The sequence below is a fragment of the Heterodontus francisci genome, chromosome 27 (genome assembly GCF_036365525.1).
Source record: "Heterodontus francisci isolate sHetFra1 chromosome 27, sHetFra1.hap1, whole genome shotgun sequence".
NCBI lineage: Eukaryota > Metazoa > Chordata > Chondrichthyes > Heterodontiformes > Heterodontidae > Heterodontus > Heterodontus francisci.
Window position 1 is genome coordinate 48,951,851 of NC_090397.1, and position 72,089 is coordinate 49,023,939.

The 72,089-nt window shown below is 45.3% G+C and overlaps 1 protein-coding gene across 1 annotated transcript; it reads right to left on the minus strand.

Moving 5' to 3' along the window:
- Positions 1 to 10,371: 10,371 nt before the first annotated feature.
- LOC137385012 (dromaiocalcin-1-like) lies at positions 10,372 to 56,630 on the minus strand. The gene is made up of 6 exons (XM_068059749.1): positions 56,584 to 56,630; positions 56,424 to 56,506; positions 35,512 to 35,687; positions 20,551 to 20,691; positions 16,507 to 16,618; positions 10,372 to 10,473 (listed from the first exon to the last, which is right to left on the minus strand). The coding sequence occupies exons 2-6, from the start codon at positions 56,476 to 56,478 to the stop codon at positions 10,394 to 10,396; spliced, it is 564 nt and encodes a 187-aa protein (XP_067915850.1). The 5' UTR covers positions 56,479 to 56,506; positions 56,584 to 56,630; the 3' UTR covers positions 10,372 to 10,393.
- Positions 56,631 to 72,089: the final 15,459 nt, after the last annotated feature.

Below are 72,089 nucleotides of genomic sequence, written 5' to 3' on the forward strand. Positions count from 1 at the left end.
TATTTTGAAAACTGATTTCGTGACATACCTGGCATTGTTTTTGCTTTGATAAGTACTCAATCTCTGCCCGCATACTTGTTGTAGCGATGCAGAGTATTCTGGATAGATGTTCACCTTTCAGGAGAAACCTTGATCTCTCTTGCCCCTCTCCCGTGTGTGTTTGTCTTGTTCTCACTTCCGTCCCCTCTCCGCTGTAGGAGTAGGGGATACAGATTGAATGTTTTGTGCAAAAGGTGCAAGGGACTGATGAGGAAGCCATGTTTCATGCAGTGGGTGGTAATGATGTGTAACTCACTGCCACAAGGGTTGTGGAAGTGTAGACGATCGATGACTTCAAGAGGAAGTTGGATGGTCACCTGAGAGAAATAGACTTGCAAGGCTACGGGGATTGAGCCAGGAAGTGGGACTGACTGCATAGCTCCTTGGAGAGCCGGCATGGTCTTGATGGACAGAATGGTATCCTTCTGTGCCCTAAGTAAATGACTCTTTGACTCTTTCTCCCCCCGTCTGTCTGTCTGTCTCTGTCTCCCACTCTCTATCTGTCTCTCTGTCTCCCTCTCCCCTTCTCTCTGTCCCTCTCCACCACCTCCCCCTCTGTATCTCTCCTACTTCTCTCTCCACCCCCATGACTCCAGTGTTCCTCACTGCTCATTCAATGTTTCCCGCGCTCTCTGCCTTCCTGTCCGTCTGTCCCCCGTGTCTCTGTCCCCCTTGTCTCTCTGTTCTCCCTCTCTCTCTATCACTCCCATTTTCTCTCTCTCTCTGCCCCCCTTTCTCTCTCTCTCACCGTCCCCCTCTCTGTTTATCTGCCCTTTCTCCATCTCTCTGTGCCTCCTCTCTCTGTCCCTCCGCTCTCTTACTCTGTCTCACTTTCTCTCTCTATCCACTCACTCTGTCTGCCACCCCTCTCTCTCTCTTTGACCTCCCTTCTGTGTCTCTCTCTGTTCCCCCTCTCTCTCTGTCACCCTCCTCTCTCCCTCTGTTCTCCCTTCTGTCTGTCTCTCTCTCTCTCTCTGTTCCCCCCTCTCTGTCTCTCCCCCTCTCTCCCTCTCTCTCCACCTCTCTCTCTCCCACTCTCTCACACAGTTGCTGAGAGTGGAACACTCTTTTATAGTTCTTTTCAAAGTCAGTTCTTTTAAAAAAGATCTTTGTCAGTTTCACAGCTGACAGCCACTGACATCGGGAACAGCCCTTTCCCAACAGACTCGGGGTTTTCCGGCTGACTTCTTTAAAAAAATGGCAGTTCCCAATGTCAGCAGCTGTCAGCTTTGAAACTGACAACGATCTTTTTTAAAACAACTGACTTTTAAGAGAACTTTATAAGAACGTTCCACTCTCGGCAACTGTGTGTGAGTCAGCAGCTGTCACCTGTGAAACTGACAGCGCAATAGTTTAAAGGCCAGACTGACAAATGGAAATGTCCCATCTCCAGTCACTGTGAGGTTGAGGAACAGCCTCAGGAACAGTTTATATCCGCGATCCGGATGAAAACACTTGGCGGACGATCCTGGCCCGCGGGCCGTATGTTGGACAACACTGGTTTAGAACTTCAAAAGGATATAGACAAGTTGGTGGAATTGGTGAACAGGTGGGAAATGAAATTCAATGCACAGAAATGTGAAGTAATTCATTTTGACAGGAAGAACATGGAGAGACAATGTATAATGATGGGTACAATGATAAAGGGGGTGAAGGAGCTGAGTGACCTGGGTGTATATGTACATTTGTCATTGAAGGTGGCAAGACAGGTTGAGACAGCAGTTAATAAAGTATACAGTATCCTGGGCTTTATTCATAGAGGCATAGAGTACAAGAGCAAGGAGGTTATGTTGAACTTATATTGGAGACTGGTTCAGCCTCAGCTGGAGTATTGCATCCAATTCTGGAAGTTGCATTTTTGGAAAGAAATGAAGGTGTTAGAGAGAGTGCAGAAAAGATTCACGAGAATGGTTCCAGGGATGAGGAACTTCCCTTATGACGATAGATTGGAGAAGTTGAGACTGTTTTCCTTGAAGCAGAGAAGGCTGAGAGGTGATTTGATAGACATATTCAAAATCATGAGGTGTCTGGACAGAGTAGACAGGGAGAAACTGTTCCCAATCATGAAAGGATCGAGAACGAGAAAGCACAGATTTAAAGTAATTGGTAAAAGAAGCAAAAGCAAAATGAGGAAACATTTTTTAGCACAGCAAGCAGCTAAGGTCTGAAATGCACTGTCTGAGAGTGTGGTGGAGGCAGGTTCAGCTGAAGCTTTCAAAAGGGAACTAGACTGTTATATGAAAAGGAAGGATCTGTAGGGATATGGGGAGAAGTTCGGGGAATGGCACTAAGTGAATTGTTCATTCGGAGAGCTGGTGCAGGCATGATGGGCCAAACAGCTTCCTTCTGCACTGTAACAATTCAGTGTGGTCTGTGACCTTTCATCTGACCTGAAATGTTAACTCTGCTTTTCTCCCCACAGATGCTGCCAGACCTGCTGTGTATTTCCAGCGCTTTCCAACACAAAGTGTAATGAAAACCTGGAACTCTCAGCCCCAGAAACCTGTTCAGACTAGGGGTGAATGAACAAGGGTAAATAGTTGAGTGTTATATGTATTATTGCAAGTGTTTTAGATCAAGTTAGTATGGAACAGCTAGATTGTGGTGTCTTTGATTTCAGGATTTTGGTGAAGAGGACACTGTGATGGCCTGTGACAGTGAGATGGAAAGATGGGGAAATGTGGAGCAACAGTGATGTGTGAATTCTTCAGGGAAACTGGAGTCTGATAAGATGCTCATGGACAGCTTGTCCGGAGTGATGATGTCCTGGATGCCTCCTCTCTTCCTCTTCCTTCCCTTCCTCCTCTTCCTCCTCCTGCTCCTCTTAGCCTCCACCTGAGGTTGTTGCCAAAGGCCTGGTGGCAAGGGCTGCACCCTCATGATTGTCAGGTTGTGAAGGATGCTGTAGATCACTACAAATCTGGACACATGCTCTGACAATGTTCACCCAGAGTGGTCCAGGTAGTGGAACCGGTGTTTGAGGCTGCTCACAGTCTGCCTCACAACATACCGAGTTAGCCCATGGCTCTCATTGCATAAGTGTTGTTGATGTGTGGTGGGGATGTGGAGGAGAGTCATTAGTCACATGTAGAGCAGGTAGCCCTTGTCGATGAGCAGCTATCTCTGGTTTGATGTGGTGTCTTATGATGGTGGGAACGACTGACAGGTACTGGATGAAAGCATCATGGCTGCTGTTGTAATAGGGGGTATTCACTAACCTGATGATCTACGTGAGGTTTCACACCAACTGCATGTTTCGGGATTCCTTTGCAGTTCTGGTACGTTGCCCCAGCTTTTTTATTCATTAATGTGATGTGGTCATTACAGGCAAGGCCAATGTTTATTGCCCATCCTAATTGTCCTCCAGAAGGTGATGGTGAGCCACCTTCTTGAATTCTGCAATCCACGAGCTGTAGGTGCATCCACAGTGCTGTTTGGGAGGGAGTTCCAGGATTTTAAGCCAGTGACAGTGTAGGAATGGCAATATATTTCCAAGTTAGGATGGTGTGTGACTTGGAAGGGAACTAGCAGGTGGTGGTGTTCCCATACATCTGCCACCATCATGTAGATGGTGTTGTGGATCACCTTAACAGGATGTAAGGGAAAGTCATCGGAGGAAGTGATGTCGCATCACACATGACCAGGGATTTGTAGGTGCATCTTGACAGAGTGAGATACGTGTTGGTGTGCACGTGTAATAGCCATTGTTATGGACAGGTGATAAGGGGTGTGGGTGGTTCCCACTGTTCATCTCCCAAGTGACTGCAATTATGTTTTATTTAAAACAATGAGTTAGCCCCTGAGTGATTTACTTGCCAAATAAACAGACAGTGAAAGGTTTCCTTGAAAGCTTAGAACAGAAATGTAGCTATTTATTCAACAATATTCATTCCGAAAATGTTCACAACCCCACTCACACACACATTTATTCTGACATGCACTCTCAAGAGAAGATAGGTAGAAGGTAAAGGGTAAGAGTTCAAGGTGTGGTCAAAGTTTGTGGTTTATGGTAAACCTGTTGAATCATCTAATTCGGATAGTCTCTTTTAAATGTGGAGGCCTGGGTGTTTGTAGTCTTGAACTTGTTGAGGTGTTGTCGATTTCCAGTGGTTAAGATTTCAGACTGGAGGTGGTGGTCACTTTCAGTTCTCTGCTGCACCAAGTTGAAGTGTAGAATTAGCAACAGGGCTTCTTCTTGTTTAGGCTGGATCTATCCACAGCCCCTGGCTGGACTGTCTTCTGTGATGTTGCTGTGATCTCTCACTCTTTCTCCAGGGGATTACCTATTCAGGTCAAAATCCACCAAATTAGAGTTTCTGTTAGTTGACAGATTGCCCTCTCCCCTAGTGTGACCACACAATTGACCAGGATGTGGAATTCATGCCTATCAATTAATGTCTGGATGTGTACTATTCTGGTGTGATATGTCTACTTCACACCTTCTTTGTCTCAGAAGAAATCCATTCAATTGAGCAATGTCTCTTTATGTTTCAGGATGGTCTTAGTCTGGAATGTATCCTTTTGTCCTTTCAAGACTGTGAGGCAGGTTGAATTCACAGACCATGCCATCTGACATTTGGTGGCCATCTTGCAGCACATTGTCTACTTTTTTGTAAAGGAAATGTCAATTTCAAGGAGTCTACATTGAATAAAGCTCATATCATAAAAGTTAGAAATGTGATATGCCTTTACTGGACACGACACTCTCTCTCTCTCTCTCTCTCTCTCTGTCTCTTGAAAGATATGTATATAGTTACGACTGAGACCGGAGGAGTGCATTGTTAATTCAGTCACACATCTCCGCATAGAACATAGAAAATAGGAGCAGGAGTAGGCCATTTGGCCCTTTGGGCCTGCTCTGCCATTCAAAAACGATCATGGCTGATCATCTAATTCAGTACCCTGTACCTGCCTTTTCCCCATAATCCCTTGATCCCTTTGGCATTAAGAAATATATCTATCTCCTTCTTGAATATATTTAATGACTTGGCCTCCAGTGCCTTCTGCGGTAGAGAATTCCACAGGTTCACCACCTTCTGAGTGAAGAAATTTCTCCTTATCTCAGTTCTAAATGGCATACCCCATATCCTGAGACTGTGTCCTCTTGTTCCACACTCCCCAGCCCTCGGGAACATCCTCCCTTCATCTAGCCTGTCTCAACATATCAATACATTTTCATTAGATACTCTATTTTTCCCCAGAATAAAGCACACCAAACCAGGTTTCTTTAATAAGCAACCAAGTTATCCATTTATTGTAAAACCATGACTAAGCAATAATGAAGTAATATGTATATAATATGCAACTTGAAATATTAAAGCCCCATATTATTATCCTAGCCACACACACATGCACATACATGCAAAAAACAATTAACCAGGCAAAAATGGATTTGTGTTTCCAACTGTTGCAAAGAAATAGAAGGAATAAAACTAAACTTATACTAAATATGGAATTCCTTGGTTTTGGCGAGCTGTCCTAAAGTCGAATAGGCTGCCACTAGGAATTTTTCCTGGCGAGGTTGATGAACAGTCTGTTTGAGGAGGCGTTCAAAGAAATTCAACTGCAGAAGACTTCACATAGGTCTTCCATCAGGTGTACAGCAACACAGATTTCTATCGTCACACATTCGATGCAAAGTTCATTTGAAGATGGAAGGTTTCTGCAAACATTCAGGGTTTCTTAAAAATGCAGGAGGCAACAGTACCACTTCAGCCAGGCTTTTGCTTTTCAAGAGCAGGGATTCTTTAAACAGAGGTAATAGTGGTTTGATTTTTCTTCTGACCTTCTGACAGGTCCATATGCAGATTCCAACTGCCTGCTTTAATCCAAACCCACGGACTTTTAACAGTTCAAAATGAAACTACTTTTTCAGAAAAGTCTTATGCTAGTCATAAATTCTCTCTTGTCACAACAAAGAATCACTCTTAAGTCAAACTCCCTGTGGTGTTTACTTGAAATTACCTGGTTTTCAGTATTTGTTTACTGGTCAAAACCAGTAACCTCTTGTTGACCCTTTTTTGAAAAAAAGCCTCCATAAACTTCAGCTATCTCCAGATGTTTCAATGTCCATGAAATCATTTCTTTAGTTTTCTCAATATATACATTCCCAAGTTTTTCCACAAAAAATGGAAATTCCGTAACTTTATACATAATATATATATATTTTTATGATAACTTAACTATATATATATTCCAGTTAAGTTATCATAAAAAACAACATATTCTTTATATGTTACTTGGAGTCCTGTGAATCTTACAACGGTTCACATGCCAAAGGAACAAGTCATATTATAGGTGGTGGAAGTAACGGGTTTGGAATGTGCTGTCAAAGAAGCTTTGGTGAGTTGCTGCAGTGCATGTTGTAGATGGTACACACAGCTATGTCACTGTGTGCTGGTGGTGGAGGGAGTGAATCTTAGAATTATAGGATCATAGAATGGTTACTGCAGAGAATGAGGCCATTCAGCGCATCATGTCTGTGCTGGCTCTCTGCAAGATTAATTCACCTAGTCCTGCTCCCCTGCCTTTTTCCCATACCCCTGCAATTTTTCTCTCTTCAGATAATTATCCAATTCCCTTTTGAAGGCCTTGATTGAATCTGCCTCCACCACACTCTCAGGCAGTGTATTCCAGATCCTAACAACTCACTGCGTAAAACGGGTTTTCCTCATGTTGCCATTGCTTCTTTTGCCAATCATCTTAAATCAGTGTCCTCTGGTTCAAGATCCCTGGGAACAGTTTCTCCCGATCGACTCTGTCCAGACGCCTCATGATTCTGAACACCTCTATCAAACGTCTTCTTAATCTTCTCTTCTTCAATGAGAACAGACCCACCTTTATAATGATGTTAATCTTTCAATCAGGATTGACTGTAACCAATGTGATGAGTGTGTTGAGTTTAATCAGTGTTTAAGACACAATATAATAAACTTAGGTATACAGCAAAAACATACGGCCATGACAAGTAGCAAGTACCAGTCCAGATCGGGCAGGTCAGTTGGCATGCATGAACAGCTCTTTTTCTTCTTTCATTTCTCTTCTCGGTGCTTCAAGTCTTCTTAACTTCTCAAACCACTCTGGAGTGTTGGACCAGAGTCTTCCTTGAGAGACATACTTCATCGTCTAACTACACTGAGGTCTCACAAAGTCTCTTACTTTATATCCTTTTTTAGCATTGGGCACCTGGATGGATTATTGACAAGGTCTTTTCGCCCCATAAGGATTTGCTTGATTTTCAAATACTCAATAAAACGACGAGTGCTTTGTCTAAACTATGGGTTGAAAACCCCACCTTTAATGCCATTCACCTGCCATCAGCTTTTTGAGTCTTTGCATGTACCTTCTGTTCTTGATCAATCATTTTTACCTCATCCTTTCTTTATTGCATCTCAAGCTGTTCTCTCTTCCTACTTCTACCCTCCCCAGAAGCATTCCATCTACGGTGTCAAACTAACTCCCAATTATTTCATTATCCATATTTGTCTTATGACCATTATTTATGTCTAAGGTTGTTTGTAAGGTCTGTTAACAACCTGTTCATAATGACCCTTCAGTTCAGCTGTTCTTATATCTTATCAAACTATTGAACCAAGGAGTGATTCACTAAAATAAGTTTGTTTCTACTTCTACACACTAAGTAACTTACATTCCAGCAGATAGACAATTAAGCAAGGTTGAACGAAAAGCCCATCACAGTTTTGTAGTATGGTTGTTTGTTTTAAGTATCCATGAGTTGCATTCACACTAGGCCTCGTCTGACCATAGCGCCATTCCGGGCTAGGTACAGCTGTCACCACTTAAGAATAATCATTGCAGTGATTTGTTTCTAGAAAAATGGAACCTTGAGCAGTTTCCAGTAAAACAAACCTTACAGCAGAAATCTATTTCTTTACCTATTCCAGGTTGGTTTTACGAGGCATATTACTAATTGCTAATCGCTTCTCCAATTTTTCCACATAACTGAAGTTCCTCATGTCTGGAACTATTCTCATGAATCTTTTCTGCATCTTCTCTTTGTCATAACGTCCTTGTTTTTGTAATCTGTGCCCCTATTTATAAAGTCTAGGATGCCATATTCTTCATTAACTGCTTTCTCAGTCTGTCCTGATTGGTGCACATATACCCCCAGGTCCCTCTGCTCCTGTACCCCCTTCAGAGTTGTATCCTTTAATTTATATTGCTGCTCCTCATTCTGCTTTGAAAATTAATCATTTCGCACTTTCCTGCATTAAATTTCATCTGCCACGTTTCTGTCCATTCCACCAGCCTGTCTCTTGAAGTTTATCACTATTCTCCCCACAGTTCATAATAATTTCAACTTTTGTGTCATCTGTAAATTTTGAAATTGTACTCTGCACACCCAATTTTAAGTCATTAAAATATGTCAAGAAAAGAAAATGTTTAAGGATAGGGTGTCAATCAAGTGGGCTGCTTTGTCCTGGATGGTGTCGAGCTTTTTGACTGGTTGGAACTGCATTCTGCCAGGCAAGTGGAGAATATTCCCTCGCACTCCTGACTTGCGCCTTGGAGATGGTGGACAGGCTCTGGGGAGTCAGGAGGTGAGATACTCAGCATTGAGATGTGGCACCAGCAGAGCCACGTATGTGCACTTGATGCCTCCCTGTACCATTGGCTAACCCACTACACTGGCCAAGCCATGTGCTCGCTCCTCCTGCTTCTCTCTGCTTAGAGAGAAGACAATGAATTTCTGTCTGTTTGTGTACAGAATCTTGGGAACCTCCTGGATGCAGCAATGCTTGGAAAACTGAGACATGTTGGCAATGTCGCTGGCTCCAGCCTGGAAGGATTTGCTGGTGTAGAAACTGAGGGTCACAGTGACCTTGATGGCCACTGACAGTGCCGTTCCCGCCCTGCTTTATGGCTGCAGGTTTGTTGGAGGAGGTGGCACAACTCTTTTGACTATAAAGTACAAAATACTGACACTAACTCTGAGGCAGCTGAAGGGAATCAAAAACACCTCACCTAAAATATTTCTGATGATCCCTTTAGCATTTGTTGTGGGGGTCTGGGGGGGGTGGTGTGTCACTCATGCAGCTGAATGTATGTTCACCTCAATGTATTTATGAGAGGGAGTTAACAGGACCTACAAGATGCAAAATGACAAGTTGTGTGTTAAATCAGTATTAGATACTGAATGATGCTACAATCTGCCCATTCTGCAGTGCTGTGTGGTGCTGCATGCATTCAGCTGCACAAGGGACCACCATCCCCTTCCTCCACCCCTCTCACCAGCATTTATTAAAGGTCTAACCATCCAACTTCCTGGTGAGGTGCTTTTGATTTATTTTTGCTGGTGCAGGGTGAGTGAAAGTTCTGAGTTGTGTTAATGGAGAGGTTTTGCTAACTTATTGTCTTTTCAAGGACAAAGGAGATCAGAGAAGCTGTTTGGCCTGTCAGGAAAAAGCCTACTTCAGAGATGGGGGCTCTGTAGTCACTGTCCTTCATGGGCTGATATGGGTCTCGTCATAGGTGGCTGAGGGTCAGTGCCAACAGCATCAGCACCAGTGCCTGGATCCAATATAGAGAGACGATAGTGATCTCACAATCAGAACAAAACTGAGTCCTCCGTGTCCTCACATCCCTCTGTGTAAAACTCAGCTAAACTGTTACTTTGACTTTTTATTCCCATCCCTTGTGAACTGGCCAAGACTGTTGTACGTGTACAAATCAGCACATTGTTCGATTAATTACTCTACTTATTGAATCAAACTGTTTAACAGATAATACAATGAATAAAACTAGTGCAGTGATGGAAAGTATGTGTCTGATAGGACGTGAGTATAATCCAGTGGTAAGTTTACAATAAATGGGAGGGAGGGGATCATTAGTCGATGTTTATCTTGCACTCAATGTATAAGGTAAAGTGCCTGGAACCTGCTATTTATAGTGAAAGTTGTGATAACATATTGGGAGTGAGTCTGAATTGTAATTCGACAGTGGATCAGGATTAAAACAGTTCTATTTTCCATTGGCAGAGTCCTTTCAGCAATATTTCCCAATTCATTTCTTTCAGTTCATCTCATTCCTTTAAAAATTGTCATCTTAAAGCCAATAAGAACCTGTATTGAAAGTTAATTTTACAAAGTCTGTGTCACCTCCTCCCCAATGCAGTATTGAATGAAGAGGTGGGTAGGAAGCTACAGTGGGACAGGAAGACTGTGATAAACTAGACTCACACAGCAGCAAACACACAGCTCAAGATGCAATTACATTTATTATTGACTGAGAGACTAAGTCAGTCCAGTCACCAAAGGCAGTGACTGCAGCTACAAACAAATCGAGACACTGAATCCACTCCTGGAAAGGATCTGTGGAGCATCACCAGATTCTTCTAACTTTGGTGCAGTTTGTAGGAGCAAATGAAACCATTTCGTTCACCACATTTTTCATCACTCCATTTGAGGGGCATCCCTGCAAATAAAAGAGTTAAATCCAACATTCAGCATCAGTGAATCAGCTGCTGTTTCTGACATTATTTCATCCTTTCTCTTTAGATAGAAATGTTTGCAATGGATCAATCTGTCTGAGTCAGTGTCTGTGATCCATTCGTTTTACCTGTCCCTCGATCTATTCAGTGTGTCCAAATTATATCATCTTAACTCAGGGAAACTGTGTAAGACCATCAGTAAAGTGAGGAATAGATGCAGCAATGTTGAATAATGTTCCTGGGAATGTTATTCAGACAGACTGGAGATCATTAGGATCACAGATCACATCCACTAACCCAGAGTACATTCCTCTATCTGCATTGTTACACCCAGTGTGTATTTCTGTCCTACAGCATTACATCCAGTGTACATTCCTCTGTCTGCAGTGTTACACCCAGTGTACATTCCTAACCTGCACTGTTGCACGCAGTGTACATCTCTCTATCTCCATGTTCCACCCAGTGTACCTCTAACTGCAGTGTCAGTCCCAGTGTATGTTCCTCTGTCTGCAGTGCCAGACCCAGTATACCTTTCTCTATCTGCAGTATCACATGCAGTGTACGTTCCTCTATCTGCAGTCTGTCACCCAGTGTGCATTTCTTTATCTGCAGTCTTACATCCAGGGTATGTTCCTCTATCTGCAGTGTTAAAGGCCGTGTACATTTCTCTATCTCTATGTTACACCCAGTGTACAACCTCTGTCTGCAGTGTTGCACCCAGTGTACGTTCCTCTATATTCAGTGTCAGTCCCAGTGTACATTCCTCTACCTGCAGTGTTACACTCAATGTATGTTCCTGTACCTGCAGGTGTCAGATCCTGTATACCTTTCTCTATCTTCACGATCATGCACAGTGCACGTTCCTCTATCTGCAGTGTTACACCCAGTGTACGTTCCTCTATCTGCAGTGTTACACCCAGTGTACATTCCTCGATCTACAGTGTTATACCCTGTGTACATTCCATTAATTGCAGTATGTGACTGATGGACATTCATCCAATTCACACTTTTAGCTGGATGGTGGCTGCAGTCTGCTCCAAACTGTACAGGAAGTAGTGCCCTGGTAAGAATCTAAATCTCAACCACACTGAGTTCACTGACAATCTCATTAATTTCATCGGTTGATCTATCCCTTTGTCTGCACCTAACTTGCAATTAAACACTGGCTGGAATTTTATGGGGCCATTTTGAACGGTTTCAGAGTCTGGAGCTTGTAAAATAGGAACAGAAGATGTCGGTCTACAGGTCTGACGCCTTCACATCATTTCTGCATTATACCGATGTCAGCCAACATGGAGGGCGAACTTTGCACATCGACCCGGTGGGAAGGTAATAAAGGCACTTAACTGGCCAATTGACTGCAATTTTACAGCACATTTTGTATTTTACTAGTGGTGAACAGGATCCACGAGGCTTCAGAGCCTTGTCTGGTTAAAGGAGGCAGCAAGCAAATGAGAGCTCAGTGCTGGCTCTCCAGCCGTCATCGAGAGATCCAGCGTGCCATGCCAGGGAGGGTGGAACAGCGTGGGCACCAAGAAACCAAAGGCAGGAGGAGGAAAAGGTGCCAGTACAGTGGGGGCGTGCTGCCAGGCTGACATTGGGGGAAGTGTCACATGTTGAAACAAAATGAGTGTGGGAAAGCATGGGTGCTCGTCTGGATAGAAAGCTTTGCAGTTGGAGATAGGTCATCAGACTTGGGCCTTCTCCACCCAGGCTTCAGGGCTCCTGTTGAGGAGGAGGAGCAGCATAGAGGGATGGAGGGAAGTTCAGGCACCATCAGTGGGACATAGGCATTGGGGTGGGGACACCAGAGAAGGATGCAGAGGGGTATACAAACTGTCTCCTGCATGCAGAAGAGGCTAACCTCATGAAAGGGTCTACCGTCTGAGCTCAACTACATCCAAACATCGGAGTGGCAGTGTCAGCGCAGACTGCGTCTCTCCAGGGAGGCCATCACTGATCTCTGTGTCATGCTGCATGTTAGCTTATTACTTCCAGCAATTTGAGGGAGCCAGGTGGTAAATGAAGTCCCAAAGGGCAGCAAGAATTGGAAGGTGATGCAGTAACAATACCTGAACCCTTTATTACACGGCACAACAAATGCGAGGCTCAGCATCTATACTCTCTTCACCCGTGATTGCCAAATGCAGCTACGAGCTCTTCGTAAATTTTTTACACGTGCTCTGATGTGATGCTCCCCCTGCCCAGTCAGCTGAGATTCAGACAGGCTGCTAACCGTGCTGCCCTCTGGCAGAATGACCTTGGCAGCCGTTCTCTGGCTTCCCAAGGCCTAGACTGCTCCAGCATGCTGAGGGGCTCCTGTACAGGTGCAGGACCCTCCTCTATCATCGCAGCTACGTGATGCAGTGATGTCACTGTCAGAGGGGCCGAGGAGCCACTGTCCACGCCAGGAGTTTCCTGAGAGGAGGACCCAGATTCGGAAGGCAGCCACTCCTCCTCCCTTGCAAGGCACACTTGTACCTCCCTGCTGACCTGAGAAGCATGAAGACCTGGCAGAGACTCCTGGCACCTCGTCCCCTCTTACCTTCCTACCACTGTATGGAGCTCATGGACAAGGCGATGGCATGCAGGTCCATGTGCATCTCCGGCATCCACTGAGTGGTTTGCTGGATCAGGCTCTGCATGAGGGTCTCTAATCTCTCCATGGAGGAAGCCATGTGTGAACATGCCAGAGACATTGCAGCATTCATGGCCTGGATAGACTTCACCATCATCCACGCGTGGGTGCATATAGACTCTGGCAGCTCTGCCGGATGTTCCCTTACCTCTCGCTGTAGCTGCAGCAGCTGCCCTGTTGCTGACAACTCCAGGGGCACGACATCAGGCTGGCCTCCCACAGTCCTCTGACTGTCAGTGGCCTCGGCTGTCACAGCCTCGGTCAGCTGCTCAGGTGCATCCGTGCTGTGCTCACCAGGTGGTGTGCCCAATTCTAAACGCAAACAGGTACTCACCAATGTGAGAGTGTCTGTGCTGATGGAGAGTGTGGCGGAATGATATGATGGTGCACCCTCTGAGGATCCTTCCTCCACCTCAGAGGCAGCTGACTGGGCCCTGGTCTCTCCAGCTCTCGGCTCTTCAGCATGACCCTAACCTGCATTAGAGAACAGATACATCGAAGGATTAATGGCTTCTCATTACATCATTCCAGCTTTCCCTACTGTGGAGTTTCATGTGTGCAGTGGTGGACACGTGCACTAGGTCTTGTGTATTCCAGATGCAACCTTGTGCCCCTGCACTCATTCACTCACTCTCTTGCATTGACACTCATCCTTCATCATCTGTGATGGATCGGCTGCCCAGCTGTCCTGTCAGTTCCCAGGCCTCCTCCTCCATGGGGTCAGGATGGATAAATACAGCACCCCTCCACCTGTCTTGGCCCTTTCCTTCATGTTATGGTCTCTCTTCTCCTGCAAGTACCAAGACAAGCACTGTTAATTTCCCCACGGAGACAAACACGATGCCCGTACTGGTGGCAGCCCAGTGGTACATGATGGGAGGCACATGAATGCCTCCTGCATGTGGCCACTCTTGAGGAAGCTTGTGGGCATCAGCAACGACAGACGGACGGCTCTCAGCGAGAGCAACCATGTCTCTGGCAGCATTTCCTGCTGCCTAACCCCATTGCCAGTGAATGGGTGGTCACTGCCTCTTCACCAAACGCACCATCTCACGTTGCCACATGCAAGGCCAATAGGGAAAGAGGTATCAGGTCATCACCTTGACAGACTGAATGAGGTCATTGATGCCTTTGCGGCTATGGATCCAGATTCATGGGGTGACCCCATGGCTGCTGACCTCCTCTGCAATCTCATTCCGGGCTTACTTGGTCAGGGGGTCAGGCTCCTCCCATGCTTGGGGAAGAGGACCTCCCGCCTTGCCCTTGCAGCCACGAGGAGAGCCTGGAGCGAGGCATCACTATGTGGAGTCCATATTGGAGTCGACAATCTGCCATTGAGTCTGCAGGTTTCCATTCAATTTTCAGATTTCGAGGCAGACAGTCTGTAGGAGCTGGGAGTCAATCTATAGGAGCTGGTAGTCAGGCTGTAGGAGCTGGGAGTCAGTCTGCAGGAGCTTGGAGAAAGTCTGTTGGACCCGGGAGACAGTCTGCAGGAGCTGGGAGTCAGTCTGTAGGAGCTGGGAGACTGTCTGTAGGAGCTGGGAGACAGTCTGTAGAGGCTTGGAGACAGTCGAGAGGAGCTGAGAGACAGTCTGTAGGTGCTTGGGGACAGTCTGTAGGAGCTGGGAGTCAGTCTGTAGGAGCTGGGAGTCAGACAGTAGGAGCTTGGAGTCAATTTGTAGGAGCTAGGAGTAAGTCTCTTGGAGCTGGGAATCAGTCTGTAGCAGATGGGAGACTATCTGTAGGAGCTTGGAGACAGTCTGTAGGAGATTGGAGACAGTCTGTAGGAGCTGGGAGTCAGTCTGTAGGAGCTGAGAGACAGGCTGTAGGAGCTGGGAGACAGACTGTCGGATATTACAGACAGTCTGTAGGACCCGGGAGACAGTCTGTAAGAGCTTGGAGACAGTTGGCAGGAGATGGGAGACAGTCTGCAGGAGCTGGGAGTCAGTCTGTAGGAGCTTGGAGACAGTCGGTAGGAGCTGGGAGACATTCTGCCGGAGCTTGGAGACATTCTGCAGGAGCTGGGAGGCAGTCTGTTGGGAGTCAGTCTGTAGGTGCTGGGAGTCAGTCTGTAGGAGCTGGGATTCAGCCTGTAGGAGCTTGGAGACAGTCTGCAGGAGCTGGGAGTCAGTCCGTAGGAGCTGGGATTCAGCCTGTAGGAGCTTGGAGACAGTCTGCAGGAGCTGGGAGTCAGTCCATTGGAGCTGGGATTCAGCCTGTAGGAGCTTGGAGACAGTCTGCAGGAGCTGGGAGTCAGTCCGTAGGAGCTGGGATTCAGCCTGTAGGAGCTTGGAGACAGTCTGTAGGAGCTGGGAAACAGTCCGTAGGATCTGGGAGTCAGTCTGTAGGATCTGGGAGTCAGTCTGTAGGAGCTGGGAGACAGTCTATAGGAACTGGGAGGAAGTCTGTTGGAGCTGGGAGTCAGTCTGCAGGAGCTGGGAGGCAACCGGCAGGAGCTGGGACACAGTCTGTAGGACCCGGGAGGCAGTGTGTAGGAGGAATGGAATTCTGTTTGGAGTAACTCACCTCCTGACTCCCAAAGCCTCTCTGCCAGCTACAAGGCAAGAATCAGGAGTGTGATGGAATACTCTCCACTTGCCTGAATGGGTGCAACTCCAACAACACTCAAGAAGCTCGACACCATCCAGGACAGAACAGCCTGCTTGATTGGCACTGCATCCACCACCTTCAACATTCACTCCCTCCACCACCACAGTGGCAGCAGTGTGTACCATCACCAACAGGCACTGCAGCAAATCACCAAGACTCCTTTGACAGCACCTTCCAAATCGATGACCTCACCACCTCGAAGGACATCGGCAGCAGATGCATGGGAACACCACCACCTGCAAGTTCCCCTCCAAGCCACACAACATCCTGACTTGGAACTATATTGCTGCTCCTTCACTGTCACTGGGTCAAAATCCTGGAACTCCCTTCCTAACAGCATTGTGGGTGTACCTACCCCACATGGACTGCAGTGGTTCAAGAAAGCAGCTCACCACCACCTTCGCAAGGGCAATTGGGGATGGACTATAAATGCTGGCCTAGCCAGTGACGCCCACATCCCATGAAAGATCTAAAAACAGTTGGGACACGGTCAACACTAATGCAGGGTTGGCAGCCCTTTATGTATTTCACCAACAGCTGCCATGGCATCAGCTGATGTCACCTCCGCTGCCTCACTTCCCGCCTCTACACTGTGAGTGGGCAGCCCACACATCTCCCCAGTGTTCAATGGCCGGCACGGGAAGATTGTTTGCAGCCAGCTGCTCAACGCCCGAACGGAAGCAGCACTTAGGTCCGGCCCTGATATCAGGACCTGCAGTCTCGCCACAAAATTCTGCCGACTGTTTCTGTCACACGTGGGTCAACTAACCATGATTAATACGAACACAGTGTTCGTTTTTTTCACCACCATTATCGGGTTCTCCTTTATACCAGTTACTGAAATCCATTAAAGATCCATCAGTCGAAAACCAAGTCCCTTCCTGTGGGATAGAATGAACATCATCATTTAAAAATGGGTGCTTCAGTTACGATAAACAATTGGTGATGTCACAAACGTGAGCTGAACAGTTAAACAGCCTTATAACGAAAAACCATTTTACAGAACTGTTATCTAACATGGCAGGACAGCTGGGCCCTGTCGCATCCACATTCTGTGCCACGCAGGAACTCCTAAACACTTGGTCTGTCCTGGAAAACCACACATGCAGGAAGTGCCACCAACAGCCCGAGCTCAGAGTTTCTGAGCTTCCAGGTGGCTGGTCTCACTTCAGTGCACACAGGAAGATGATAGTCTTGTGGATTGCACTTTTCAGGAGATGATCATGCCTCAGAGTTCAGGAACAGAGGGAATGGGTGACCACCAGGCAGACTAGGAGTGATTAGGTTTAAAGTAGTTATGGAAATTGACAAAGAAAAATCAAAGATGAAACATAACTTGTAAAAGGGTAGTTAAAGGAATGGCGGGATCGATTAGAGACAAAAAGGAACTTCTTGTGGTGAATGAATACTTTGCATTTGTCTTTACAAAAGAAGAGGATGAAGTTAATGTTGGTGGAGTGGAGAGGGAGTAGGGATAGAGGATAGGATAAAAATAGATAGAAAGGAGGTGCTAAATAGGTTAACAAGGCACCCAGCAAAAGAGATGCATCCAAGGTTGCTGAGGGAAGATAGGAAGGGGATAGTAGAAACTCTGGCCATAATCTTTCAATCATCCTTGGATAATGGAGTGATGCCAGAGGTCTGGAGGATTGCAAATGTTACATCCCTGTTCAAACAGGAAGAGAAGAATAAACATGGTAACTGCAGGTCAATGTCAGTGGTGGGAAAACTATTAGAGACCATTGTCAAGGGCAAAATTAATTCTCACTTGGAGAAGGTTGGGTTAGTGAGTAACATCCAACATGGATTTGTTAGAGGCAAATCACATCTGACTAACCTGACTGAATTCTTTGATGGAATAACCGAGAGGGTTTAGTTTAGTTGAGAGATACAGCACTGAAACAGGCCCTTCGGCCCACCAAGTCTGTGCCGACCATCAACCACCCATTTATACTAATCCTACTCTAATTCCATATTCCTACCACATCCCCACCTGTCCCTATATTTCCCTACCACCTACCTATACTAGGGGCAATTGCTAATGGCCAATTTACCTATCAACCTGCAAGTCTTCAGCATGTGAGAGGAAACCAGAGCACCCGGAGGAAACCCACGCAGACACAGGGAGAATTTGTAAACTCCACACAGGCAGTACCCAGAATTGAACCCGGGTCACTGGAGCTGTGAGGCTGCGGTGGTAACCACTGCACCACTGTGCCGGGTTGATGAAGGATAGCTAATGTTGTGCCTTTATTTAAGAAAGACAGCAGGGATAAGCCAGGGAACGACAGGCTGGTGAGCCTCACATCAGTGGTGGGAAAGGTATTGGAAGGGATTCTTAGAGACAGGATTTATATGCATCTGGAAAGGCATGGTCTGATTAGGGGTACTCAGCATGGCTTTGTGTGTGGGAGATCATGTCTCATGAATTTGATTGAGTTTTTCGAGGAGGTGACCAAGAGGATTGACGAGGGCAGGGCGATGGACGTTGTCTCCATGGACTTTAGCAAGGCCTTTGACAAGGTGCCGCATGGTAGACTGGTCCAGAAGGTTCGAACACATGGGATCCAGGGTGAGCTAGCAAATTGGATACAAAATTGACTTGGTGACAGGAGGCAGAGGGTGGTAGTGGAGGGTTGTTTTTCAGATTGGAGGCCAGTGAACAGTCGTGTGCCACAAGGATCGGTGCTGGGCCCTCTGTTGTTTGTCATATATATTAATGGCTTGGATGTGAATGTAAGGAGCATGATTAGTAAGTTTGCAGATAACACCAAAATTGGTGGTTTAATGTACAGTGAAGAAGGCTGTCTAAGGTTACAACAGGATATAGATCAACTAGGAAAGAGGGCAAGGGGGTGGCAAATGGAATTTAACGCAGACAAGTGTGAAGTGATGCATTTTGGGAAGTTAAACCAGGGCAGGACATATACAGTGAATGGCAGGGCCCTGGGGAGTGTTCTTGAGCAGAGAGACCTTGGGGTGCAAGTACATAGTTCCCTGAAAGTTGCAACACAGGTAGGCAGGGTGGTGAAGAAGGTGTGTGGCATGCTTGCCTTCATCGGCCAAGGCATTGAGTACGAGAGTTGGGACGTCATGTTCCAGTTGCACATAACGTTGGTTAGGCCGCATTTGGAGTACTGTGTGCAGTTCTGGTCGCCGCACTACAGGAAAGATGTGATTAAGCTAGAGAGGGTGCAGAAAAGATTCACAAGGATGTTACCTAGTTTGGAGGGCTTGAGTTATAAAGAGAGATTGGATAGGCTGGGTCTGTTTTCCCTGGAGTGAAGGAGGCTGAGAGGGAACATGTTAGAGGTATATAAAATTATGAGTGGCATAGATACGGTAGATAGCCAGAGTCTGTTTCCCATGGTAGGGGTGACTAAAACTAGAGGACGTAGATTTAAGGTGAGAGGGAGGAGGTTTAAAGGGGATCAAAGGGGTAAATTTTTCACACAAAGAATAGTGGGTATCTGGAATGAGTTGCCTGAGGAGGTGGTGGAGACAGGAACAGTAGCGACATTTAAGAGGCATCTGGACAGGTACCTGAATGAGCAAGGCATAGAGGGATATGGAATTAATGCAGGCAGGGGGGATTAGTACAGATAGGCATTATGGTCGGCATGGACGCGGTGGGCCGAAGGGCCCGTTTCTATGCGGTACGACTCTATGAATCTATGACTCTAAGGAGGTGCAGTTGATGTTTTACATCTGGACTTTCAAAAGGCAGTAAAGTACCTCATGACAGACCTACTTGGAAAATAGATGCACATGGTATTAAAGGAACAATGGTCGTAGTTTGGGTATCTAATTTGCAAAGGGTTAGGATGAAGAGAGCAATGATGAACTGACGTTCTTTTGGCTGGATAGAAATGTGCAGAGCTAATTATTTGGGCCAATATTTTTGTTGAATATAAATGACCTGCATTTGGGAATGGGGAGTACAATTTCAATGTTTGCAGTTGTCACAAAACAAGGCAATATTGTAAATACAGAGCATGATCAGAGCAGACTTCAGAAGGACATAGTTTGGTGAAGCAGCGTATTCTGAGGGATTGCAAAAACCGAGGGACCTGGAGGTGTATCTTCACAAATCCTTGAATATGACAGGGCAAGTTGATAAATGGTTAAGAAATTATATGAGATATTTGGCCTTGTAAATGGGATATTGAATATAAAAGCAAGAAAGCCATGTTTAACCTTTACAAATCTCTGGTTAGGCCTTGGCTGAAGGATTCTGTACAATTCTGGGCACCAAACGTTAGAAAGAATGTCAAGTCCCTGGTGAGGGTACAGAGGAGATTTACCAGGAATGTAGGAGCTCAGTTATGTTGTTTTGTGTTGCAATTACGTGGAGTGAATGGAAAAGCTGGGATTTTTCTCCTCAGAGCAGAGAAGATTAAGGAGAGACCTGATAGAAGTATTAAAAATTATGGGAAGTTTTGATAGAGCAAGTGGGGAAAATCTGTTTCCTCTGGTAAGTAAATAGTTAACTAGAGGTCAAAGAGGTAAAATAATTGGCAAAAGAAGCAAAGGGAAACTGAGGAGAAATTTCTTATGAGGAGAAATGCCTTCACACATGGATTGTTAAGATCTGGATTCTACCTGAAAGGCTGATGGAAACTGATTCCACAGGAACTTTCAAAATTGGACATGCACTTGAAGAGGGCTAATTTACTGGGTTATGGGGAAAAACTGGGGTGTGGGACTAAACTGGACAGCTCTTTCAAAGAGCCAGCACAGACATCATTGGCAAATGGCCTCCTTATGTTCTAGATGATTCTATCATTCCATTTGACATCTCAGACAATGTTACCTTGTACAAGTCATTCAAACCAATCCAAGTCTCAGGATCTGATGGATCTGTTGCATGTATAACTTGTCCGATAAACTGGTTCTGTACTTTTGAATGTATCGAGGCAAGATGGCCACCAGGATTCAGTCCATGGCAGTAAATCTTTAAATAAAAATAAAAACAGACCATTTGTTGTTCATCCTGTGTATTATTTTTATGTTGAAACATTCTGATCTTTTGTTAAAGGTGCACAACCTCCTGTTATATGTTGATTGGCCCTGCAATCGATTGACTCCAAACTTCACTGTGGATTAAGTGAATCGTGGAACACTGACACTGAAACAATCTCATTGTGGCTCCAATGGCTTCAACCCACCAGACTGAAGTTTCAGCAGCTTCTAAGCATCAGCTGACACTGGGCGGGGCTTGTGGTCGAATGTTCTGGGGGGTATATTGGAATTGTTTCCTGTTCCTCCCCCAACCTTTATCCATACAGCTGCTGTCAATACAGAGGTTGACAGTCACTGAAGTGCATGTCACTGTAAAGTGACCACACCCACATTAACAGATTTATCACAGTATTTTGAATTTTAGAATTGAGCTAAGGAGGACCAAGAAACTAATAAAGAAAGAGAAAACAGAATGTGAAAGTTCATTAGTGAGAAACATAAAAACACACTGCAAAAGCTTCTTTAGGTATATAAAATGGAAAAGATTAGCAAAGACAAATGTCAGCCCATTACAGGCAGAGACAGGGGAATCATGGGGAATAAGGAAATGGCAGAGAAACTCAACCAATACTTTGTGTCTGCCTTCATCAAGAAAGATAGAAAAACCTCCCTGCAATACTAAAGAACCAAGGGACCAGTGAGAATGAGGAACTGAAAGAACTTAGTATTAGTAAAAAAGTATTACTGGAGAAATTAATGGGACTAAAAGTTGAAAAGTCCCCAAGACCTGATGATCTACATCCCAGAGTGTTGATAGAGATAGCTGTAGAGATAGTGGATGCATTGGTGATCATCTTCCAAAATTCTATAGATTCTGGAACAGTTCCTGAAGATTGGAAGATAGCAAATGTAATCCCACTAGTTAAGAAAGGAGGGAGAGAGAAAGCAGGGAACTATAGACCTGTTAGCCTGCCATCAGTTATAGAGAAAATGCTGGAATCTATTATATAACTGGAAACATAGGAATTAACTGTAGGATTGGGCAGAGTCAACATGGATTTCTGAACGGGAAATCATGTTTGATAAACTTGTAAGAGTTTTTTGAGGATGTAACTAGCTGAATAGATAAGGGGAGGAACCAATTGACGTGGTGTTTTTGGATCTTCAGAAGGCTTTCGATAAGGTTCCACACAGGAGGTTAGTAAGCAAAATTAGAACACATGGGATTGGGGGTAATGTACTGGTATGGATTGAGCATTGGTTATTGGACAGAAAACAGAGAGTAGGAATAAACGGATCATTCTCAGGTTGGCAGGCTGTGACTGGTCAGGTACTGCAACTATCAATGCTTGGGCCCCAGCTATTCACAATCTATATCAATGATTTGGATGTGGGGACTAATTGTAATATTTCTAAATTTTCTGATGACACAAAACCAGGTGGGAATGTGAGTTGTGAGGAAGATGCAAAGAGGCTTCAGGAGGATTTCGATCGGCTAAATGAGTGGGCAAGATTGTGGTAGATGGAATATAATGTGGAAAAATGTGAACTTATCCACTTAGGTAGAAAAAACAGAAATGCAGAATATATCTTAAATGGTGAGAGATTGGGAAGTGTTGATGTCCAAAGGGACCTGGTAGTCCTTGTTCAAAAGTCACTGAAAGCGAACATGCAGTTTCAGCAAGCAATTAGGAAGGTAAGTGGTATGTTGGTCTTTATTGCAAGAGGCTTTGAGTACAAGTAGGTAAAGAGATCTTGCCGCAATTGTATAGAGGTTTGGTGTGACCACACCTGGAGTATTGTGTACAGTTTTGGTCTCCTTACCGAAGGAAGAATATATTTGCCATTGAGTGAGTGCAACGAATGTTCACTAGACTGATTCCTGGGATGGTGGGATTGTCCAATGAGGAGAGCTTGAGGAGACTGGGCCTATAGTCTGTAGAGTTTTGGAGAACGAGAAGTGATCTCATTGAAGCATACAAAATTCTTACAGGGCTCGACAAGGTTGATACAGGAAGGATGTTTCCCTTAGATAGGGGTTTCTAGAACTAGGAGACACAGTCTCAAAATAAGGGATAGGCCATTTAGGACTGAGATGAGGAGGAATTTCTTCACTCAGAGGGTGGTGAATATATGGAATTCTCTACCCCAGAGGGCTGTGGAGGGTCTGCCATTGAGTATGTGCAAGACAGAAATGAGATATCAAGGGATAGGGGGGTGGTGCAGGAAAATAGTGTTAAGGTAGAAGTTCAGCCATAATCGAGTTGAATGGTGGACCAGGCTCGAGGGGCCGAATGGCCTACTTGTGCTTGTATTTCCAATGTTCCTAGAACAACAGACCATTGCTAATATTTAGATGTGTTTATATCCGGTTTAATTTATTTTAGTTAGAATTGCTACCTGGAGATCATGTGGCTCTGTGTCAGGAACACAGTGAACAAGTTGATGCTGCGGGAGGTGAAATGTTACGCAATAATATGCTCTGTTTAGATCTGGTATGTGTAAATAATGAATGAACACTGCGGTTGACTGCAGATTAAAAGGGGATGTGAAAACTGGAAGGTAATTGTGATGGGTAACTTCAATCACTTATATCAGGTTCCACTGTGCACTGACAACACCCAGATCTACCTCATCACCCTCTCTCTCGACCCCTCCTCTGCCTCTGTTTTGTCACACTGTTTGTCCAACATCCAGTTCTGGATGTGTAGGAATGTTTTCCAATTAAATATTGAGCAGCCATCAAATTCGTTTCCCGCAACAAACTCCGTTCCTTAGCAAGCGTCTCCACCTCTCACCCAGCATTGTCTGAGTCTGAACCAGACTGTTCATAACCTTGCTGTCCAATGTGACCCTGAACTGAACTTTAGACCTCAGATCATCTCCATTTACAAGACTGTCTATTTCCATCTGTGTAACATTGCCCAAGGCTGCCCCGCCTCCACTCATCAGCTGCTGAAATCCACACTCACGCCTTTGTTATCTCGACACTCAATTATTGCAATGATCACCTGTATAATCAGGACATGGTGTACATTAAAGGAAAATAAAGACTTACATTTATGCAGTGTCTTTCATGACCACAGGACATCCCAAATTGTTTAACAGCCAATTCAGTACATTTTGGAGTGTAGTCACTGTTATAATGTAGCAAAAGCAGCAGCCAATTTACACACTGCAAGTGCCCACTTCCAACAGTGTGATAATGACCAATGAATCCCTGTTTATGATGCTGATTGAGGGCTAAATATTGCCCAGGACACCAGGGATAACTCACCTGCTCTTCTTCAAAATAGTGCTATGGGAGCTTTTACATCCATCTGAGGGCAGATGTTGCCTCGCTTTAACGTTTCATGCAAGAAGACGCTTTCGCTGACAGTGCAGCACTCCCTCAGTGTCACCCTGAATTTTTTTTTGCTCAAATCCTGGAATGGGACTTGAACCCAGAACCTTTAGACTCAGAAGCAAAAGTGTGAGCAACTTGTAGGATAAGGGTCCAAAGGGTTAATGTGAAAGAGTATCAAGAATACCTTGATGATGATGTAAGAGATCACATGTGAGAGAAACCCAAAGATAGATGCAGCATGGCTTTTGGAGGAGTCACACAGATTGGTGTGAAGCGTAAATAGTTATCATGTAATAAAAGTTAATTCAGACTAAAAGAATCTCTCCAGCGAGATTAACTAAGGTGGCAAAGGACTGAACAAACATATATGGTGATCAGCGGTGAGATGGAGAACAGCAGAAGTTCTTAAAATCCTACACCCAGGAGAAGAATTTAAAGCAAGTGATTGAAAAGGTCTGACCTGGGAAAAAAGCACCAACAAACAGCAGAACATGAGAGGAGGCTGTGGTAGAGCTACAGACACAGAGATTCGGGGAATCGGCGGTAGAAATTCAGTCCAGCAATCGCAGACTTGAATCGGAGAACAAAGCAATGTTCCAGGATGTGGTGAGCGACCCTGAAAGAGGCGAGAAAACTTTGTCCATAAAAGCATTAGACAGCAGCACTGGGAAAAGTCCGTAGTGAGGGCTGATCCGAGATCGACACCATTATACATGGTGTCCGGAGCGAGAGAAATAAAAAGCAAACAATGAGGCTGCAAATACTCGATTCTCCACGAGAAGGGAGTTAAAGGAATATAATAGTAATGCTATAAAATGGAGCTTAGTACAAGGAGGAAATTAATCCTTAGTCTAGCAGTGAGATTTCTAAGGCTAAAACATTTGCCATTGCGGGAATTACTGTGGAGCTGGAAAAATGTGGGAAAATTCTGATTCTGAAGGGAAAAACTCAAAAGAGAAAGTAGAATAAATTGAAACGATGGAACTTAAATTCTGAGTTCCAGAAAGATTAAGACAAATGGAAGGACCGAACCAAACCCAAAATTTGTTGCTCTGGAGAAAAAGATGTCTCAGATATAAAATTGCATCTAAGTTAGTAAGCCTGTCAGAAGTAGAGCAAAGTGAATACACTCTTGCATTCTGTTGGGGCTATAGCAGATAATTGCCAGACAAGGTCTTACTGAGGCATCTGCCAAATTGAACAAAGTTTTAAAAGCTTTTTTTTTATTTCAACTTGCCGATCAAATAGATTTTAGAAAGAGCAACAAAAGGGGCCAGAAACCGAGTGAAACAGTTGATGCTTTTATCAATGACGTTTACAGGGTAGCTGAAAGATGTGACTCTGGAGACCTTAAAGCAGAATTGAGAAGAGACTGCATTGTTGTGGGTATTGCTGATGTGTCCCTATCAGATTTATTGCAGTTGAAAGAAGATAAAGCTATTCAGCTGGTGAGACAAGCTGAGGTCCGAAAGAACAACAGAGCAATCCTGTGAGATGAAGACAGACCTCAGGAAACCTCCAGCAACTGGTCAGTTCCTTCACCAGAGGACTGAAAAAGAGACACCAGGAGAAGAGGTACACTGAGGGGGAAAGTGAAAGATGCCAATAAACTCTGCCAGCAATGTGGCACCAAAAGTACCCACAGGCACAATGTCCTGCAAATAGAGCAGAGAGCTTTAATTGTAGAAAATTAGGGCATTTTGGTAAATGTGCCAAAATAACATCTCGACTACATCAAGTTCTAAAGAAAAAGCATTTAAGAACAGATTGATTAACAGAGTTAAACAACCTCCTGCAGCAGACCAATCGATACATTTTTTTGGCGACATCAATGATCTGAATCAGACATTTTGAACTGCAGACATAGATGTCAACAAACATATCACTAATTTCAAACTCGACACTAGAGCAAGTGTAACGGTCTGATCAGACAAAGAGCTGTGGCTTCCCACACACTTTCTGCAACAAACAGAAACTCAGTTACATGGTCCAGGAGGGTTGAACTTGAACTAAAGGGAAAGTTACAAATAACAACTCAGTACATCGGAAAGCAGATATTAGAAACATTGAACGTTTTAAGAAATTAGGAGTTCTCACTCTTTAACCAGAAGACTTTTTATTGACCTTCAACTCACAGAGAAAGTAGAAGAAATTAAACAATAAGAATCCAGGAGTCACTTCCAAAAGGAATTCCAGAAATTGTTCACTGGTCTAGGGAAACGGAAGACTAAATATAGTATTACTTTGCGAAAAGATGCTAAACCAGTTTGTCTCTTCATGCCCAGGAAGATGCCACATCCACTAATGAAGCAAGTCCAACATCAACTAGAAGACATGTCCAGGATAGGAGTCATTTCTCCTGTTACTGACCCTACAGAGAGGTGTTCGGAAATGGTTCCAGTTCCTAAACCTAATGGTGATCTTCGCATTTAGTTTAGTTTAGTTTAGAGATACAGCACTGAAACAGGCCCTTCAGCCCACCAAGTCTGTGCCGACCATCAACCACCCATTTATACCACTCCTACACTAATTCCATATTCCTACCACATCCGCACCTGTCCCTATATTTCCCTACCACCTACCTATACTAGGGGCAATTTATATTGGCCAATTTACCTATCAACCTGCAAGTCTTTTGGCATGTGGGAGGAAACCGGAGCACCCGGAGGAAACCCACGCAGCCACAGGGAGAACTTGCAAACTCCACACAGGCAGTACCCAGAATTGAACCCAGGTCGCTGGAGCTGTGAGGCTGCGGTGCTAACCACTGCGCCACTGTGCCACTGTAGACATAACTCAACTTAATAACACTGTCGCGCGAGAAGTCCATCCGATGTCCTCAGTGGAGGAAAGCTTGGCAAAGTTATCCAGAAGCACTGTCTTCATAAAACTTGACACGAATAAGAAGTCAAGGTTATTGACAACCTTCATTACCTGAAGGAAGATGGTTGTGATTGTTGGAGGTCAATCATCTCAGCTCCAGGACATTATTGCAGGAGTTCCTCAGCGTAATGTCCTTGGCCCAACCATCTTCAGCTGTTCCATCAATGACCTTCCTTCAATCATAATGTCAGAAGTGAGGATGTTCGCTGATGATTGCACAATGTTCAGCATCATTCATGACTCCTCAGATATTTAGCAGTCTGTGTAGAAATGCAGCAAGACCTGGAAAATATGCAGGCTTGGGTTGATAAGTGGCAAGTAACATTCGCGCCACACAAGTTCCAGGCAATGACCATCTCCAACAAGAGAGAATCTAGCCATTTCCTCTTGACATTCAATGGCAGTCGATTGCTGAATCCCCCTCTAGCAACATCCTGGGGGTTACCATTGACCAGAAACTGATCTGGAGTAGCCATATAGATACCATGGCTACAAGAGCAGGTCAGAGACTAGGAATCCTGCAGTGAGTAACTCACCTCCTGACTCCCCAAAGCCTGTCCACCATCAACAAAGCACAAGGCAGGAGTGTGACTGAATACTTGCCTGGATGGGCACCGCTTCAACAACACTCAAGAAGCTCAACACCATCCAGGACAAAGTCGCCTGCTTAACTGGCATCCCATCCACAAACATTCACTCCCTCCATCACTAATGCACAGTGGCAGCACTACAAGATGCACTGCAGCAATGCATCAAGGATCCTTAGACAGAACCTTTTAAACCCATGACCTGTACCACTTAGAAGGACAAGGGCAGCAGTTGCATGGGAGCATCAACCCCTGCAAGTTCTCTCTAAGCCACACACCATTCTGACTTGGAACTAAATCGCCGTTCCTTCACTGTAGCTGGGTCAAAATCCTGGCACTCCCTTCAAAACAGCACTGTGGGTGTCCCACATGGACTGGAGTGGTTCAAGAAAGTTGCTCACCACACCGTCTCAAGTGTAATTAGTAATGGGTAATAAATGCAGTCCTAGCCAGTGATGTCCACATCCTATGAATGAATAAAACTCCCTTTGGAAGGTTTTGTTTTAAACGTCTTCCATTTGGTATCACGTCAGCACTGGAAATATTCCAGAGAACTAGGTTGAATATTCTAAAGGGCATTGAAGGTGTAATATGCCATATGGATGACATCTTAATTCAAGGTGAGTCCATTGAAGAACATTACCTAAGGGTTATAGTGGTTTTGAATCGTCTGCAGGTGTCACACTCAATGAGAAGTGCAAGTTTTCAAAAACGTCCATTTGTTTTTTCGGACACATTGTCAGTAGGAGCAGCATGGGCGGCACAGTGGTGCAGTGGTTAGTACCGCAGCCTCACAGCTCCAGTGACCTGGGTTCAATTCTGGGTACTGCCTGTGTGGAGTTCGCAAGTTCTCCCTGTGTCTGCGTGGCTTTTCTCCGGGTGCTCCGGTTTCCTCCCACAAGCCAAAAGACTTGCAGGTTGCGAGGTAAATAGGACATTATAAATTGCCACTAGTATAGGTAGGTGGTAGGGAAATATAGGGACAGGTGGGGATGTGGTAGGGAATATGGGATTAGTATAGATTAGTGTAAAATGGGTGGTTGATGGTCGGCACAGACTCGGTGGGCCAAAGGGCCTGTTTCAGTGCTGTATCTCTAAACTAAACTAAACTAAACATAATGGCAGACCTGCAAAAGATGAGAGCCATTAGTGAAGTCTTGCTTCCTGTTTCTGTCCGCAATCTCCAACGGTTTCTTGGCATGGTCAGTCAGTTGCCAAAATTCATACCTAATTTAACCCAAGTTACCCTTTGTGGGAACCGTTGAGAAAAGCTGTAATGTGGTGATGGGATGCACATCAGAAACAAGCATTTCAATAAATCAAGGAGATGCTAATTTCGCTGGATGTTTTAGCCCATTGTAACCCTTCACTTCCAACTACAATCACAGCTGAAGCCTCGTCCACAGGGATGGGGCTGTCCTTTTCCAAGAACAGCCCGATGTAAGTTGAAAACCTGTTTATTATGTGTCATGAGCATTGTCTGACACTGAGATGAAGTACGTGTGATAGAGAAGGAACTCTCGCAGTCACTTGGGCTTATGAGAAGATTTCAAACTACATTATCAGCTTCAAGGCTATCATCGGGACAGACCACAAAGCCCCAGTTTCCTTAATCGATGAAAAGGAACTCTTTAGGATGCCACTGCCGATCGACAGCTCCCAGGTGAGGCTCATGAGGTTCATATATGAAACAGTATATGTACAGGGCAAGCAACAAACCACAGCAGGTGCATTGTCTCAAGCAACATTCGACCATCCTACTCAACAGGATGTTAACTTTATAAACAAAATTGAATCAAATTCACAGGTCATTGCATCACAATGGCCGGCAAGTTCAAACAGACTCCAATCTTCTTTGAACACAGAAAACACTTTCCCATAGTGGATGATTTGCTGGTATATGATGAGAGACTGGTGATTCCAGAGTCTCCAAGTAGATAACTTGGAGAAAATACACCAGGGTCAAATGGACATAAGTAAATGTAGAGCACGGGCTCAGGCATCCGAGTAGTGGCCAAGAATCTCGAACGATATCGATGAACTGATTTCCAATTGTGACGTATGTGTAGTTCACAGACAGGATCAGAGAGAATCTCGAATTTCGACCCAATTCCCAATTATACCGTGGGAATGGTTGGTGATGGATCGATTCTTCTCTGATGGAAAATCCTATCTAATTATAGTCAATTACTTTTCAAGATGGATTGAGGTTAAACAGATATACAGAAGAACAACAGAAGCAGTCATCAACATTTTTACACAAAGTTTTCCCAACATAAGGTATACCTGATCAGATTGTATCGGATAATGGGCCACAATTTGCAAATGATTACTTCACGTACTTTTCGGAAAAATTTTGATTTACACATCTAACAAGTTCCCCAAGGTATCCACAGTCTAATGGAGAAGGTGAGTGAGCAGTCAGGACTGTTAAAGCAATGTTAAAGAAAAATCAAGATTTCCAACTTGCACTTCTGACCTACAAAACTACTCCACTGTTACGTGGATTAGCACCATCCAAACTTCAAATGGGATGAAAACTTTGAATGCAACTTCCAATCCTACCCAAGAATTTACTTTGAGTGTTACAAAGCAAGGATTATCAGAGAAAACAAGACAAAGAAAAGTCTTACAGGAGAAAACAACCCATTATTATAACAAGAGATACCATACCAGAAACCTACCGAAGTTGTCAGAAGGGCAAAAGTTATGGGTACGAGACCAAAACAGAGAAGGAATAATTCTCAAGAAAGGGAAAAATCAACAGCAATCTTACTTACTAAGAACTTCAGAAGGTACTATAAGAAGAATTAGAAGGAATCTTATTCCTATTCAGCAAAGACGCTCATCAGTCCTACATTTGGGCAAATCAGATGTTGAACCTGAAATTCAGAAAACACTGAATGCTACAACTCTTAACGAAGGCTGCCCAAGTCAAGACATAAGTGATCAGAGAAAGATAACCAATCTTCCACATTTGACGACAACAAGATCAAGGAGAGGTGTGAAGCCACTTGACAGATTGAATCTTTGAAGTCAGAGACTTTGGGAGAGATGGGGTCGTATGTAAATAAAATGTGAATGTATGTAAATATATATTTGGATAAAGACTTGGGGGAGAGATGTAGTATAAGGGTTGGAATGGGTTAATGTGAAAGAGTGTAATGAATACCTCCTACCATGATGATGCAAGAGATCATATCTGAGAGAGACTCAAGGAGAAATGCTGTGTGGCTTTGGAGCAGTCACACAGATTGGTATGAAGTGTAAATAGTTACAAAGGGTAATGTTTTAACTAATCCAGACTAAAGAATCTTTTTAGCTAGACTAACAAAGGTGGCAGTGCTCTGAACAAAGATATAATACAACTGAGCCACAATTGACACTTCAGTTCAGTTTTAGGCAGCAGAGTTTTGGATCAGCTCATTTTTAGAGAGGGTGCAATGTGAAAATGCTGGCCTGGAGAACATTGGAATGGTCAATCCTCGAGTTAACAAAGTTAGGGATGAGTTTCAGCAACAGATGAGCTGAGGTGGGGCAGAGATGTGTAATGTTAGTGGATTATCATTTATTAGGGACAGATGACAAAGCACTTGGATAAAATGAACTGATCAGAGAGAATCGGCATGGATTTGTAAAGGGTAAAACATGTCGAAGGAATGCAGTTGAATTTTTTGCAGAGGTAACTAACATGATAGATAATGAAATGCCTGTGGATGCTCTTTCTATGGACTTCCAGAAGACTTTCGAAAAGATTCTACATAAGAGATTAATAACAAAAATGATAGCATGTGGAATTAGAGGAGACCCTGCAGAGATCCCTGGGGACAATATTAGTCACATCCTGCTAATTTGAGTTCACACCCATTATCCCTAGTCTCTGTCTCCTAACTCCTAAGCAATTCCCTATCCATATCAAGCTGGCTACAACACAAAACAGTGTAGGGGTTAAAAGTAGTTACTCACACTGGGAAAAGTGGGGAATTGTTGCTCTATAAGCATGCCTTCTGGAAGCACTGTTCTTCATCTTTAGCATAAACAATTTGGACTTGGGAATTGGAAATACAATTACAAAATTTGGAGCTGACACCAAATTAGGGGGTTTAATTAACACAGAAAAGTACAACAAAATAGTGGAAGACATGAATAAACTTGCAGAATGAGTGTGTAATTGCCAAATTAATAGTGAGGTGGTGGATTTTGGTTGGAAAAATATGTTCACCACATACTCCTTAGAAAATATGTGCCAAAATGGGGTGGAGGAACAGAGAGATCTGCAAGTACAGAAATTCAAAACACTATAAGTAGCAACATTGGTTAAGGCCATAAAAAAAGCAAACAAAACACTGGAATGAAAACAAAAAATACTGGAAATATTCAGCAGGTCTGGCAGCACCTGTGACAGATAAACAGTTAACGTTTCAGGTCTGTGACCTTTCATCAGAACTGGCAAAGGTTAGAAATGTAATAGGCTTTGAACAAGTGATAAGGGGGAGGGGGAAGAAGAACAAAAGGGAAGGTATATGATAGGGCAGAGGGCAGGAGAGATTAAATGACAAAGATGTCATGGAACAACGGCAAAGGGAGTGCTAGTAGTTATATTAAAAGACAAAGCATTAGTCCAGAGAGAGTGTTAATGGCAAAATAATGAACAGCTCTGTGCAAAAGCAAAAACCCGAAAACAAGTTTAAGACAGGTCCATGGTGAAAAAATAAAATAAGTATTACTTAAAACAAAGACATTTTGTTGAAGCTTTTCATCTTGCACCCGTCAGGACAATTTGAAAGAATACCAGTGTAAGGGAAACAATACATTTATACTGTATGAAAAGAGAGTGCTGACTATTTGGCAAGTGGACTCTGATTGGTAGAGGCATTACCGTGGAGAATGCACAATTTATGGTGACTGACAGATAACTGCCCAGCTTTGTTTGAAATTTAAACCAGGCAGCTTGAGTCTGATCAATCAAGGTATTGCCCTGAGGAATGAAGCAGAAATGGCTGTCACTTATTTTGTTTGGCTGAAACAGGCGCAATGAGTGTACATGTTCTGTCTGTCTGTAAAGAACAGGGCCCTGGGTATCAATATATGCAGCTTTCACCACACTGCAAGCCTGACTGACAATATTAAATTAGTTGTCAGTGTAATTCTTAGCACACTGAGGATTATTTAGCAAATGTTCTCCAGTCGCAGAATCACATCTAATGCTGGACACTGTGTTTTGAGTTTTGCAAGCGTGGGCTGTTTGGGTACGGTCTGTACCTTGTCTGTTGCAAACAGTGGAAGGGACATGCTGTTTGATACAATTCACCAGTCTTAGCGACGTCACAGACTGTATCCAACCAGCCCCTTTTTGCCAAACTCAATACTCTGAGGGGACTTGACAGGGTGGATGTTGAAAGAATGTTTCCCCTTGTTGGAGAGAATAAAACTAAGGGACACAGTTTAAAAATAAGGGGTCTCCTATTTAAGACAGAGATGAGGAGAAATACTTTCTCTCAGTGAGTCATGAGTCTGTGGAACTCTCTTCACCAGAGAATGGTGGAGGCAGGGTCATTGAATGTTTTTAAGGCAGAGGTAGACAGATTCTTGACCAACAAGGGAGTCCAAAAGTATTGGGGGTAGGCTGGAAAGTGGACTTGTGTCCACAAACAAATCAGCATGATCGTATAGAATGGCTGAGCAGGGTCGAGGGCAGATTACTCCTGTTCCTAATTCGCATCACATATGTGCGTATGATTGCTCTGTTGTTTTTCCTGTCATCAGCTTTCCTCATCAGCTAAATGGCTTTGTTCCGGGGCGGGGGGTGGGGGGGTCTTCTTTAGACTGTAAAGGAATGATCTGGATTCATCAGCAAAACCCACAACAATATGATGTCTTATCACTTCATTTTTATGGTCTCCATATTCACCTGCCTCTGCAAGCTTGTAAAGGTCATTAATAAAAGTATTGAGTGTTTCGCTCGGTTTCTGGACCTTTTGTTGAATTTTGCTCTTTCTAATATCTTACCACCCCACAAGTTGAAGTAGGAATAAAAAGCTTTTAAAATTTCCTCGAATTTGACAGATGTTTCATGAAGACCTTGTCTTTCTACTATATCATCAGCCAAAGCAGCAATTGATTATAACAGTGTATTCATTTGCAATGCTTCAGACTTCCTGTCCAATTTAGATGCAATTCTGTGTCTGAGGAACCTTTTTCTCCAGAATACCCAGTTTTGAATCTGATTGGGTTCCTCTTGACTTTTGAAACTCTCTGGCATTCCCAATTTTTGATCCATGTTGTTGTATTTTGTAGAATTCTTTAGAGTGCTCCCTAAAAGAAACTCTGTTTTTTCAGGCAAGCTTGCATTAATGGAGTGTGGCAGATGCTTTCGAGTGTCTCTTGCTGTTTTTAATAGGCTGTTTTAGGGTTTCTCCCTTTGCTCGAGCACTTCCCTTTTTTTGTTTATTCAGACTGCCTAATGGAGTTGACACAGCTGTTTGAGAGTTCCCTGCTGTTTTATGGCCTGTTCTTGGGTTTTCCCCTTTCTTTGAGAACTGCAGGTTATTTGTTTTTCTTCTTCAGGCATGGCTGCATTAATGGAGTCTCCTTGCTGTGTTTTGGGGTTTCCCGCGCTTTTCAGCAGTTTGCACGCTTATTGGGGGTTTCATGCTCTTTGACCTTGCGCTCAGCCCTAGTGATGGATTGGGTTTTCCCCTTTTTTTCCTATCTCGATGGCTTCAGAAAATTACTTTAAGTTCTTTAAATGCTTTCGACTGTGATTCCTCAACCAATAACTCACCCAATCAATGGATTTGATTTTCATGCAGCCATGTGTTTGTTCTATGGAGCTTCTCTCAGCTTCTTAAGGTCTGTCATTTTTTTTTCTCTTTTCAGCTAGTTGCTGTATGCTGCCACCGTATTGAGTCTAGCCAGAGAAGTTCTTAGATTGTGGTATTTAAACATTAATATTTGTTTCTTAGAAGTTATATACACTCCACTCTATCCTGTGTGTCTCCTTCAAAAGCCATGCTGTAGCGGTTCTGGATTGTCTCTCACATGATCTCTTACATCATCCTGGCTGGCGGTATTCTTTACACTCTCTCAAGAATAACCCTTTCAGACTGTTCTGGTACAAAGACCTTTTATATTTTAAATTCTCTACCCCAGAGAGCTGTGGATGTTAATTCATTCAGAGGACAATGGCATCGTTGGCAAACCCAGCATTATAGCCCATCCCTAATTGCCTTTGAGAATGTGGTGGTGAACTGACTTCTTAAACCACTGCAATCTGTGTGGTGAAGGTACTCCCACAATGCTGTTCTGTGAGGAGTTCCAGGATTTTGTCTTGTTACCTCAAAGATTTGTGAATGTTTCTCCCCAGGTCTCTCTTGTTCCTGCAGCCCTTTTAAATTTGTACCATTTAGTGACCATTCAGTGAAAGTGACCTGGAGAAACCATTCAATGTAAATTCCTAGTAGCAAGACTAACCAAAGATGAGGTGAATCTTAACAATTTTCTAAATGTCTAATCACTTAGCTGAACAGTTACAGTGTTGGATTTTTACACTATCTGCTCATTCAATAGCCTGACAGGAAATCCTTTAAAGTGACCTTGTCCTGTTTGATCTGAAGAGCAGGATCCGCTCTCCCCACCAAACTTCAACACAATGCATTTTGCAGAAAGTTTCACTGGACGGTGATCAGGATCAGGGAGTTGTGCTGATTTTATTCTTTTCTAATCCAGAGACACTCAGACCAGTTATAAAACCCTCACCACTGTCCATGGATGAACCTGGGCCCTTGTCTGTTGGATTTAATGTCACAGTTCAGTGTCCTCAGTGTTTAATGTAGAATACAATGTAGACCATGTTACCCAGGTGATGGAACACACTGAGTCAATCAGAACTGTCCAGGTACAAATCAGAAGGTACTTTCATTCTCTGTGTCTGGTCACATTTAGAAACACTGAGAAACAAACCCAATAACTTCCAATGGAGACTCCAGAGACTTACCTCAGCAATTATCCAAAGCCTTTCCTGGGAGTAGTACTTGTAACAATAACCAAGATAAAACCAACCATCAGAACAAAGTCCTCTCCCAAAGATGCCACGTTTTTCAAGGTTCTGATCCCAATCAGTCTCTGTCTCTGGTTCCCCGTTCTCCATTGTTCCATTCAGAGCAACACGAGCTGCAGTTTAAGGGAATTAGATTAAAACAAGCTGCAATAATCACAACAGCAATCGCCACAGTTTATACAATCATGGAATGATACAGCACAGAAAGAGGCAGCAAGTATAGATTCAATTTCCTTTTGAAAGTTAATATTGAATCTGCTCCACCACCCTGTCAGGCAGTGCATTCCTGATCATAACAACATGCTGTGTATCATCAAATTCTCCTCATCTCCCTGCGGTGTTTTTGCCAATTTACTAAAATCTGTGTCCTCTGATTACTGACCTATCTGCGACGAGCAGCCACTTTTATTCTTATCAATCTCTGGGAGCAATTTTCAGCAATGGGCTCAGGCATTAATGATCCTTGGAGATGGTCAAGGTGGGGCCTTGTGCTGAAACACTAGTTTAGCCCCTGTTTAGTGCAAAATACCATCATGGTAAAGGAGTTGACGCCAGCACTAAGAACAGCTGCCCGAAGGCTTGTTAAAAAACTGATTGCACTTAAAATGCCTGCTAGTGCTCAGTAAAGAGGCTGATCGGTATTTTGGTGGCCATCACCTCAACTAATGCCCTCTCCTAACAGCAACCAGCCACTTGGGAGTAAACACAGCGTTGATGTCAATTTCAAGGCCTCCTTAAAGGGATCCTCACCATTTCTTGTTCACTGCTGCTGCAGCTGTGAAGAGGACATCAGAAATACATCGGGAGACTTTCTTGTACCTTTGTCAAGACTTGATCAACACTCTATCAACATGTATTCTGGTAACTCTCTGAGGAGGAGTAAGCCCTGTGCTTCACCACCTTATTGGACACCTTATCGGAGAAAAGGAGTGCTTGATCATCAGCATCTTGCTGGGGTTCCTCTTTAGTCTGGGTCAGGAATGGGAGAAGGACATGAGGCCAGGCAGAGCAGCACCAGATGCTGCAGGAGAGATCGACAAGAGGGTGAGGTGGCCTCCTTCCCCTCTGCGGTTACATGAAATCCCTCTTCCTCTGGATCTCCTCCACCAGGAGCTCCAGAACTGCATCTGAGAACCTGTGTGCTCTCTCCCTTTGTGCATAGGAACATCAGAACAGGAGGAGGCCATTTAGCCCCTCGAGCCTGTTCCACAATTCAATGAGATCATGGCTGATCTGTGACCTCACTCCATATACCTGCCTTTGCTCAATATCCCTTAATACCTTTGGTTAACAACAAGCTATCAATCTCAGATTTAAAATTTACAATTAATGTTGCATCAATTGCCGTTTGCAGAAGAGACTTTCAAACTTCAACCACCCTTTCTGTGTAGATGTGTTTCTGAATTTCAGTCCTGAAATGTCTGGCTTTAATTTTTAGACTATGCCCCCTCGTCCTAGACTCTCCAACCAGTGGAAATTGTTTCTTTCCATCTACCTTATCTGTACCCTTAATATCTTGAAAACTTCAATCAAATCACCCCTTAACCTTGTAAATTCGAGGGGATACATCACGAGTTGGATTGGAGAGGGCGGGAAACCCAAAATAATTGATTGAATTACAAAAAACAATCAAATAAATATACAGATATGGTTAAATTGTCATGGCAGTGCAGGACAGGCCTGGAGGTGAACAATAACTGCAGCCTGTGGGAGTTTAAGGAGAGCTTTCATATCAACTGAGTGTTGTAATACATCTTTATGTGGTTGTGGTTACATTTTCAGTACACCTTGCTGGAGAGGAAATGCTGTAACATACCATGTGACTGAGTCTCACTCTCAGTCTGCTGCTGATCACCAAACAGAGGAAACATTTTCAGATATTCTCTTGCAAAGCAATGCCATGCTATTACCCTCAATAAAGGGACCCATTATTTAAGTATCCACTGATCTCTGATGTGCGATTAGTGCCTTGATGTCTGAATTCTCAGTAAGTACAAGGAAACAAAAACACAACACTGGGCAAACCAAAGTTGCAGTCATGTTGTGGAGGATGAGTTCATGGAATGTATACAAAACAGTTTTGCAGATCAGTATGTCGAGGAACCAACTTGGAACAAGCTATTTTGGATCTAATACTGTTGAATGAGAAAGAATTAATTAATAACCTTGTAGTGAAGGGGCATCTAAAGAAGAATGACCATAATATGATAGCATTCTATTTTGTGTTTGAAAGTGATTTAGTTAAGTACGAAACTATGGTTTTAATCTGGGAAACTACATTAAAAGATATGATGCTAGACAAGCAGTTGCTAGCATTTAAAGAATTAATTTGTAATTTGCAACAAATATACATTCCTTTTAGGTACACAAACATCACAGAAAAGTGGTCCAAATTTGGATGTCAAGAGGGGTTAAAGATAATATTAAGTCAAAGGATCGGGTTTATAAAGTTGCCAAAAAGAGCCCCAAGCTTGATAATTGGGAGGATTTTGGAATTCAGCAAAGGAGGACCAAGAAATTGATAAGGAAAAAGAAAAGAGAATATGAGAGTCAACTAGCAAGAGAACATAAAAACAGATTGTTTACGTTTCTCTCGGTCTGTAAATAGAAAGAGTTAAGTGAAAGTAAACGTGAGCCCATTCGAGACAGAGACAGGCGAAACAAAATGGGGAATAAGGAAATGACAGAGACATTAAACCAATACTTTGTCTGTGTCTTCATGGTAGAAGACGCAAAAAACATTCTGGAAGTAATGGGGAACCAAGAGTCTTACGAAAATGAGGAAATTAAAGAAATCAGAATAAGTAAAGAAATAGTGCTGGAGAAATTAATAATGTAAGAACACAGATTTTTTCTGCAACAGCCAAATTTTTGATCAGCAAACTTCATGAGGCCAAGAGACATTTTCCGACATAAAGTAAAAACTGCTGAGTGCTGCAAGCAATAAGATGCTTACTGGAATGCAAAAGTTCGTGAGTGTGCAGACACTCGTGAAACACTTGGGCTGAAATTTTGGACCCCGGTCCCTGAGGTCAGGAATGGAGGCAGGCTCCCTGAAAATACCGGTGACAGCTGGCATGTCAGTCTCAGGATGCTGTTCCTAGCACTGACAATGTTAACCAGGGTTGGAGGAGGGTGGAAGAGCTTATTGGAGGAGGAGGGTGGAACTTTGAAAGGGGGTCATGGATTTCAGGAGGTGTCTGTTGTAGGTCAGCTGAAGTGAAGTGTGTACAGAGTAGGGAGCCAGTCAAGGCTGCCCAGGGAATCAGCCCGACCCTACAAGAAGGTCAACAGGGCAAAGGGGAACTCGCCATTTGATAGGAACATGCCCTTGGCATTCTGCAGGTGATGGGAGAGTAGGCACTCAGCACTCGGGCATTGAATGGGATCGTCTCCCTGCTGCCAGCATTGTGGGGGCAGAAGAGCAGGGGACAAGGCCTGCCAAGAACAAATGGGTGGCCACCTGTCTGAACCGATGGCTACAACCGGCAACGGGCCATGACTGGCTGCCTTTGGGCATAGTGGTGATGAGGGGAAACACCCTCTGCAGGAAGAGTGGAACCCTGATCAGCAGGAGGGCATGGGAGAGGAAAGAGGGGCAGGAAGGCAATGGAGGCCATACCCTCAGAACAGGATCTTCCACCGAAGATTGCGCTACCTGGAGATTACCAAGAACTAATACTGCAAGAGCCTGCGTCTCTCCAGGCAGATGGTCACAGACATCTGTGAACTCGTCACTGAAGACCTTCCACCTCGCAGCAATGGTGTCATACTCTTCCAGTAGTTGTCACTGTGGCCTAGAACTTCTTTACTTCTGCCTCCCTCCAAGGATCAGCTGCAGATCTTAGTGGCATCTCATAAACCTGCATCTCGCAGGTCACTGATGCCCTCTGCCAGAGCTGGACAGGACACTCAATTCACAACAGAAATGGCCTCACAGCCACAGAGGAGATTGGGTTTCGCCACCATCACTGGACTGCCTCAGGAACAGGGCATCATCGATCGCACCCATATGGTCAACAAAGCACCCAGTGACCGGCCAGTCAGATTCATCAACAGGAAGGGCTTCCACTCTGTTAACGTCCAACTAGTCTGTGACCACAACAAGAGCTTCCTCCATGTGTGCACTCACTTTCCTGGCAGCTGCTGTGACCCCTTCATCTTCTGCCAATCAATGCTGCCTCAGATCTTCACTCCAAACGCCAAGTGCGTAGATGGATCTTAGAGGGCAGGGATATCCTTTGAAGACATGGCTACTCACCCCTCTATGAAAGCCTGCAGACAAAGACACAGAGGTGATCCAACAAGTGCCACTTGCTCAGTAGGACAACCATTAAACGGACTATCAGGATTCTGAAGATTCGATTCTGGTTCCTCGACTGGTTGGGTGGCACCCTCCAATACCCTCCTGCACGAATCTCTGTCATTGTGATGCTCTGCTGCACTCTCCAAAACATGGCCATCCACAGAGGTGTGGATCTTGAGGACAGTGAGGCCCTGGAAGGAGACAGTTTGGCTGAGGAGGAGCAGGAGTTGTGAGAAGAAGAGGAATTGAAGGTGGACAGAGATGACACAGAACAGGGTGGTGCCCCGATGCACAATGAGGTGGCCTCCTTCTGCCACCTTCCGGGATGAGGTCTTCTCTCCTCTCCCTTATGGTCTCATTAGATCCAGGTTGGCATTGATGAAGCGAGGGGCAGCCCTACCCCAGATGTCAGGCATCCAGCTCTCCTGTAACATCTCGCTTCACTCTGGTGCTGTGAAAGGCTTTGGTACAATCAGCACATTTCTCCCTTAGGACAACCAGGAGCCTCAGTGATGGCTGCTGAGGGGAGTCTAAATCTGTCCCACACTTCACCCACACACCTGTGTTCCTGCCTCCACTGGTTCTAACTGAACAGGAAATCCATCTCCATATCAGTTAAGGATTCACCCCCATGAAAATCTTAACTTAAATCATTTTCCCACTGGAGGCGGGTTTATGACCCAAAAGTAAACCCAGCTCCTGTTTCCCGCTTCTGTGATGAAAATTCAGACCTTTACGTTTCAATAGCCTGATATTGGATGGCCACATTGAACAACTTTGAGTATAAATAATTGATAACAGGCAAATATGAATAATGAAGTCTTTGAAAGTAGGCCTGAAGGTTGAAGGTGGTATTTGAGACAGTTATGGACTGGTCATGGAAAACAGAAAGAGATAAGGAGTGTAGTCCTGACCATGCTGTACGTGCAAAGGCTAGAGCAGGGAATGGAAGGTGGAAAGTAAGTTAAAAGTGAGCTTTTACCCCATGGTTTAAAAAAGGAACTTGACATACCATTGGACATTTTGTACTAAGAATAACTTTTATAGGACAATAAGGTCCTGTCAACCTAATAACCTTGGTCCACCCATGAAAAAGGCAATAAGTGATATTGCAAAAAGATAATCAGCATGGTAGTTGGAATCGGGTGACTTGGCCAGTTACCCAGAACTTAAGTTCAACAACCAAGTCATTTGTCTCTGGTGGATCGCATCTGCAATTCTTTGTGAAACTCTTTGTGAGACATTTGGTGTAATCTCTGTGGTTTTAATAAGTTTAAGAAAACGTAACTCTTTAAGCTGAGCTCATTTTTTGTGATGTGTCAATGTCTTGTAATACTTGGATCGGAACCTAAGTAAGTGAGGTCTTAAAATGGGACGAAGTAGTGACAAATCCCCTGGACCTTATCATCTGTATCCATCACATTCAGGTTGGCAGGCTGTGACTCACTAGTGGGGTCCTGTAAGGATCAGTGCCTGGTCCTCAGCTATTTATAATCTGTATCAATGACTTAGATGAGGGAACTGAGTGTAACGTATCCACGTTTGCTGACAAGACAATGTTAGGTGGGAAAGTAAACTGTGAAGAGGAAGCAAAACAAACAAAAGAATGAAAGAACAACAGAAACACTGTATTTATATAGCTCCTTTCATGATCACTGGAAATCCCAAAGTGCTTTACAGCCAATTAAGTACATTTTGAAGTGTAGTCACTGATGTAATATCGGAAACATTATATTAAAGTGGCCACAAATGGATTTAGACTGGTTCAGTGATCGGTCAAAAATGTGACAGATGGAATATGATGTGGATGAATGTGCAGTTATTCACTTTGGTAGGAAAAAGAATAAAGTCGAATATTTTTCAAATGGTGAAAGACTGGGAAATGTTACTATTCAGATAGATCGAGGTGTCCATGCGTACAAATTGCAGTAAGTAATGCAAGCAATTAGGAAAGCAAATGGTGTATTGGCACTCAGGGGTCTTCTGCACTACCTGCCTGATTTTCACTCTCCAACAGGTATTCAGTTCTGAATACTCAGGAAAGTGATGCTTCACCTGGGGAGTGCAGCCAGAGCCAGGTCCATGGCACCACGGGTGGCTCAGCGGCACAGTGGGGTACAGGGAAGACTGGAAGAGCCATAGTAATGGGTGATTCAATAGTCAGGGGAACAGGCAGGCGTTTCTCTGGCCGCAGCCTTGAATCCAGGATGGTGTGTTGCCTCCCTGGTGCCAGGGTCAAGGATGTCACTGAGCAGCTGCAGAACATCCTGAAGGGGGAGGGTGAACATCCAGCAGTCGTGGTCCACATCGTAACCAATGACATAGGTAGAAAGAGGGATATGGTCCTGCAGTCATAAATTAGGGGGTTAGATGAGAAATTATCAAGCAGGATCTCAAAAGTACTAATCTCCGGATTACTCCCAGTGCCACGCGAAAGTGAGTATAGAAATAGAAGGATAAGACAGATGAATACGTGGCTGGAAAGATGGCGCAGGAGGGAGGGCTTTAGATTCCTGGGACATTGAGACTAGATCTGGAGGAGAAGGGACCTGTGCAGGCCGGATGGGTTGCACCTGAGCAGAGCCAGGACTGAGTTCCTTGTGGTACGTTTTGCCAGTGCTGTTGGGGAAGGTTTAAACTAGTTTGGCAGGGGAATGGGGACCTTAGGGTCGACTCAGTTGGAACAAAATCAGAAATGAAAATTGAAGCAGAAAGTTAGTGGATGAGTCTGGAAGACAGAGGAAACAAAGGATAGAAAATTAAAAAGCAGGATTTGGCAGTGCTCAAGGGTATCTATTTCAATGCAAGGAGTATAGCAAATAACGCAGATGAGCTGAGGGCAGAGATAGACACGTGGCAGTATTATATCATAGCTGTTGCAGAAACATGGCTTAAGGAGGGACAGGAATGGCAACTCAACATACCTGGTTACAGGGTTTTAAGACACGATAGGGAGGGGGATAAGAAAGGAGGAGGAGTGGCAATTTTGGTCAAAGAAACTATTACAGCTGTGAGGAGGGTTGATATGTTGGAAGATTCATCAAATGAGGCCATATGGATTGAGCTAAGGGAAAAATAAGGGGCAATCACACTGCTGTGAGTGCAATATAGACCCCCAAACAGTCAGGCGGAGATAGAGTGGATATGTAGGCAGATCTCTGAGAAGTGCAAGAAAAATAGGGCTGTAATTGTAGGGGATTTTAACAACCCCAATGTTAACTGGGATAGTTTTAGTGTAAAAGAAATTGAGGGAGCAGAATTCTTGAGGTGCATTCAGGAGAATTTATTTGCCCAGTATGTAGCAAGTTCAACAAGAGTGAGCGCAGTTTTAGACTTAGTTTTAGGAAATGAAGATGGGCAGGTGGAAGGGGTGGCAGTGGGAGAGCATTTTGATGGTAGTGATCATAATTCAGTCAGTTTTAACAGAATTATGGAAAAGGATAGAGATAGAACAGGAGTTCTCAATTGGGGCGAGGCCAATTTTACTAAACTGAGGAATGATTTAGCGAAAATGCACTGGAACCAGGTAGTTGAACATAAATCAGTGTCCAGAACAGAGGGAGACGTTCAAAGGGAAGATTCAAGGAATTCAGAGAAAACATGTTCCCACAAAGAAAAAGGGTGAGATGCGCAAATCTAGAGCCTCATGGATGTCAAGGAGCCTACAGGGGAAGATAAGGCAGAAAAGGAAAGTTTATGTCCAACACCAAGAACTCAATATGACAGAAAGCCGAGAGGACAGGAGTATAGAAAGTGGAGGGGTGAAATCAAAAAGGAAATTAGGAAAACAAAGAGAGGGCATGAAAGAATGCTGGCAAGCAAAATCAAGTTGAACCCAAAGATGTTTTATCGATACATTAAGAGTAAGAAGATAACTAAGGAGAGAGTAGGGCCCATAAAAGACCAAAAAGGTAAGCTATGTGTAGGGGTGGAAGATGTTGGTATCGTTCTTAATGAATACATTCTGGCTGTGTTCACAAATGAGTGAGATGATGCAGATATTGTAGTTCAGGAGGAGGAGTGTGAAGTATTGGATGTGGTAAACATAGGGAAAGAGGAAATATTAATGGGATTAAGCATCCTTGAAAGTTGATAAATCACCAGGGCCAGATGAAATGTACCCTAGGTTGTTAGAAGAAGCAAGAGAGGAAATAGCAGAAGGTCTGACCATCATTTTCCAGTTCCCACTTGATACAGGTGTGGTGCTGGAGGATTGGAGAGGGAGGAGCAGGAGACTCTGCACAGAAGGTCCAAACCAACATGAGTTTTCAGGAATCACATCTCCCACCTCCACCTCAGCCAGGAGCAAAGCCTGAGGGGCCTCAGGTTCAATAAGGAGGTGGTCACAAAACTGTGCCATCACCTTCAACAGGACCTGCAGCCTCACCCCAGGGCTAGGATGATGCTGACAATGTCAAACAAGGTCACTGTCACCCACAACTTCTACACAACCAGATCATTCCAGGCAGGAGCAGGTGACATGATGAACATCTCCCAATACATCGCCCATCACTGCATCGGGGAAGTGATTGAGGCCCTGAATATGAGGAGAGGCAATTTAATAATTTTCTCCCTCAGCACAGAGAAGCAGGATGTGCAGGCACGTGGATTGCCAGGACAATGGGATTTTCCATGGTGCAGAGATCCAAGGCACGTGGCTCTGTGGGCCCCCGATGTCAATGAGAAGATGTACAGGAACCACAAGGGCTACCATTCCATTACTGTGCAGTTGGTGTGTGACTATGAACAAGCCCTTATGTCGGTGAATGCCCGCTATCCTGGCAGCAGCCACGATGTCTTCATTCTGAGATAGTCTGTTGTTCCCCCCGTCTTCGAGCCACCATAAAGAAACAGAGGGTGGCGGCTCAGAGACAATGCCCACCCACTATACACATGGTAATGACCCCCTCTGCCACCCAACCAGGCCGAGAACAATGGGTGTACAATGTGATCCACACTGCCACCAGAAACAATGTGGGGCAGACCCTTGGCATGTTTAAGCAGTGGTTTCCATGCCTGCATCAGCCAGAGGGAGTCCCACTGTTCTCTCCAGAGCAGGTAACAATATTCCGTGGTGGTTTACTGTGTCCTCCATAACATCCCAACAATGAGGGCGCAGCCATTACAACTATGTCTCCAGAGGCAACCTCAGGAGGGGAAGAAGAGGAGGAGGAAGAGGACGAGGCAAAAAGATGAGGCAGGGAGGAGTCATCTGTGAATACTTCGCTCTGGACGGGCTGTCCTGGAGCACCTACTCAGACTCCAATTCCCTTAGGAGATCATTTTTCACTCTCATGGCTCCATTATTCCCCACGTTCCCATTTAACTGGGATACCCGGTCACAGTGTCCTCTTGGCCAAGAGCCTGCAACAAAAGGCACCAACGATAATCATTCCATAACATCTTTATCCAACAACACATCTAATTATACAATCATAAATGAACTATTCATCCTTGTGCATTCCCTTAGTGCCTGTCTTGTGGGTGTGTTTGCCTGGCTTATTGTTCCTACACAGTGCTATCCCAGTGGCTGCAGCATGCCTGGTGGAAGGCTGCTGACTTTCATTGAGACAGACTGCAGATGGTCTTACATGACACCCTGGTGTATCTATGGCCTTAGAAGGCCCAGCTTCGGACTGCACCAAGTCAGCATGGGTGGCAGCCGTTTGAGCTGGCTGGCTGAGAGGCACAAGTAAGAGCAGTGGCAGAGTGCCAGTGGTGGGAGAACAAATGCTGTCATCCTGAGTGAGGACAGTAGATTTGTGTTCCACTGTGTCACTGTCACTCCCCTGGGGTGATGTCTTTCCAATTCTGATCATCTATTGGAGGAGAGATTTCTGGACTACCACGAGAACCTGCATACCCAGTTCAGCACTGAGATCTGCAGCCATGATGGCAGCAGTCTGAGCTTACATGGCAGCAAGCATGGATCTGATGACCTCTGTCTGAGCTTTCACTGCAGCTCTGAGACATTGGGTATCTTGTACCAATGCTGCAGTGAAAGCTGAGACAGTAGCCACCAGATGCTGCATCATGGCTGGGTCTGCAATTGCAGTCATTGAGTTGGCCACCACTTCCACGTTGGAAAGGATGGTCTCCAAGCTCAGTGTGATGCTGTTGGCCAAACCCCTCCATACTCCTTGACATTGACTGGAGGGTCTCTGGCAGGCCCAAGGCCTCCAGCATCTCGGGTACATTGTTATCAGCATTCCCCTGTATGTTGCATCATTGAAATCCTCATGTGAGTCCCCTGTAGCAGAACTAATGTGTGACCTTGCCTTCTGGTGAGCTGGCACACCAAATATCCTTTCACCCTGGTCTGGCTGCAGCCCCCTCGTGCTCAGTGACTCACCACGTGCAGATCCTGACTCTATATTACCCTCAAGGATACGCTCAGTGCCAGTATCTGAGCTGTAGCAGCAAGCAGCAGCTCACGTGTTGGAGCTTCTGCGTCAGTGGTGTGATGCTGGTCTTGTCTTTCCTCCTGAGGCTGCTGTGATTGAGCACAAGGCAGTTCTTGGGTGTGTGAGAAATGAAATCAGAGGAGGAGAAGGATTGGGGTGAGGGTATAGGGGTGGCATGGAAAGCAAGAGGTCCATGGTCACACCATTAGCAGGATGAGGGTGAGGTGGGAGTTGAGGAGGGGCATAAGGCAGGAACCAGAACGTTCTCAGCAACACCAGATGCAATGGATTCTGTTGCAGTTGTTCCTGTGATGTGAAGCACTGTCTCTCCATAGGGATTAAGTGATGCAGACGTGTCTGTCCATCACCAGCTCAGCTTTGTTCCATTTGATTATTTGCCACCTTGTCTTGTAGGAGAGAGGGAAGAATGTCAGTGATTGTGTTGCACTGTGTTTGGTTGATGCTCCTGCCACAGCTGAACAGCAGGAGGTATGTGGAGGCAGTGAGAGGTGGGTGTGAGGTTGGCATCATTGGAAGGAATGAGGGTGAGGTGAAGTATCTGAATGTTAGACCTGAGTCCTGAGTGTGAGGGACAGCTGATGGGTGAGTGAAGGGTGTGTGCTGCATTGAGTTGGTGTTGCAATGGGTATGAGATATCCTTGAGGATGCATTCACTCATCTTGACCACCCAAGTGAGGTCAATGAACTTCTTGCCGTAATGTTGCCAGGTACTCTGGGCCAGTCTCCATGGGTGGAACACCCCGAACACCTGTTCTCATTTCATTCGGAGGATGTTCTGTGATGGCCTCCTTCATCCATCCCTCTGACCACGTCCCTCCAACCCCGTGGAAACACGGTCTCTTTCCTCCTGTCAACCTCCATCACTTCGGCCTCCAGTGCTGCACCTGTGAACCTGCGAGCCTCTCTTTTCCCTGGTGCTCCATTATTTTGCTTCCACTTGCAGCCAATTCCCCTTCAGGCAGTCAGCAGCAGCTTCCTTCTAAATGGGGAAGGCTGCCTTTAGGAGCTGGAGGTTCGCTGGAACGTATGCTGCCACACACGCTGCTAGGCCTCCTGCTGAGTGTTCAGCCAGCCAGCAGTGTGGGCCGTGCTCGGCTGAATGCTGCAATCATGGAAACGTGGAGGCAGCACACAGTTTGTATGCTGCCTGTCTCCGTGAGACCGGGCGGGGGCAGATCGTGATTTCACAATCCCTGCACCAGAAAACAGGAGCAGGCAAATATTTAACCATGGAAGACTTTCTGTAATTGTATAAGGCCAAGATATGTGGCCTACTGTGTCCAGTTTTGGCCTTCGTACATAAGGAAGGATACAGTCACATTGGGGGGTGTACAATGAAGATTCACCACACTGATTCCTGAGATGAGGTGATTGCCCTGTGAGGAGAGATTGAGTGGACTAGACCTATCCTGTCTGGTAGATGCTTCGAGGATGTTTCTCCTGGCTATGGAGTCTAGAACTGAGGGGCACAGTCTCAGAATAAAGGGTTCACCATTTAGGACTTAGATGAGGAGAAATTATGGGCGGCACAGTGGCGCAGTGGTTAGCACCGCAGCCTCACAACTCCAGCGACCCGGGTTCAATTCTGGGTCCTGCCTGTGTGGAGTTTGCAAGTTCTCCCTGTGTCTGCGTGGGTTTCCTCCGGGTGCTCCAGTTTCCTCCCACATGCCAAAGACTTGCAGGTTGATAGGTAAATTGTCCTTTATAAATTGCCCATAGTATAGGTAGGTGGTAGGGAAATATAGGGACAGGTGGGGATGTGGTAGGAATATGGAATTAGTATAGGATTAGTATAAATGGGTGGTTGATGGTCGGCACAGACTTGGTGGGCCGAAGGGCCTGTTTCAGTGCTGTATCTCTAAACTAAATGTCTTCACTGAAAGGCATGTAATACTTTGGAATTTTTTACCTCAGAGAACTGTGCATGCTCAGTCATTGAGTATCGTCAAGCCAGAGAACAATGGACTTTGGATACTAAGGGAATCCAGGGATATGGGATTGTGCAGGAAGGTGTAGCTGATGTATTGGATCAGCCATGACTTTATTGAATGGTGAAGCAGGATCAAGGGGCTGAATGGCCTCCTCCCGCTCCTACTTTTAATGTTCTTTTTAAATCCTGTCATGTGGACGGAACATCATGTTAAGAAATCACTGAATCCATTTCTGCAGTTCAATAAGAGGATAATGCTATGAAAGTGCTCCTATTTTTTAATTTTTTTGAGGACTCGTGGTTGAAGTTTTTGAACATGGATTGATTTGGGGCTGATGCAATTCCAGAGATGCTGGACTTTTTTTTTAAAAGGTCATTGAAAGGACTTGAGCTTTCTGTTTCAAAGCAACATTTACTGAATGCCACATGTCTTCAGCTATGTAAACAGCAGGTGCCTTCTGACTATGGGAGTTGTTTACAGAGAAGTGACACGTCAAAATTTATGGTGATCAGTAGTTGGTTTCATTTTGAATACAGTTTTGAGTCAGTTGAGGTCAGCCTGCTAAGAGAGAAACACCCAACTTATCATTTTTCCAGCTCTCTGAGAAACCCTGCACAATCCAGTGCGTGATAGCTGAAACGCCTGATGTCACATTTCTCCTGGAAAGACTGCCAGATGAATTCTCGATGCCGCTTGAAAAGAACTGCTGAAAAAACGATCCCAGGGACAGTACTCTATTCGTATTTGGGATGCCAGAATAAAGTGTTACGACCAGGTGAGGAGGTCTAGGGGTTCCTTTCTGCCTTTGTCTGGGTTAACCATAACAGGGTTTACTTTTTAAAAAAACACCTTGTTTTAGCTCCCCCTTAGTGAATCCATGTTCACCGCTTTCCAACGGTAAGGCAAAGAAGACAAGTTTTCTTATATTTTAAACGAGAAATGTAGAAGTTAATTAATCTTAAACTCTAATGCGGTTACCGACTACGAATATGCAATGCAACCACGTTAGCGTGCATACACGATAGACACACAGGCAGATAGAGACTGAAAATAGAAAAGAATAAAGGGGAAAAGTTTGAGGCAATAGATGGGTTTCTATTTTCTTGTCCCTTTGAGTTTGCTGTGAAGTCTTTGGTTGCCGGTCAGACTTCCAATTCCTTGGGGCCCAGTGCATGTTTCAACTTGTTTCGAGGTCGGAGTCTTTTCTCTCTTGAGGTTTACATGTCTTCCGTGGGTCTGGTGGCTTGGCAGAAAGCAAGAGAGAGAGAGACTTCCTTGCTCCGGGTTCCAGTTCAAATAGCCTTCTCTCTTTTTCTGTGGCTCAATTCAAAAAAACCCAGGTTGCCCAGCAGGTTAATCATGTGACTAGCTGGTTTGACCACTTCTGTTTGTGGATTCTGCCATCTTAGCAGCCATCCTGGAATGTGAGCATCCTCACCTTCAATGTCTGGTGATCACAGCCCATTTTGGGTTAAGTGGACCAGGGAATAGTCCCTTGTCTTTCCAAGCACTGTCTGTTAGTATGCAAATATTTTTCCAACCAAGTGTCTGGTGATTTTTTTAACTAGTTTCTCCAGCAACAGTTTAAAATCAATGTTCATATGACAAAATTAATATGCCTCATTCTTGGCAGGTGGGGGGTCTGCATGACACCTCCACACCCAACAGAATGTAATGTGATTTTTTTTTAATGGGTCTCAGGCCACTGAGGAGAACTCCATTTCCTCATCAGTACCTCATTCTTTAAGTAGGAGCAATCAAGGACTCCCTCAGCTTCAATTTCAGACTGGGCAGCCTGTGCTAACTCTTTCAGTACTGGGACAGCTCGCTGAGCCTCAGCCAGGGAAGATTTATTTAACTCGTTCCCTGTGTCTTCTAACTTTCCAAAGAAAGTCTTGGCCAGACAGTCCTCATGGTCATCTGCCTGCAGTGCCAATGCATTCGCCTCTGGGGGAGCTGGTTTGATCATGGCCTGATTCATTACATTGTCTCCTGCCACTGCCCTGCTTCTCTGACCTCCTGCGGTCTCTCTTTCTATACTGGGGAAGCTACCATCTTCATCCCTGCCAGATCATTATCAAGGAGCAGGTCAACCCCATCCACAGGCAAACTAGGCACAAACCCTATGGTCACCGGTCCCGAAACTAGGTATAGGCATACGCTGGCCTCCATTCCATTCACCACCATTCTGGTATTTACTGAACTCTCTGGGGAAAAGGTCAGGCCTTTTCCCAGTAAAAGGGATCTGGCGGTTCCTGTGCCCCTGAGAATTATTATGGGCTTGCTTGCCCCACTTGAGGGGTATGGGGTTACTCTCCATTCAGACACGAAACCCTGATAAACCTCAGGAATCCTATTAAATTGTCCTGCATTTGCAGTGTTACGTTCCTCGGTCTCACTCTTATGCAGTTAAAGCTACAGTATGTTCTGCTTTGCTTTCCGTCAGTTTCTCGCCTTCACTGAACAGGTGTGCCCTGATTAACCCTACAGGTTTTCCCTTTAGTTTCCAGCAGTCGGTCTTAAATGCCCTGTTTTATTACAATGGAAGCACACAGGTCTTCGGGTCTCACTCCTACTCACAGCACCTTCCTTTTTGGCTGGAGGAGGACCCCCTGTATCTCTTGTTTTTCCTTCCCTCCCAGGAGCGCTTGGGATTCTAACACCTTCCCACACTTTGTCCTTTTCGGATTTGTGGCGGTGATTAGGAAAGTTTTTTCCCCTGGGAAACTCATTGGCCAGAGCTGCGGCTTGGCAGGCTCTGTGAACTTTCTGTTCCTCTACATGTGTCTTTATGGACAGTGGGAGAGAGTCTTTAAATACCTCTCGCAAAATTACTTCTGTGAGATTTTCATAGCTGAGCTGTACTTTACGAGCCTCAGACACTGGTCAAATGCCAGCTGCAGATTTCACTCAAACTCCAGGTAGGTTTGATCAGCTTGTTTCTTGAGGATTCTAAACTTTTGGTGATAGGCTTCCGGTACTAACTCATATGCCCCGAGGATAGTATTTTTTGTCAGTTCATAATTTGATGAACTCTCATCTGCCAATATGGAATAAACTCATGGGCTTTTCTGGTCAATTTACTCTATAACAGCAGAGTCCAGGCCCCAGCTGGCCACTTTAACTGCTTTGCCAGGTTTTCAAAAGACACAAAAAATGTTTACACGTCTCCCTCATTGAATTTTGGGATCGGTTGTGCAAGTTTTAACAATTCTGTACCCAGCCCTGAATTACGCTCCTCCATATTGGCCATGTTTTCACTTGGGTTACTCTGTCGCCCCCTAGTTATCTCAAGCTGCTTCAGCTCTCTCTCTTTGCATTCCTTCCAGCAGTTTCTTCTTCTTTCTCTCTCCTCCCTCTCTTTGTCTTCACGTTCCTTCTGAAAGGCTTTTTCTTTCTCTCTCTCCTCTCTCTGTCTTTCTTTTTCTCTTTCTTCAAATTCAAGTTTCCTCTGTTCCAATTGTATCTTTGCTAGCAATACCCTGTCAGAGTCTACTTCTAACACTGTTTCTGCTTCTTCAGATCAAAGGGATAATGGTTGGCCACTTGCCTTAGGAGTTCAGACTTTCTTGCCTTTCTAGGTACAGTGATCCCACATTGCTCAGCCAATTTCCTCAACTCTTCCAATAGAAAGTGCTTTGAACTTATCCCAAGTTACTTCACCCTGGCTTGGGGAGCTACTAGCTTCAGTTGCAGACATGTTAGTATTCTAGCACACACAACCACAAGAAAACCGGAAACAAAAACAAGAAATGCTGGAATCACTCAGCAGGTCTGGCAGCATCTGTGGAAAGAGAAGCAGAGTTAACGTTTCGGGTCAGTGACCCTTCTTCGGAACTGACAAATATTAGAAAAGTCACAGATTATAAACAAGTGAGGTGGGGGTGGGGCAAGAGATAACAAAGGAGAAGGTGCAGATTGGACCAGGCCACATAGCTGACCAAAAGGTCACGGAGAAAAGGCAAACAATATGTTAATGGGGTGTTGAAAGACAAAGCATTAGTACAGATTAGGTGTGAATACACTGAATATTGAACAGCAGCAAGTGCAAACCCGAAGAAAAACAACCTGAAAAAAACAGTGGGTAAGCAAACTGAACAAACTAAGATGAAATGAAATAAATGCAAAAAAAGATTGTAAAAAATGTAAAAAGGAATGTAAAAAAAAGGAAGAAAAAATAACTAAAAATGAAAGTAAAATGGGGGGCTGTCATGCTCTGAAATTATTGAACTCAATGTTCAGTCCGGCAGGCTGTAGTGTGCCTAATCGGTAGATGAGATGCTGTTCCTCGAGCTTGCGTTGATGTTCACTGGAACACTGCAGCAATCCCAGGACAGAGATGTGAGCATGAGAGCAGGGGGGAGTGTTGAAATGGCAAGCAACCGGAAGCTCAGGGTCCTGCTTGCGGACTGAGCGGAGATGTTCCGCAAAGCGGTCACCCAGTCTGCGCTTGGTCTCCCCAATGTAGAGGAGACCACACTGTGAGCAGCGAATACAGTATACTACATTGAAAGAAGTACAAGTAAATCGCTGCTTCACCTGAAAGGAGTGTTTGGGGCCTGGGATAGTGAGGAGAGAGGAGGTAAATGGGCAGGTATTACACCTCCTGCGATTGCAGGGCAAGGTGCCCTGGAACAGGGACGAGGTGGTGGGGGTAATGGAGGAGTGGACCAGGGTGTCGCGGAGGGAACGATCCCTTCGGAATGCTGACAGGGGAAGGGAGGGGAAGATACGACTGGTAGTGGCATCACGGTGGAGGTGGCAAAAATGGCGGAGGATGATCCTTTGGATATGGAGGCTGGTGGGATGAAAAGTGAGGACAAGGGGTACCCTGTCACGGTTCTGGGAGGGAGGGGAAGGAGTGAGGGTAGAGGTGCGGGGAATGGGTCGGGCACGGTTGAGGGCCCTGTCAACCACAGTGGGGGGAAATCCTCGGTTGAGGAAAAAGGAGGTCATATCAGAAGCACCGTCATGGAAGGTAGCATCATCAGAGCAGATGCGTCGGAGACGGAGAAACTGGGAGAATGGAATGGAGTCCTTACAGGAGGTAGGGTGTGAAGAAGTGTAGTCGAGGTAGCTGTGGGAGTCAGTGGGCTTATAATGGATATTGGTAGACAACCTATCCCCAGAGATGGAGACAGAGAAGTCGAGGAAGGGAAGGGAAGAGTCAGAGATGGACCATGTAAAGGTGAGAGAAGGGTGGAAATTGGAAGCAAAGTTGATAAAGTTTTCTAGTTCGGGGCGGGAGCAGGAAACGGCACCGATACAGTCATCAGTTTGCTTACCCACTGTTTTTTTCAGGTTGTTTTTCTTCGGGTTTGCACTTGCTGCTGTTCAATATTCAGTGTATTCACACCTAATCTGTACTAATGCTTTGTCTTTCAACACCCCATTAACATATTGTTTGCCTTTTCTCCGTGACCTTTTTGTCAGCTATGTGGCCTGGTCCAATCTGCACCTTCTCCTTTGTTATCTCTTGCCCCACCCCCACCTCACTTGTTTATAATCTGTGACTTTTCTAATATTTGTCAGTTCCGAAGAAGGGTCACTGACCCGAAACGTTAACTCTGCTTCTCTTTCCACAGATGCTGCCAGACCTGCTGAGTGATTCCAGCATTTCTTGTTTTTGTTTCAGATTTCCAGCATCCGCAGTATTTTGCTTTTACACAAAAAAACCTGTACTGAAATCTTTCTCTTTTTTGGATTGGGAACAATTTGGCTTCCCACTTTCAATTCCTTGTTTTCTGTGGGTCAATCCTGGACGCTAGCCCCCAAATTTCTGGTACGATCAGGTGAGAAGATCTAGGGGTTCCCTCTCAGCCTCTTTCTGGGTTAACCGTAACAGGGTTTATTTTTTAAAAACACACCGTGTTTAAACTCCCCCTTAGTGAATCCATGTTCATCGATTTCCAATTGTAAGGCAAATAAATCATTTCAGACAGGTTTTCTTAGATTTTAAACAAGAAAGGTCGAAGTTTATTAATCTTAAACTCCAATCCGATTACCGACTACGAATATATAACCTGACCACGCAAGCGTGCATACGTGATAAACACACAGGCAGACAGAGACAGAAAAGTAAAAAAGAATAAAGGAGAAATGTTTGAGGCAATAGAGGGGTTTCTATTTTATTGTCATAAAAACAAGAAATGCTGGCAATGCTCATCAGGTCTGGCAGCACCAGGGGAGAGAGAAGGAGAATTAATGTTTCAGGTCAGTGACCCTTCATCGGAACTGGTCTCTCTCCACAGATGCCGCCAGACCTGCTGAGTATTGCCAGCATTTCTTGTTTTTATTTCAGATTTCCAGCCTCTGCGGTATTTTGCTTTTATTCTATTTTATTGTCCTGTGAGTTTGCTGTGAAGTCTTTGGTTGCTGGTCAGAACTGCAATTCATTGGGGCGCAGTGCACACTTCAACTTGTTTCGAGGTCGGAGTCTTCTCTCTCTTGAGGTTTACTTGTCTTCCCTGGGTCCAGTGGCTTGGGAGAAAGCAAGAGAGAGAGAGAGAGAGAGAGGCTTCCTTGCTCCGGGTTCCAGTTCAAACAGCCTTCGGTCTTTCTCTGTGGCACAATTCAAAAGACCCCAGGTTGCCCAGCAGGTTAGTCATGTGACTAGCTGGTTTGACCATTTCTGTTTGTGGATGCTGCCATCTTAGCAGTCATCCTGGAATGTGAGCGTCCTCACCTTCAATGTCTGGTAATCACAGCCGATTTTGGGTTCAGTGGACCAGGGAATAGTCCTTTGTTTCTCCAAGCACTGTCTGTTAGTATGCAAACGTTTTTCCATCCAAGTGTCAGGTGATTTTTTTTAACAAGTCCTTTCTTCACTCCAGTAACAGTTTAAAATCAATGTTCCTATGACAAAATTAATATGCCTCATTATTGGCAGGTGGGGGTCTGCATGATAAAAGGGACAACTGATGTCATTCCATATCTTCTCCTTTTCCTTCAAGAATTAACAAATATTTGGCTAAAATATGTTTTTGTCATTTATTGCAAAAAGAGCCCTGCAGAGCAAACCTCTTCATTTTTTTCTTTAACAGGTGTGTGTGTGCGTGTTTGTGCCTTTGCATGCCTATGCACGCATCTGTGTGTGTCTAATATTAAAATGGAACTTTTATATTTCAATCTGTGTGTTAAAACTTTGCATCTTTACTGGATAAGACTTGTTTGAAATGAATTCATAATTTTGTTTATTAAAGAAACCAGGTTTGTGGATTGTATTCTGAAATAAAATAGAGTATAAAATCGGCCGTATCAGTAACTCTGTAAACATTTACATAAATACTGTGAAGATGTGGAACTAGAGAAAGAAAGTACACTCAGTCCACCTCGGGCGGTACAATCACGAGGGATACAAATTAATAATAAACAACATTCGCAAACTGGCACAGCTTCCCGACACATTCCAGCTGTAACTCGACAGGATCAGGACAAAGGATCTGGGCCACTGGGGGCAGGGAATCCAGGCCAGAGAAACAGCCTGGACCCTGAAGGTTGGGTAGTGGTGGCCGATGGGGACACAAGAATGACTGCGAAGGGGAAAGAAGTGGGTAAAAATCTGGATGGCTGTAGGTGCCCATTTTTTGGGCAGTGTGGGATCTGAGATGGCCTATTTGTAGCCACCATTGCCCACTGACTCCATGCTAATGAGGGGCCTCCCGCTGACCACTCCCTTACTCCAGGGCAGGATCTATGCTGGAGGGCACAGTTGGGCACAATCCCAGCGTCACTGTCCACACTGCGGGTCATGGAATTTCAGAGAATATTTCTCCACAACAAATGGTGAAATTGTGGAATTCTCTGTCACAAACTGATGTTGAAGCAGAGCCCATCAATTCTTTAAAAAGGGAATTATACAGTTCCTTAAAAATAGATTATTGGAGGGCACAGGGATTGAGTAGGGGAGTGGAATTAGTTTGGGTGAGATACTAAATGTCATGGGGAGTGAGTAGAAGATTTTGCTGAGATTGACAGGAATTTGAAAGGCTGTGGGGAGTGAGCAGAGAGTGAGATTGTACTCGGTATAATATTGAAGATTTATGAAGATTGATAATTGCCCAATTTAGGACATTTCTTCAGTTGCTGCCCCTTTCTGTTCCCTATAATTTACACAGCAGGTAATCCACTAACTCCTCACCTCACAGCGCTAACCTGTCCTCACACATCATGTTTGATTGACCCTACCTGTCACATCACTGATGAGCAATTCACTCAGCACCAAAACCATCACCAGCATCATGTCTGCAGAGAAGATCCTTTCCTCAAATCTGAAACACAACAAAAGATTCAACATTAGTGTCAAAGTTTCAAATTAAAGGTGGGGATTTCCTGCTCCCATTCCTACCTCTCTCTCTCCCAGTTGTCTGATGTGCTGAGGTTTTGAGTGTTACTGTAAATATATAAATATCACAGATTGTGGAGACCTTTGGAACCATTGGAATCAGATCCAATTGGCTGGAAAGTAAATGATATTAGTATTACTGTTGACCAATCAGTGACTGGCAGCTCAGAACAGGATGGAGTGGAAACCACAGGAATGTTCTGTGAGCTACACATGAGATTGTACAACGTGGCACTGTAACTGCTCAGTGAGAAATGGAAAGTGCAGTCACGGTTCCTGGCCCAGTAATTTACCTGTAAGAGAATACGTTTTTGTTATTATCAATGAGAACATTTATGAAACCTAAGTAGAAAATAATGGAAATATTCAGCACGTCAGTCTGCATCTGTGGAGAGAAAATCAGTTAATGGGGGCAGGGGGGGAGCAGGGGTGGAATTTTATGCTCACCCTGCGATGGAGTTGGAGGCGGAGTGAGCATAAAATCGGGTGGAATTGTTGTGGGGGGAGGGGGTTCCACCCACCTTCCTGCCTCTGCCAAAATTAAGTCTGGGGAGGGAAGGCCTGTGAAGGGCCTTCCCACCTCGCTGCCAATTGAGGCCATTAACCATCAATTAATACCCAATTAAGGGCCACATCCTGCTGCAATTAGCTGTGTGGCGGGTCGTCCTATTGCCGTTTGGGAAGCACAGCATGAAACACTGTGCAGGTTGTTTCAGGTTCTCAGGGGGGTGGGTGGGGGCGAGAGGGCGGGTGGGAGAAATCTATCATTCAAAGGCACTTAGAGCCTGAACGAGAGACTCAACATCGGGAAGGGGTCGGGACACCCTGAAAGCCATCCACCTGCCCTTGCTGTCAACCCATCTACACCCACCTCCCCCATGACCCCCACCCTGCGAAACCCCTCCCCACCAACCTACCTGTGGCCTGGTTCCAGCGACACTCCTGGGCCTCAGGTAGGTGCTCCTCCAGCAGCAGCCATCGCCTCTGTGGTGGCACCACTCAGTGGAAGATCTGCCAGCCTCTGATTGGCTGGCAGCTCTCCAAGAGCTGGACTTCCAGCACCGGGGTCCTTGATCCTGTGGAAGGCCCACCGCTGACCACCTAAGTGCCGAATTGTCACTAGATTCAGCGCCCTCCCACTACAGAAGAGGCGATGCTGGGCTCTTCATGTTACTTTTTCTGGACATCGACGCCCACTTCACCAACAGAAAATCCCGAACAATTTTTCAGGTCGATGACATCTCATCAGAACCCAAGATCCCATTTACGATGTGGTGACCACTATATGGAGGCGAAGACACCGAATAGAAAAGAATACAAAAACAGGAGAATATTTATACCATTCCTCCATTCCCTTTTGTAATAGATCTGAACCCCATCAATTCCCTGTGTTTCTCACTGGGGTGGAAGGTCTTCTTCATGCACTGACTGTAGTGAGATTGAACCTGTTTGGAAAAGAACAGGGTCAATTCAGAATCATTGACAGCTTTCAAAAAGGAGTTGTTCAGGTGTTTGTTCAGAATTGAGATTGAGAGATGGGGAATAATGGAACTGCTTGATGTCTTTTCAGGGACAAAACAGAGCGTTCCCTGAACCAACAGTGTTGTAACCCTGCAAGCCTCTTTATCAAACTCCAAAAGTGCTCTCTTGCTTCAGTTATACAGAGTCTTGGTCAGACCCCTTTCGGAATTCTGAGTTCACTTTTGGCCACCACAACTCAGGAGGGATATCGTGGTCTTGAGTGGGTGAAGTCAATTTCACTGGAATGACACTGGGGCTTAGAGGGTTAAATTATGAGCCAGGTTGCATTAACATGGGATATCTATTTCTCAGAGTAGTGGAGACTGAGGGGTTCAGATTGAGGTACAGATCAGCTGTGATCTAATTAAATGCTGGAGCAGATTTGAGGGGCTGAATGACGTACTCTAGTTCCTAATGAACTATGTTCCTATGACTGACCAGAGTATGTGAAGGTTACACTGGCAATTGTATTTTACATGACTGACTCATTTTAGTCTGTGGGAGATGAGCCAATGTACTGAGCACCAATGTAGTTGTTAACAAGTCAGCAAATGTTTTCACCCTGAAATGGGACAAACAGCGTTTGAAACAGGAGGGTTTATGTTCCCGATTTCACGACCCACACTGGCTCCTTGCCCCCAGCAGGAGATTGTAAAATCAAGGCTGAGGAGTTGTGGGAGTTACCAGGGGAGGACTTTGAAGCTGAGGGTACAAATGGGTTTAAGAAACCACTTGTTGTGTCGATGGAATGAGAAGTGATTGGGGGATGTGTGGAAGGATCTGATCTGTGTACTGGGTGCAGTGAAAATGTAAACCCATTCATTGGAACAGGAGAGAATGTGCAGGCAGAAAAGGCCATTCGGCCCATCAATCCCACTCCATTCAAGGTCCGGCTCTCATTATTCCATCATGGACTCCCTCCCACAGCACCTGTCTGTTTAGGGAACACTCTGTTCTGTCCCCAGAAAAACATTGAGCAATTCAATAATTGCCCCATCCCTCAATCCCCTTCTGAACAGATATTGATCCAGCACTTTTTTGAAAGCTGCCAATGATTCTGAATTGATCCTGTTCTTTTCCAAACGGGTTCAATCTCAGTGCAGTCAGTGCATGAAGGAGACCTTCCACCCCAGTGAGAAACACGGGGAATTGATGGGGTTCAGATCTATTACAAAATGGATTGGATTGAACGGTATAAAAATTCTCATGTAATTGTGAGTATTTTCCCTTTATTTTGGGAGTCTTTATTCTGATGTAATAGTCACATTGTAAATGCTCTGGTTGATGACATTCTTTAAATTCTAACATCATGAATGCATTCTTTTACAGGTAAATAACTGGGTCAGGAACCGTGACTGCAGTTTCCATTTCTCACTGAGCAGTTACAGTGCCACGTTGTACAATCTCATGTGTAGCTCACAGAACATTCCCATGGTTTCCACTCAATCCTGTTCTGAGCTGCCAGTCACTGATTGATAGCAATAATATTGACATCATTTATTTTTCTGCCAATTGAATCTGATTTCAATGGTTCCAAACATCTCCACAGTCTGTGATATTTATATATTCACACTCGAAAACTCATCAGATCTTTCATTTCTTTTGGGCCTCCTTATCTCGAGAGACAATGGATACGCGCCTGGAGGTGGTCAGTGGTTTGTGAAGCAGCGCCTGGAGTGGCTATAAAGGCCAATTCTGGAGTGACAGGCTCTTCCACAGGTGCTGCAGAGAAATTTGTTTGTCGGGGCTGTTGCACAGTTGGCTCTCCCCTTGCGCCTCTGTCTTTTTTCCTGCCAACTACTAAGTCTCTTCGACTCGCCACAATTTAGCCCTGTCTTTATGGCTGCCCGCCAGCTCTGGCGAATGCTGGCAACTGACTCACACGACTTGTGATCAATGTCACACGATTTCATGTCACGTTTGCAGACGTCTTTATAGCGGAGACATGGACGGCCGGTGGGTCTGATACCAGTGGCGAGCTCGCTGTACAATGTGTCTTTGGGGATCCTGCCATCTTCCATGCGGCTCACATGGCCAAGCCATCTCAAGCGCCGCTGACTCAGTAGTGTGTATAAGCTGGGGATGTTGGCCGCTTCAAGGACTTCTGTGTTGGAGATATAGTCCTGCCACCTGATGCCAAGTATTCTCCGAAGGCAGCGAAGATGGAATGAATTGAGACGTCGCTCTTGGCTGGCATACGTTGTCCAGGCCTCGCTGCCGTAGAGCAAGGTACTGAGGACACAGGCCTGATACACTCGGACTTTTGTGTTCCGTGTCAGTGCGCCATTTTCCCACACTCTCTTGGCCAGTCTGAACATAGCAGTGGAAGCCTTACCCATGCGCTTGTTGATTTCTGCATCTAGAGACAGGTTACTGGTGATAGTTGAGCCTAGGTAGGTGAACTCTTGAACCACTTCCAGAGCGTGGTCGCCAATATTGATGGATGGAGCATTTCTGACATCCTGCCCCATGATGTTCGTTTTCTTGAGGCTGATGGTTAGGCCAAATTCATTGCAGGCAGACGCAAACCTGTCGATGAGACTCTGCAGGCATTCTTCAGTGTGAGATGTTAAAGCAGCATCGTCAGCAAAGAGGAGTTCTCTGATGAGGACTTTCCGTACTTTGGACTTCGCTCTTAGACGGGCAAGGTTGAACAACCTGCCCCCTGATCTTGTGTGGAGGAAAATTCCTTCTTCAGAGGATTTGAACGCATGTGAAAGCAGCAGGGAGAAGAAAATCCCAAAAAGTGTGGGTGCGAGAACACAGCCCTGTTTCACACCACTCAGGATAGGAAAGGGCTCTGATGAGGAGCCACCATGTTGAATTGTGCCTTTCATATTGTCATGGAATGAGGTGATGATACTTAGTAGCTTTGGTGGACATCCGATCTTTTCTAGTAGTCTGAAGAGACCACGTCTGCTGACGAGGTCAAAGGCTTTGGTGAGATCAATGAAAGCAATGTAGAGGGGCATCTGTTGTTCACGGCATTTCTCCTGTATCTGACGAAGGGAGAACAGCATGTCAATAGTCGATCTCTCTGCACGAAAGCCACACTGTGCCTCAGGGTAGACGCGCTCGGCCAGCTTCTGGAGCCTGTTCAGAGCGACTCGAGCAAAGACCTTCCCCACTATGCTGAGCAGGGAGATTCCACGGTAGTTGTTGCAGTCACCGCGGTCACCTTTGTTTTTATAGAGGGTGATGATGTTGGCATCGCGCATGTCCTGGGGTACTGCTCCCTCGTCCCAGCACAGGCATAGCAGTTCATGTAGTGCTGAGAGTATAGCAGGCTTGGCACTCTTGATTATTTCAGGGGTAATGCTGTCCTTCCCAGGGGCTTTTCCGCTGGCTAGGGAATCAATGGCATCACTGAGTTCCGATTTGGTTGAAAACTCATCAGATCAGACAAAGGAAATCCCCACCTTTAATTGAAAACTTTGACACTCATTTTGAATCATTTCCATGATTGCAGCATTCAGCCGAGAACGACCCACACTGCTGGCTGGCTGAACACTCAGCAGGAGGTCTAGCAGCATGTGTGACAGCATGCGTTCCAGCGAGCCTCCAGCTCCTAAAGGCAGCCTTCCCCATTTAGAAGGAAGCTGTTGCTGATTGCCTGAAGTGGAATTGGCTGCAAGTGGAAGCAAAATAATGGAGCACCAGGGAAAAGAGAGTCTCGCAGGTTCACAGGTGCAGCGCTGGAGGCTGAAGTGATGGAGGTTGACAGGAGGAGAGAGACCATGTTTCCAGTGGCTTTGGGGGACGAGGTTGGAAGGATGGATGGAGGAAGCCATCAGAGAACATCCTCCGAATGAAATGGGAACAGGTGGTCGGGGTGTTCCACCCATGGAGACTGGCCCAGAGGACCTGATAACAGTACGGCAAGAGGTTCATTGACCTAACTTGGGTGGTCAAGATGAGTGAACGCATCCTCAAGGATATCTCATACCCACTGCAACACAAACTCAATGCAGCACACACCCTTCACTCACCCATCAGCTCACCCTCACACTCAGGACTCTGGTCCAACAGTCAGATGCTTCACTTCAAGCTCATACCTTCCAATGATGCCAACCTCACACCCACCTCTTACTTCCCCAACGTAACTCTTGCTATTCAGCTGTGGCAGGAACATCATCCAAATACAGTAAAACACAGTCGCTAACATTCTTCCCTCTCTCCTGCAGGACAAGGTGGGAAACAATCAAAGGGAGCAGAGATGAACTGGTGGGGGCAGGCACACCTGCATCATCTGAATCCTATGGAGGAGATAATAGATGAGGAACCGTTTGGTAGAGTAGGAAGAGTCCCGAAGTGCTGGAGTATTCAGGGTGTGTGCCACTCTCAATGCAGTGTTCAGCATGGGAGACTGCTGGGAGTGACGACACCTTGGGAAGGAGTGTAGACCTGACCATGGCACCAATCAGCAAAGGACTGCACAGGAGGGAGCAGCAAAGAGTAGAAATGCCATCATTATAGGAGATTCCATAGTTAGAGGGACAGACAGGCATTTCTGTAACCATCATCATGGGCCCCACATGGTATTTTACCTCCCTGGGCCAGGGCAAAGGACATCAAGGGGAGGCTGCAGAATATTTTGCAGATGGAAGCAAGTGATCCAGAAGTTGTGGTACACGTCAGTGAGAGAGCAGGTATTGCAATCCTACGGTCAGATTTTCAGGTGCTTAGGAGGAGTTAAAAAGTATCAACTCCACGGTAGCAATCTCTGGGTTACTCCCAGTGCTGCACACTGGTGGGATTAGACTAGGAAGATAGGAAGGGTCAATGCTTGGCTTGAGGCATGGTGCAGGAGGGAGGACTTCAGATTCTTGGGGTATTGGAACAAGTTCTGGGGCAGGTGGCAACTATTCAAAAAGGATGGTTATACCTCAACAGGACTGGCACCAATGCCCTTGCAGGGAGGTTCACGAGTTTTGTTGAGGAGGATTTAAACTAAATTAGCACAGGGGTGAGCACCAGCATAGAGAAGTGGTAGAAAAGAGGAATAAGCTCCATAAAGGTGTGAGTGTGTTGGATAGTACTATAGATGGAAGTAGTAACATATCAAAAAAAAAATTCAAAAATCTGGAATTATAAAAGCTAGCTTCAGTAATGGTGACCATCAAACCATTGCCGATTGTCATAACAACCCATCTGTTTCACTAATGTCCTTTAGGGAAACAAATGTGCCATGCTTACCTGGTCTGCTCTACATGTGACTCCAGACCCACAGCAATGTGGTTTACTCTCAAATACCCTCTGACATGGCCTATCAAGCTACTGTCCAAAATCGTTAGAGAAAAGTCTGAAAGGAGTCTGAAAGGGGCGGCACAGTGGCGCAGTGGTTAGCACCGCAGCCTCACAACTCCAGCGACCCGGGTTCAATTCTGGGTCCTGCCTGTGTGGAGTTTGCAAGTTCTCCCTGTGTCTGCGTGGGTTTCCTCCGGGTGCTCCAGTTTCCTCCCACATGCCAAAGACTTGCAGGTTGATAGGTAAATTGTCCTTTATAAATTGCCCATAGTATAGGTAGGTGGTAGGGAAATATAGGGACAGGTGGGGATGTGGTAGGAATATGGAATTAGTGTAGGATTAGTATAAATGGGTGGTTGATGGTCGGCACAGACTCAGTGGGCCGAAGAGCCTGTTTCAGTGCTGTTTCTATAAATAAGTAAATTCAGAATGAAACTGGATGGAAGGCCCAGCATCAACCTTGGTACTGGAAATGACAACAGCACATCCAGCGCTGTCGACCCTGCAAAGTCCTCCTTACTAACATCTGGGGGTTTGTGCTAAAATTTGGAGAGTTGTCCCACAACCTAATCAAACAACAATCTGACATAGTCATACTCATCGAATCATACTTAACACTGTCCAAGATGCTACAATCACCATTCCACTGGCAGGACAGACCCACCAGAGGTGGCGGCACAGTGGTATACAGTTGGGAGGGAGTGGCCCTGGGTGTCCTCAACATTGACTCTGGACTCCATGAAATCTCATGGCATCAGGTCAAACATGGGCACGGAAACCTCCTGCCATTTACCACCTACTGCCTCCCCCCTCGCCCGATGAATCAGTGCTTCTCCATGTTGAACACCAATTGGAAGAAGCACTGAGGGTGGCAAGGGTACAGAATATACCTGGGTGGGGGACATCAATGTCCATCACCAGGAGTGTCTTTGTAGCACCACTACGGATCCTGTTGGCCAAATCCAAAAGGACATAGCTGCTCGACTGGGTCTTGGATAGATGGTGAGGATGTCACCATGAGGGAAAAACCTACTTGACCTCGTCCTCACTAATCTACCTGTTGCAGATGGATCTGTTGATGACAGTGTTGATAGTAGTGACCACTGCACAGTCCTTGTGGAGAAGAAGTCCCATCCTCACATTGAGAATACCCTCCATTGTGTTGTGTGGCACAACCACCATGCTAAATGGGACACATTTTGAACAGATCTAGCAACTCAAAGCTGAGCATCCATGAGGCGCTGTGGGCCATCAGCAGCAGCAGAACTGTACTCAATCACAATCTGTAACCTCATGGCCCGGCATATCCTCCACTCTACCGTTATCAGTAAGCCAGGGGATCAACCCTGGTTCAATGAAGAATGCAGGGGGGCATGCCAGGAGCAGCACCTGGCATACCTAAAAATGAGGTGTCAACCTGGTAAAGCTACAACACAGGACTAGATTCATGCCAAATAGTGGGAACAGCATGCAATAGACTGGGCTATGTTATCCCACAGCCAACGGAGCAGATCTAAGATCTGCAGTCCTGCCACATCCAGTCATAAATGGTGTTGGACAATTAAACAATCAAAAGGAGGAGGAGGTTCCACAAATATCTCCATCCTCAACAATGGGGAAGCCTAGAACATCAGTGCCAAAGACCAGACTAAAGCATTTGCAGCTATCTTCAGCCAGAAGTGCCGAGTTGATGATCAAAATCGGCCTCCTCCTGAGGTACCCAGCATCACAGATATCAGGCTTCAGCCAATTCAATTGATGCCACGTGATATAAAGAAACGGCTGAAGGATACTGTAAAGACTGTGAGCCCTGACAACATTCCAGAAATAGTACTGAAGACTTGTGCTCCAGAACTGGCCGTACCCCTAGCCAAGCTGTTCCAGTACAGCTACAACACTGGGATCTACCCTGCAATGTGGAAAATTGACCAGGGATGTCCTGTACACAAAATTCAGGACAAACCCAATCTGGCAAATTACCCCTCATCTGTCTACTCTCGATCATCAGTAAAGTGATGGAAGGTGACGTTGACAGTGTTATCAAGCACTTACTCAGCAATAAACTGCTCAGTGACGCTCAGTTTGGGTGCCGCCAGGGCCTCATCACAGCCTTGGTTTAAAAATGGACAAAAGAGCTGAACTCAAGAGATGAGGTGAGAGTGACAGCCTTTGACATCAAGGCAGCATTTAACTGAGTGTGGCATCAAGCCGAATTGGAGTCAATGAGAGTCGGGGTGAACTCTCCACTGGTTGGAGTCATACCTATCACAAATGAAGATGGTTGTGGTTGTTGGAGGACAATCATCTCAGTTCCAGGACATCACTGCAGGAATTCCTCAGGGTAGTGTCCTAGGCCCAACCATCTAGAGCTGCTTGATAAATGACCTTTCTTCCATCATAAGGTCAGAGGTGCAAATGTTCGCTGATGATTGCACAATATTCAGCACCATTCGTGACTCCTCAGATACTGAAGCAGTCTGTGCCCATATGCAGCAAGATCTGGATAACACTCAGTCTAGGGCTGATAAGTGGCATGTAACCAAGGTTCCCGAGACAGCATCTTCCAAACCCGCGACCTCTACCATCTAGAAGGATAAGGGCAGTAGATGAATGGGCACACCGCCACCTGCAATTTCCTCTCCAAGCCACAAACCATCCTGATTTGGAACTATATTGCCATTCCTTCACTGTCGATGGGACAACATCCTGGAACTCTCTACCTAACAGCACTGTGAGTGCAACTACACCACATGGCTGCAGCGCTTCAAGAAGACAGCTCATCACCACCTTCTCAAGGGCAGTTATGGGTGGGCAATAAATTTTGGCCTAGCCAGCAATGCCCACATCCAATGAAAGAATTGAAAAATTAGACATGAGCAGCTTAAGAAGGGCTACAAGGAATAGGAAGACCGGTTTACAATGCATGTATGTAAAAGCCCAAAGTGTGCTGAATAAGGTTGGTGAGCTACGAGCACAAATAGCCATGTGGGAATATGATGTAGTGGCAATCATGGAAATGTGGCTAAAAAATGGTGAGGACTGGGAGCTTAATATTCAAGGATACAAAGTGTTAAGAGAAGATAGGGAAGGGAAAATGGGAGGTGGGATGGCAGTATTGATCAGTGAAGACATAATAGTGCTGGAAAGAGAGGGTATCCTTGAGAGGTCAAGGAAAGAATTCATTTGGTTCGAGTTGAGAAGCAAGTAAGGTACGATCATGCTATTGTGGGTATGCGACAGAACTCCAACTAAATGAGAGAGGGATAGAGGAGGAAACCTGCAAGGAAATCACAGAGATGTGTAAGAACTATAGAGTGGTGATATTGCGGGACTTTAATGATCACAATATTGATTGGGATAATGTTACAGTAAAGGGAAAGGAGGGGGAAGAATTTCTGAGATGTGCTCAGGAGAACTTTCTTGACCAGTATGTTCATGGTCCATGTTGGAAGGAGGCATTGCCAGATCTGGTGCCGGGAGGTGGGCCAAATGGAACAAGTGTCTGTGGGGAAACATGTGGGTAAGAGTGATCAGTGTATGATAAAGTTTAGATTAGCAATGGAGAAGAGGAAGGAATAATCAAAAGTAGAATTTCTAAATTGTAAGAGATCTAACATCAATGGGATAAGAGATGATCTACACAGGGTAAAATGGAACCAAAGACTGACAACAAAAGCTGTAACAGAGCAATGGGAGATCTTTAAGGAGAAAATTTCCTGTTACAGGCTGGGTACATTTCAACAAGGACAAAAAATAGGGGAACAGAAGCCAGGGCTCCTTGGATGATGAGGAGGAAAGATAAGAACAACATCACACCACTGATACAGAAACATTGTCACTTGATCTGTGTTTGCACCCACCAGTTCAGATACTGGCACTGCACGTATCTTTGAGGGTCGCAGAGAGACAGGATCTGCATGTGGTGAGTCACTGAGGATGAGTGGCCTGCAGCCAGACCATGGTTGAAAGGATATTTGGTGCACCAGTTCACCGGAAGGCAAGGTCACATGTGTTCTGCTACAGGGGACTTAGATGAGGATTTCAGTGATGCATCATGCAGGAGAATGCTGTTGAGAATGTACACCGACATGTTGGGTGCCTTGGACCTGCCAGACAGCCTCCAGTCACTGTCAAGGAGCAGAGAGGAATTTGGCTCCAATGTGGGCAGAGGACAGCACGCAGAGCTTGGAGCCCATCTATTCTAGTGTGGAAGAGGTGGCAACTCTGTGTGTGCACTTGTGGACCCAGCCCTGATGTAGCACCTGTCTCAGCTTTCACTGCAGCGCTGGCAGAACCACCCGACATCTCAGTGCTGCAGTGGAAGCTCAGACACAGATGATCAGATCCATGCATGTTGCCGTGCAAGTTCAGACTGCAGCCACCGTGGCTGCAGGTCTCAGTGCTCAAAGGGGAATACAGGCTCTCATGGCAGTCCAGTATTCCAACAGATTACTGGGATTGCTGAGGTGCTGCCCAGGGCAGTGGCGATGGCACATTGGAGTACAAACCTGCTGTCCTCTCTCATGGCAGACTGGTTAAAAAATAAAATCCCATGGGATCCAGGACAAGGCAGCAAGTGGACACAAAATTGGGTCAGTGGCAGGAAACAAAGTGTAATTGTTGACGGGTGTTTTAGCAACTGGTGGGCTGTTTTCAGTGGTGTTCCACAGGGCTCAGTACTTGGTCCCTGCTTTTTGTGGTATATATTAACCACTTGGACATATATGTAGGGGGCAGAATCAAGAACTTTGCAAACGACACAGAGATTGGCTGTGTGGTAGATAGCGAGGAGGATAGCTGTAGGTTGAAGGAAGATAATGATGGTCTGGTCAAATAGGCCGAGAAGTGGCAAATGGAATTCAACCTGGAGAAGTGTGAGGTGATGCATTTGGCGAGGTCAAACAAGGCAAAGGAAAACACAATTAATGGGGAAATACTGAGAAGTGCAGAGGAAGTGAGGGACCTTGGCGTGAATGTCCACAGATCCCTGAAGGTAGCAGGGCAGGTCAATAAGGTGGTTAAGAAGGCTGAGGTTGTGAAGCTGTAAGAAGTTCTGAAGAAGGGTCACTGACCTGAAACGGTAACTCTGCTTCTCTCTCCACAGATGCTGCCAGACCTGCTGAGTATTTCCAGTATTTCTTGTTTTTATGTCAGATTTCCAGCATCCTCCGTATTTTACTTTTATTATATGGAATCCTTTCCTTTATTAGCCGAGGTAAAAATTATAAGAGCAAGGAGGTTATGCTGGAACTGTATAACTCATTGATTAGGCCACAACTTGAGTACTGTGTGCAGTTCTGGCCACCTCATTACAGAAAGAATGCAATTGCACTGGAGAGCATACAGAAGAGATTTACGAGGATATGGCTAGGACTGGAAAAATGCAGCTGTGAGGAACGATTGTATAGGCTGGGGCTGTTCTCCTTGGAATAGAGAAGGCTAAGAAGAGATCGGATTGTAATGTACAAAATTGTGAGGGACCAGGATAGAGTGGAGGTCAAGGGTCTACTCACCTGAGGAGAGAGGTTAGTGACGAGGGTGGAATAGATTTAAAGTGATTGGTAGAAAAATTAGAGGGACGATGAGGATAATGTTTTTCACCCAGAGGGTGGTGGGGGTTTGGAACACACTATCTGAAAGGGTAGTTGAGGCAGAGACCCTCAACTCATTCAAAAGGAGTATGGATATTCAAAGGGGAGGCAGTGGCATAGTGGTAATATCATTGGACTAGTAACCCAGCGAGCCAGGGTATTGCTCTGGGGACATGGGTTTAAATCCCACCACAGCAGAAAGTTGAATTTGAATTCAATTAATAAATCTGTATTTAAAAAGCTAATCTAATAAAAACCCATCTTGTTCACTAATGTCCTTTGGGGAAGGAAATCTGCTGTCCTTACCTGGTCTGGCCTACACGTGACACCAGACCCACAGCAATGTGGTTGACTCTTAAATGCCCTCTGAAATGGCCTAGCAAGCCACTCAGTTGTATCTAACCATTACGAAGTCAATAAAAAGGAATGAAACTGGACGGACCACACGGCATCGACCGAGGCACCAGAAACGCCAATGGCAAACCCAGCCCTGTCGACCCTGCAAAGTCCTCCTTACTAACATCTGGGGGCTTGTGCCAAAGTTGGGACAGCTGTCCCACAGACTAGTCAAGCAACAGCCTGACATAGTCATACTCACGGAATCATACCTGACAGACAATGTCCCAGACATTGCCATAACTATCCCCGGGTGTGTCCTGTCCCACTGGCAGGACAGACCCAGCAGAGGTGATGGCACTGTGGTATACATTAGGGAGGGAGTTGCCCTGGGAGTCCTCAACATCAACTCTGGACCCCATGACGTCTCATGACATCAGGTCAAACATGGGCAAGGAAACATATCGCCCTCCCTCAGCTGATGAGTCAGTATTCCTCCATGTTAAACAGCACTTGGAGGAAGCACTGAGGATGGCAAGGGCACAGAATGTACTCTGAGTGGGGGACTTCAATGTCCATCTCCAAGAGTGGCTCGGTAGCACCACTACTGACCGAGCTGGCTGAGTCCTAAAGGAAATATCTGCTAGACTGGGTATGCGACAGGTGGTGAAGGAACCAACAAGAGGGGAAAACATACTTGACCTCGTCCTCACCAATCTATCTGCCGCAGGTGCATCTGTCCATGACAGTATGAGTTGGAGTGACCACCGCACAGTCCATGTGGAGACAAAGTCCCGCCTTCACATTGGGGATACCCTCCTTCGTGTTGTGTGGCACTACCACTGTGCTAAATGGGATAGATTTTGAACAGATCCAGCAATGTAAAACTGGGCATCCATGAGGCGCTGAGGGCCATCAGCAGCAGCAGAATTGTACTCAACCACAATCTACAACCTCATGGCCTGGCATATCCCCCATTCTACCATTACCATCAAGCCAGGAGACCAACCTTGGTTCAATGAAGCGTGCAGGAGGAAATGCTAGGAGCAGCACCAGGCATACCTCAAAATGAGGTGTCAACCTGGTGAGGTTACAACACAGGACTATCTGCATGCAAAGGGTGGCACAGTGGCGCAGTGGTTAGCACCGCAGCCTCACAGCTCCAGGGACCCGGGTTCAATTCTGGGTACTGCCTGTGTGGATTTTGCAAGTTCTCCCTGTGTCTGCGTGGGTTTCCTCCGGGTGCTCCGGTTTCCTCCTACCGCCAAAGACTTGCAGGTGATAGGTAAATTGGCCATTATAAATTGCCCCTAGTGTAGGTAGGTGGGAGGGCATATGGGATTACTGTGGGGTTAGTATAGATGGGTGGTTGTTGGCACAGACTTGGTGGGCCGAAGAGCCTGTTTCAGTGCTGTATCTCTAAATAAAAAATAAAAAATAAAAATAAAAATAAAACTGTGTAAGCAGCATGTAATAGACAGAGCTAAGCGATCCCATAACCAACGGAGCAGATCTAAGCTCTGCAGTCCTGCCACATCCAGCCGTGAATGGTGGTGACAATTAAACAACTAACTGGAGGAGGTGGCTCGACAAATATCCCCATCCTCAATGATGGGGGAGACCCGCACATCAGTGCGAAAGATAAGGCTGAAACATTTGCAACAATCTTCAGTCAGAAGTGCCGAGTTGATGATCCATCTCGGCCTCCTCCTGAGGTCCCCAGCATCACAGATGCCAGTCTTCAGCCAATTTGATTTATTCCGGGTGATATCAAGTAACGATTGAAGGCACTAGATACTGCAAAGACTATGGGCCCTGACAATATTCTGGCAATAGTACTGAAGACCTGTGCTCCAGAACTTGCTGCACCCCGAGCCAAGCTGTTCCAGTGCAGCTACAACACTGGCATCAACCCGGCAATGTGGAAAATTGCTCAGGTATGTCCTGTACACAAAAAGCAGGACAATTCCAACCCAGCAAATTACCGTCCCATCAGCCTACTCCCAATCATCAGTAAAGTGTCAGAAGGTGTCATCAACAGTGCCATCAAGCAGCACATGCTTAGCAATAACCTACACAGTGACACTCATTTTGGATTCCGCCAGGGCCACTCAGCTCCTGATCTCATTACAGCCTTGGTTCAAACATGGACAGAAGAGCTGAACTGAAGAGGTGAGGTGAGAGTGACTGCCCTTGACATCAAGGCAGCATTTGATGGAGTGAGGCATCAGGTAGCCCTAGCAAAACTGAGGTCAATGGGAATTGTGGGAAAACCCTCCGCTGGCTGGAGTCATACCTAGCGCAAAGAAAGATGGTTGTGGTTGTTGGAGGTCAATCATCTGAGCTCCAGGACATCACTGCAGGAGTTCCTCAGGGTAGTGTCCTAGGCCCAACCATCTTCAGCTGCTTCATCAATGACCTTCCTTCACTCATAAGGTCAGAAGTGGGGATGTTCGCTGATGATTGCACAATGTTCAGCACCATTCGTGACATCTCAGATACTGAAGCAGTCCGTGTAGAAATGCAGCAAGACCTGGACAATATCCAGGCTTGGGCTGATAAGTGGCAAGTAACATTTGCGCCACATAAGTGCCAGGCAATGACCATCTCAAACAAGAGAGAATCTAACCATCTCCCCTTGACATTCAATGGCATTAGCATCGCTGAATCCCCCACTATCAACATCCTTGGGGCTACCATTGACCAGAAACTGAACTAGAGTATCCATATAAATACGTGGCTGCAAGAGCAGGTCAGAGGCGAGGAATCCTGCGGCGAGTAACTCACCTCCTGACTCCCCGAAGCCTGTCCACC

Coding starts and splice junctions, on each gene's coding strand:
- LOC137385012 (XM_068059749.1), bottom strand. CDS start 56,478: ATGATGCTGGTGATGGTTTTGGTGCTGAGTGAATTGCTCATCAGTGAT. Junction 35,688..56,423: donor GCTCATCAGTGATGTGACAG/GTAGGGTCAATC, acceptor CTTAAACTGCAG/CTCGTGTTGCTCTGAATGGA. Junction 20,692..35,511: donor GGCTTTGGATAATTGCTGAG/GTAAGTCTCTGG, acceptor TTTTATTTAAAG/ATTTACTGCCATGGACTGAA.